Source organism: Callospermophilus lateralis, chromosome 5, assembly GCF_048772815.1.
Source record: "Callospermophilus lateralis isolate mCalLat2 chromosome 5, mCalLat2.hap1, whole genome shotgun sequence".
NCBI classification, from domain to species: Eukaryota; Metazoa; Chordata; class Mammalia; order Rodentia; family Sciuridae; genus Callospermophilus; species Callospermophilus lateralis.
Genome location: NC_135309.1, coordinates 61,356,717 through 61,428,805, shown reverse-complemented (window position 1 = coordinate 61,428,805; position 72,089 = coordinate 61,356,717). Strand labels below are relative to the sequence as shown.

General features: G+C 36.3%; 1 protein-coding gene across 1 annotated transcript; it reads right to left on the bottom strand.

Annotated features, from left to right (window-relative positions):
* Positions 1-45,752: 45,752 nt before the first annotated feature.
* Isoc1 (isochorismatase domain containing 1) lies at positions 45,753-68,279 on the bottom strand. The gene is made up of 5 exons (XM_076855916.2): positions 67,913-68,279; positions 57,954-58,073; positions 57,653-57,856; positions 55,722-55,838; positions 45,753-48,852 (listed from the first exon to the last, which is right to left on the bottom strand). The coding sequence occupies exons 1-5, from the start codon at positions 68,219-68,221 to the stop codon at positions 48,706-48,708; spliced, it is 897 nt and encodes a 298-aa protein (XP_076712031.1). The 5' UTR covers positions 68,222-68,279; the 3' UTR covers positions 45,753-48,705.
* Positions 68,280-72,089: the final 3,810 nt, after the last annotated feature.

The window sequence follows — 72,089 nt, the reverse complement described above, 5'->3', positions numbered from 1 at the left end:
AGGCACCTGATCCTCAGAAATCCATATGTCTGCAGAGGATAAACAAGCCAGGAATCAGAATTGTATGTTTTCCACAGCTCAGAGAAGTCAGATGGCTTCAAAGTAGCTTCAGCACCAATGATTAAAAACAAAATTGAATGAAACAAATGTTACATTCACCATAAAATTTTCATTAGTTTCTGAAATTAAATAGTGGAAATATTTGAGGGAAATACACACACACACACACACACACACACACACACACACACACGATAAGACATTAAACAATAAAACAGAGTAGCTAGAAACCTGACTTCTCCATAAATAAGCAGCTAGACACTCCAGGTCTTCATGATTATTTCTAAAGTTTCACCTCTATATTATAATGAGGCGGGACAGGAGTGAAGGTGGACAGACAGTCCCTGAAGTATAACAGGGCAGTTTTATGTAGCCAGATAGTTTTTTTGTAGTTTTATGTAACCCTTCAGAGTGATGGACAAAATGACATCACTGAGATCCTAGTCACAGGAACAGACCCAAGTTCATCATGCCTCTGCCATTTCACATGAGATGGATGTGAACCTGACTTGTGAACGCAAGTTAAAAATTTAAGCACTTTTCCCAAAATCATGAATTTTAATTATACTCATGATTAGTTCAAGAATTCTTTGGGAAAAAAAAAAAAGCAGTAATGAGCTCTTGGCCATCTGGCAAACGCATTCATTGGTTTGCCTACAAAGTACAGAAAGTTTGACCCATCTTATCCTCCACATCTTGTGTCCAGTTTAACAAGGAAATCCAGATGTACAAAATCAGTTCTTCAGAACTAGTTGTACAGGGCAAGAAACCAAAAATGAAAACCAGAATAGAAGTTGGTTTAATAGGAGAAGAAATGAGCTATGTTGTATTCTCCTTGCTCTACTTCCCTAGGTCAAAGATGGTGGCTAAAAGGGCCTTGAATTTAGTTCCTGTCCATTCTCCACATGGCTTTGGAACTCCTACAACTGAAATCAATAGCAGCATTCTTGAGATTTCCAGGGAAATTTGCACTTCTCTAGAGTCCTTCTGTCCACCTAAACTTAAAATCTTAAATGACTTCACATTATTCTAAAAACGTACATAAATTTTATTTTTAAACATGATTACTTAATTGAAGGTAGATTTAAAGCGTAGCTACAGCTTCACAATTATATTTCAATTACGTCAGCGCACGCCATAGCCTAAAATGAATTACTTAGGTATATAAGGGCATATATTCTCCCAAGAAGAGACTATGTTGACCCTTTTCATGCATGTCAGCCATCTAAGGTGGTTCCTCGGTTCTTAAGGGTAATGAAACAAAGGGGTGAATGAAAGCACTTCGTTTTAGAAATAATTTTTGAAGGAGATTGATTTTTTTATTTCTTTCCTTATTTTACCAATTTTTGGCCCCGTCTTTTCATTGATCAATAAAGAAGCTAAATGATTTTGGCAGATATAACTTATCAAGAAAACAAGTGATTTTACAAATCAGTTAAACAGAACCTTTTAGAGAGCAAGGGAGAGAGGCAAGGTGAGGAGGCAGTAGTGGTCATTAATCTGGAGAAATTATCAATAAGGTTCAACACATATGCTCTTATAAACCAAAGTGGAGACTGGGAAGATGTTTTTGTTGTGAATAACTGGTAAAAGCTTAAAAAAACAACAGCCTAAAAAAGAATCACAAAGACCTCTGCCCTCTTCCTTTTCTCTTTCCTCTCTACATTTTCTCTTTCTCTCTGCCTTCCTCCTCTCCTCTCTCTGCTCTCTGCCTTTCCTTTTCTTCTCCTTTAGGCAGCCCCCCAATAAAATCTCTTGGTTGGGAAAAAAGAATCACAAAGAAGAGATTTATCAGAATCAGTGTCAGAAATAATCTGATCTAATACTTGAGTTTGTAGACAGCCATCATAGACATTTCTGGACCTTGAAACATCAAACTGATAAGGGTAGAAAAGGAAATGCTCTAAGGGATAAAAGGACATAAAGAAACCTTCTATCCAGGTAAGGTTGAGTTAGGGTATACTGTAATTATTTAAAAGGAAAAAAACCCAAATCCTTAACCCATTATCAGTCAGAACCCAGGGTGGGAGCCTCATATCATGTTTCCTTGCATCTGGCCCAACAATGCAAGTGGTTACAAAAGCTAACAAAATGCTAATTATTGCATACTAAAACCAAAACAGAAAACATAATCCTATTGCTTTCAAATATGGTACATCGTTAATTTGAAGTCTATGTAACTATGCTAGATAAAACTAAAAAGGGCACAGATTAATTAAAAGGTGAGCAAAAGTGAAAGAAAGATTTTCTGCTATATAAAAACATTTAAAATTCCAGATTCTGTAAGGTATTGGGATATCTAATCACAAAGGTGATGTATGGAAGGTACAGGAACAAGAACTTCCACTTACAAAGACCCTGGTCTGTGTCTTGTGCAGTTCTTAAAAGGAGTAGCATTTAATAAGCAGTAATTGTTTGTAAGACTATTTGTTGTGTTAAATTAATGTGAAAAAGAGTCTAATGCAGAATTTTAAGTATTCTTATGCATGTTGATGTTCTCACAGGCTATTAAGGGAATGAGTGTATTTTGGCTCTTTAATTTTCTAAGATGAATACCAAGGACAATAACCAAGCCCTCCCACAATAATCCTTTGGTGTCTCTGCCAGAGACAGAACCCAGACCTAGATGGAAATGATTCATTTACTTAATCCAAATCTTGGAAACACATAAAGGAACATTTAAAGGTTGTACCTCTTCTTTAGTCAATTGTCCATAAAAGTTTAAAAGGTTACTAATAAAAAATTTTGAGATCTTTGTGATGCAAGTCATTTCTCCCTATGTATTCTTATATGTAAAAATACAGCAAGAAAAATTCTTCCTTTAGAGTTGCTTATGTCAACCAAATGGAGAAGAAACATGTCTCACCTACATGAGAAAACCCAGAGTATGGGAGTGCACATCCTGCTGTTCCACAGTTACTTAATTATGCAATTATTCATCAAGCCCTAATTTAGTCAACAGGATTATAAAAAAAGAGAGAGAGAGAGACCGCAATGAAATCAACACTGAGGATTAAGTTTCACTAGGGGCAGGATTTAGAAAGCTACTTTGTGGTTTTTCTTTCTTACTGGCCTGTAAGCACAACCTTCTGAATGTTGCCAGTGAGATTGATGAAGAATTTTCAAGATGTGTTGATGGAACATTGGAAGGCACTCGGTTTACCTCTGCCTGCTGGCATCTTTCTGTGTCTGGTTACAATTTTTATGACACAGAAGGTTATTTTAACATCAGAAGACCATTTTCAAAATGTTGTGGCAGTGAAAACGCATGAAGTTATTCTCAGATTACTCTATAAAGGAGACAATAGTAACAACCTTGATTGTGCCCTGAAGAAGGCAGAAATTTTAAGCAATTCCCCTTACTAATGCATCACATATACTCCAGAGACAAGTTTAAAACCTAAGAATCCAGTCCTGCAACTGCTACCAGTAGGAATTACATGCATGTAAGAACATTTTTTATGCATGGATATGACAGAAAAATTATAGAGGCATCAGGCAGACAAGCTAACTTGAAATTAGTAGTGGGAAGTTATGATTTAAAAGACAACTCCTGCTGGATACAATGGCATGTTTCTCTAATCCCAGTGACTCAGGAGGCCGATTCAGGAGGATTGCAAATCCAAAGTCAGCCTCAGCATGTTAGCAAGACCCTGTCTCAATAAATAAATAAATAAACAAAATAAAAAAGGACAGGGAATGCAGTTCAGTGATAGAATATCCCTAGGTTCAAGTACCAGTACCAAAATACATAGCAATTCTTTGTACTGGTTCAAAACTGTACACATATGCTTGCTCCTCCTCCCCATCCTGAAACAAGAAAGGAATGCAAATATGAATAAAACTAATAGTGAAGAGACCTATAGGCATCTGTGAGGAAATCAGAATTTAACAATCATCTGAAAGTACATAAGAGTTGGTTGACTTTGAGGAAAACAATGGAGGTAAGGGTCAAATTCTCTGATAGGACCTCAGAATGGCCTGAGGGCAGACAACACACATGCCTCACTCCTTGCTCCTGTCACCATCAAAAAACACACCAATACTCACTGGAGAAACTGTCAAGAGCCACTGAGAGAGAGCTAACGTACTTACATGGGTGTGGACATTCAAGAAATAGTTCTGGATTTTGCAAAAAACATCTTAAAAAAAAAAAAAAACGAAAAACACCTAATTTCAAGGCAGCTCTGTATCTCTGACCCAAAGCAAAACTTGTCAGTCAACAGGGCATATCCCGAAAATTCCCAAAGACTTTTCATTCAGGAGAGAGTCCTCCGAGGAAACCACCAGTACATACACTACACCAGAAATCTATACCAACTATGCATCATGATCCACCCGTCTGACATTCTGAAATACAAACAACTCCGATTACTAGCCAAGTGAAGACACCTAACACCATGAAAGAGTAAGATAAACACTTACAGCTCATCTGATAAATAATTCAAGAAGAAAAGGGGCTTTTAAAATTGCTAGTTAGCCTTCCAGCCAGAGCTTAGATTACCTCATATCCAAAAGCTGATACCTGTTCATCAGGCCTAGAATTCAGTCAAAATGAGAATAGTAATCAGTAGATACAAAAAAGCCCAACTTCAAATAAAGAATGCAATGATTCCAGCCAATAAATAGAATTATTATCAGAAGGATGATTAAATGTTGGGAGAGATTTCTTAGTTTTAAATTTTTTAAAAAGGAATATTAAAAAAAGAATATAATTTACCCGTCCCTCCCCCCCCAAAAAAAATCTAAATTAAATTGAAGGATCCTTATTTTTAAATAACTATAGAAGAAGAAAATTCATTTTTGACTTCTATGTTTAGAAAATAAGAAAATGGGATCATAGCACAGTTTAAAATTTCATAGTAGAGGATAACAAGGGTCACAATAATGATAATGCTTTTTAATAATCTTCTACATTTAGGATCTATAGATGAGGCATAGGATATAATGCCATGGCTGACAAAGTAAAAAGTTACCCATCTTTGGGGCTGAGGATGTGGCTCAAGCGGTAGCATGCTCACCTGGCATGCAAGGGGCGCTGGATTCTATCCTCAGCACCACATAAAAATAAGGTAAAGATGTTGTGTCCACTGAAAACTAAGGAATAAATATTTTTTTTAAAATTCTCTCTTTAAAAAAAAAGTTACCTATCTTTATGTTTATATTAATTAACACTTATATTTTTGTAATATCTTTAACTAAATTTCTATTTCTGCATAACAAATTAACTCAAAATGTTTTGGTTTCTCCAATCCACACTCAGGTCTTTGCAATTTGCATCTCACGGCATGGGGGCGGACTTGTGTTTCCAAGTTCACCAGAGAATGTCCTCCAGTCTTGGATAGTAGCACAGAGTCACAACAGTGATTACTCCATTATATTCTCATATCCAGCCCACACTGGAGAGGCAGTGATTTCATGTGGTATGTACACTAAAGGATGGGAACCTCATGGGACATCTTAGGTTTCTGCCTACCACATGATTTAAAAATGAATAATTGGGGTCCTGGCTCAGTGTCAAAGCACATGTTTAGTGTGCACAGGCCCTAGGTTCAATCCCAAGTTCCAGGAAATAAATTTTAAAAGAAATAGAAAAAAAGGAAGGAAGGAAGGAAGGAAGGAAGGAAGGAAGGAAGGAAGGAAGGAAGGAAAGAAGGAGGGAAAGAAACTGTGTGAATGTGGATAGACTTAGTAACTTGATTCTGAAGACCGGAGAATACAAAGGAGAAAAAAAATGTTATTTTATAATAGAGAAGCCTGGCAAACACTAGCTTAACCAAGTGCTGAAGGATTCCATCCCTAGGGATGTCAGCTGCCTATACTCTGATCCCTGATCGGATGTGAAATGAAGGATACTTCACATCTGTGGTATCCTTTCCCAAATCCCATGATCCCACTATAATTATGAGAAAAAAATTCACAGAACATTCTTCAAATACCTGGCCAGTACTGGAAGCCAACAAGTTCACTGAAAACAATGACATGCTGAGAAGCTGTCAGCAGAGGAGAACAAGGAAATATGATTAAAAGAATTGTAGTTTCCTGGATTGCAACCTGGAACAGAAAAGGGACAAAGAAGAAAAACCAGCAACATATTAGAGTCTGGAGTTAAGAGAAACGTACCAATGTTGATTTCTTATTTCTGACAAATGATTATATAAGACGTTAACAACAGAGAAAACTGCAATCTTTGCCGTGTTTCTATAATATAAAACTTTCAAATATAATTTTTTAAGAATTTGAAGTTACTTTTCTAAGAAGTTAAGGGCAAGGAGAGGTAGAGTCACTTGTATTTACATTAACATAGTAGAAAGGCAAGGGAGACTGCTGTTAGACTTGAAAGAATATTTTAAGTTACAGACATAACCAACACAAGATATAATTTAACAGTAATTTTGGGAGGAAGATGTAGAAAAATAGGCTACAGTGTAGGGTAAGTGGATCTACCATTATGTCACAAGCTGTTTAAAGCATGGATAGTAAATATTTAGAAAAATAAATCACGAGATGTAAAAACAAACAGTTCAAAGTGATTGGTTCTTCTTAGATACTACTTATGGGAATCTAAAGTGACATGATTGCTTTGGAAATCTATCTGGTAATCGTTACTAAAGCAATGCATACTTATGACCCATGGTTCAGCAATTCCACTCACATACTGAAAGAAGTGTGTGCCTCAATAGGTAAACTGTGGGTCCAACCTAGATACCCTTCAACAGATGAATGGATAAAGAAATTGTGGTATATATACACAATGGAAAATTACTCAGCATCAAAAGAGAATGAAATTATGGCATTTGCAGGCAAAGATGGAGTTGGAACACATTATGCTAAGCAAAGTAAGCCAATCCCAAAAAATAAAGGCCAAATATTCTCTCTGATAAGTGAATGCTGATCCATAATGGGGGCAAAGCATGGGGAAAATGGAGGAACTCTGATTGGGCAAAGGGGAGGGAGGATTGCAGGGGGGAATGGAGATAGAAAAGATAGTAGCTAGATAGTAGCTAGATGGACATCATTATCCCAGGTACGTGTACGACTACACATATGGTGCAACACTACATCATGTACAACCAGAGAAATGAAAAGTTGTGCTGCTATTGTGTGCAATGAATCAAAATGCATTCTGCTTTCATATGTACATAATTGTATATAATAAATAAATAAAGAAAAAAGTATGTGCCAAAGTCACAAACAAAAAAACAAAATTATTCAATGGCAACTCTATTCTTCACAGCCCAAAGTTGAAACCACTATACAAATGGCCATTTTAGTAGAATAGATTTTTCAAAAGTGTATCAAGCTGGAAAACAGGCTAAACTAATCTATAGTATTAGAAATCCAGACATCATTTACTACTGAGTGGATAGAACTGGGAAAGAATACAAGGGAGCTTCTGAGGAATTAGTGATATTCTACTATTGTTGTGTTGATCACCAAGTTTGGTCAATGTGTGACTTCATTGAGATGTTTACATGTGACCTATGTACCTTTCCAGACATGCTATAATAAAAGGGTTTTTAAAAATAAAGACAGGTATTTAGGCACAAGAATGCAATGTCTAGTAGGGGGCAGGCATGTTCTTGCTTGTTATTATAGACACATTATACTATTTTACTTTCAAAAAACTTCATTATTTATTTGAATTTTAAACTGACACCAGGAATTACCTGGTTTACTTTTGTATCTCCTGCATAAAATATGCCTACAGATAGTAGGCATTCAATAAATACACGTGCAATGAATGAGTGAATAAATAGAAACCTAAGCAACCAAAGAGTCTGCAAAGAAAGAACTGTAAGGACGTAAGAAGCTTTCAACAGTCAAAATCATACACATATATAAGTACCTCAGAACATAAAAACTCATTTAACTGAAAGACATGAAACAAAGAGCACTGAGATATAAAGTCAACAGAATAAGCACGTCTAACATACCTCAATTTAATGGATCAAACAGACTTAGACCTTATCATGGGATATTTTGGGTTTAAAAATTCTTACAATTTGTGTGTGAGCAAACATTGCACCGATGGAACAGAATAGAGATACCCAAAATAAACACAGCCATCTTCAGCTCCTCTCCAGGGATCATTAAAAGAAAAGAAATTCATTTTTGCCTACAGTGGTTTAAAAGTGGTTCTGCTCTTTTGGGTAACTGGGCCACAGAAACTTCATCTTGTAGTTTTGGAAGCCTATCCCACTTTATTTAAATATCTAGGAAAATAGCTGATGGACATTTCACAGACTATTTACCTAAAAACAACTGAGCCACACTTGCTGTTTCTAAAGCTGGCTTTTTAACTACCTAAACTGAAAGTTTCATCTTTATTTCCTTGGGTTCTATGAAAGCACATCTTGTTCTGAAAATGAGATCCCAGGGGCTTGTACATTTATGATCTTTGGCATAAACACAGCTTTGTCCATCCTGCTCAGACCCACGTGGTATTCTTCCAGGCATTTGTTCCGTCTCCTGATTACCTTATCAATGAGCACAGTTTATTCTAGTAACACAGAGCCCAGGAAGGAAGCCAAGGAAGGAGAACTGGTGCTGGTTTTGCACCTGTATGTAAAAGCCTAGACACAGCACCCGTCTCCCTAAGCCTTCATTTCCATCCCAATAAAATGAGAGTAACTGATGAATACCTTCTCTTTCTTAGTCTAAATGCCATGGCGTTTATATTCACCATGTAAAGCTCAACATAGTCTTGTTTGGTACATGTTCTGAGCATCAAAATATGATCATCTTAAGACCCCACTCTCATGGAACACAAATTCTTACATACTGTTATGAAAGAATTTGTTCTGCTTCACAGTAGCTAGGAGTCTTTATGCTTTGGAGAGGTATATAATTCTACATTTGTGTTATCCAACTACTTTTGTACCTTTATTCCCTCATAAGGACCTGGGTGTCACAGGACATGTTTTTGAGGGGAAGAAAAAAATATTCCTTGAAGGTAAGACCTAGCCTCACTTTAAAAACTGACCTGCTCTGAACACTTGGCCTATCAAATTTAGTTTATATTTTGAAAATATTTTCCTTTTTTTAATAAAATGTTCTAAAAAAAAAAAAAAAAATCATGTCAACTGTTCAGCTTTTTGTTCCAAGACATCAACTATGGCTTCATCACAAGCCTTAAAATGTCTGATTAAGGTCCCTTAATTTTAACTACTAGGAGTGTGTGTGTGTGTGTGTGTGTGTGTGTGTATAAATAGCTCTCCAAGTTTTAGAACCAGATGGAAGTCAATCTTATTTTCAGAAAATTAAAAGGAAAATCTAAATCTTTCCAAATATGGCAAGCTTGACTACAGTGCAAACTCTGGACTTAGAAGCACTGGTCACTCTACAAGAGGCCACATCATGAAGAGCCAAGGGAAAAGCACTTCTACAAAGTTTGTTCCTAAGTTAATCACCATTTCCTAAGTATTCACGTGTATTAAACAGGAATATTATCAAACTCCATCTACACAGAATTATTGAGGGAATAAAATGCGAGTTCAAGACAATTAGAATCATGTTTCACAGTATAAAAATGCCAGTGCTACAATGAAAACATACAAGAGCTGAGATGATTAGTGACATAGTTTGCTCCTAATTACTTATGGCAAATTATCTGACCTCTGTGGGCCTCAAAATCCTTGTTGTTAAAAAGGAGGCTGTGTAAGATAATATGCCATTTGTCTATCAACTAGGACATTTTATGATTGAATAGTTGTAAGCTGGCCAAATACATGATTTGATAAGTGTGACTGTGAGCAAAATGACAGTCCTGGGCTTAGACGACCTGCCAGGGGAAGAATGTAATCCAACGTACTTTTCACTTGGCCATCTTAGATAGCTTGTAGATATTAAATACTTGCTCAATAAATTAAGAAAGACCTACTAGGGATGGAATGCATGCAGGCAATATTGCCAGGTTTCTGTTCTCGTGACTAAAAGGCTCAGGGGTTACTCCACGTAAACAGGGCTAACCAGGCTGAACACAAATACCTTTTTCTTTGGGTTCACTGTGACGGCTCCTCTGACCTTAAGGGTCCGCAGGGGGAGAGAGAGAGAGAGCACACACGCGCTGGCCCTTTTTATTGAGAATCTATTCAAATGAAGCAAGGGTTCAGGTTTCAGGGGACTGAGTCTATCTTCATGATGTCCACTGTCAGCAGGTTGACTGACATCTGGGTAGGCCACACCCAAGGGCAAGTAAGAGAAGGGGACACACATAAGACACTTCCATGGAAGATTCTATCCTAAACAGGGCAAGGGATTATATTACAAAGGAACAAGTAAGCATAGCTCCACCCCTGGGGATATAGAAAGACAGTCACATGAACCCTAGAAGAGCGGGGTAGACTAGCAGCATGGGTGCCTGACGCCATATCGCCCAGCAAGGGAGTTAATTCAAGTCACGTGCTAGGTTGGTATCCCACATATTCCCCCTTTCCATTTAAAATATATTTTATTTATATATATATATATATATAAATAAAATCAAAAAAATGCAACTGGGAAATTTTATCTTTCAGTCATTTGACTCTTGGTCCAAGGTTATCATGATCTGCTATTGAAAGACAAAAGGAATTAGTAGAAAACATATCATTTAATAACACAATCAACTTGGAAGATCCAGGTTGTTATTATTACTCTGCCAAACACTCATCAGAAGAGTCTTAATCTTTTCCCAATTTTATTAGGATGCATTGCATTTGTCCATAGTAACAGACATTCTCATTGGCATGGCATTTAGGCCTCTCCATAAACCCCAGAGCAAAGGGCTCATTCACAATATTTATTACATTGTCTTTTAGAGAATTATTACTTAGTTCTCATCCTTCCATCAGCACTTATCTGACCATGAAGGATTTTGGAAGTAATTTAAGTCAAACACTAAGAAAATACATACATTGTAAGTTTTAAGATATAGCCACAAAGACTGCAATTAAATAAGCAAGGAATAATATTAAGTAGTCACTTCAGGGATTATGAGACCAGCAGCTTGCTTAGGTCTGCTTAATTGGCATACACCTGTTTGAAAGCCTAAATATTAACTTCAGCATATTATCTCTCTAAAATATTAGCTGGCAATAACTAATGATACAATAAGTTGTATTCTTACAGGCTACAGGATATTTATCATCCTTTCTCTTAATTCTCACATTTAAGGAGTCTATTAGGTCTGTCAGTAATAAAAATACTCTTGGAAAAATCTATTTTAATAATCTTTCCAACAATTGTCCATATAGGTAAATGTAGTCTTAGTCACTAAAGTGCAGCATAATTGACTGGCTTAGGTTTCTCATATGCTGTCTTGCATCAAGTCAACATCCAGTAGCTCAGTTTATTTTTGGAATGCACACAACTGTTATAGGGTTCAAGTGGGCCATGCCTGTCAATCATACATAAGCAAGACAACATCCATAAGCCAATCATCTTCTGCCTAATGTAACCACACTGTGAGGAAACTCTTAATATTGCTGTCATGGTGGAAAGCAATCTGGAAGGGTCTTTGTCCGTAAGGAAAGGGGCTTATTGAGTCAGGGATTTCATGCCCTGAAGCTCCTGACTCTCGGTTTCCTGGTCCAGTACTTGGGCAATGCCAACCATAAGTGCCTAGGATGTGGTTTCATTGCTACAGCAGAGCACCCCATCCTGCAGGTGCTCCTGTCAGGCCTGAAGGAATGTCAATTCTTCAAGCACTCCAAGTTGCTCGTAGCTGCTAGTTGCAACTGAAGGCTATTCCAACATTTCCTCCCCTTTTATTAAATTTGTTCCTAAAGGAGAATCAAGATGAGAGAAGAAAGGAAAAGGGAAAAGCATAGGAAAAAAAAACAGGAAAGAATCAAGAAAGAGAAAAGCATCCAGACATGGCCCATTCCTGTAGCTGCAGTTGTTTCCTGCTCTGGTGAGCAGGCAGTCACTGTTGATTAGGTCTCTGTCACTTGGGTTCCCATCTGAGCTGGGCGTGGGAGCAAAGCAGCCATGGGGTCAGGAGATCTCTCTCAGAAGGGGTGAAGAATTAGGCCTTTGCACAGGTGGGGGGGTGAGGTTCTGTGCCTCACCTCTGTTGGCCCCCAAGTTTTCTCCTGATGGCCCCTCTGCGACTGTGCCTGTCTTAGGTTGTCCCTCCCTTGAGGAGTCTTACCCTTCAACCAGCCATCCTCCGGGGCCAAATAGGGTGATGTGGAGTGTGCAAGGCATTGTCCCCGAGAGGGCTCTCTGTCTCCTTGATAGATAATGCCCCCGTGGCCTCCACACCAGCACTTACCTTAAGATGGGCAAACTCAGGTTTCTTCTCCATGGAGGGCCCAGCTCACAGCACTGGGCTGCTGAGGCTGTGTTCAGGAAGGAAGGAGAAAGGCCATAGACAGACAAACAGCAATATTGTGACAAAGCTGAGAGACACAGATAGATGAAGAGGAGAACAGTGCTAAGAGTTGATCCCTCACAGAGAACTGGCCCTTAGTTGGTGTTACTTACACCTAGTCTATAGCCGTATCCATATGCAGGAGAATCCATTATTTCAACACTGTCTTTTTCTCAAAAGATACTTCCAGACAGCCTGTTTACCATACAATCAATATATAGGCATAACTGACCATTACAATCAGGACAATTAATCTAGTTTCATGGGTGGACTTTCCAGTCCACACTGCAAGACACATTAAAGGTGGACCTGGAAAATACAAGTCTTTTTATAGTTTTTAATTACTTGACAAGCTCATGAAGCTGCAAGGCTATAAACTCTGTAGCTGGAAATTTACCTTCCTGTGCCAGGTTTCTCAGTCATTATTATGATAACTGGTTTAGACTCTCCTTTGATAGATGATTTAACTTACTGAATCATGTTCAGTAACATTAAGACTTTCGATATTACAATTTAAGAAAAAAAATTTAAAATATTTTGTAAAATCTAGTGTGCATCTCTGGGGTCCTGTATTCCCCCTTTTCTTTATTTAATAAAATTGAGTAAAGGCTTGGCATAAGTCATAGTATTGTTATTTTAAGTCATAGGTAATGCAAATATTTAAATGATGAGAATATATTTACCTATTATTGATTATTATACTTTCCCAATATAGACTAGTTGATCCATCCTAATAATTTAGTTAGAACTCTCAATCTTTGAGAAGTTCTCAAATGATCTTTATATTTTAGAATACTATTCTTTAAATAGGTATCTTTTAATTGTCTTTAAAAAATATGATTAAGGTAATTTCCCAGTTTAGGGAGCACTATATAAATCTTACTATATTTTTTATAGATAATAGGTCCAGCCAGAGAAATTATATAATATCAATGAATTTTTAAAGTTTGTAACTTTTATTGCTCAAAATTAACATAAGATTTTAATTCGTAGAACCTTAGTCCTAATAAAATGTTTTTCCAAATTTCATAATTATCTAACAAAATAGAAGAATCAACAATGTCGTAGAATCAATCAAATTTAGTCTTAAAGAACAATTGTCAAAGTTGGGATATAAGTTAGAAATTTAATATACTTAGTGTTTAATCAAGGATGTGAATTTATTTACCAAAATTAATCTTCGTCTTAAACAGCAAGAATCGTTAGGCAATAAAAGATCTTTAAGGAAATAAAGATAACATTTTAATAGTTTTTTAATCATGTCAAAATATGGATAAAAATCTTAGCTTACATCAGTATAGTCAAATTAGGAAAGTAGCCTGAAATATTCTTGAATTAATCATTTAAAATTTTTATAGTCAGTTCAGTACATATTAATCTCTTTTTTAATTGTTTTAATTTTCTTTATATCATCTGGTTTGATGATATAAAAATCTTTTTATTTAGGAAAATACTTTTATCATTAAAATCTAGAATATAAAGACCTTATTTTACCTAAAGATGATTTTTTTTTTTTTGATCTCCAATGTTTGCTTTCTCTCTGTTGAAGTATCTTTTCTTCCAGAATTTTTTTCTAGTTATACTTTGGAACAATTTTTGAAAACCTTAGAATCTATAAACAAATTATAGTACTTTGATAAGAAATATCAATGAAAGTATAGTTAAGATCCTCAGGTATTTATGCAGACAGAAATATTTTATAATTTTGTACAATAACTTGAGAATTAGAAACAATTTGAAGATCTCATTTTTTCTTGAAAGCAAATTGATAGTAAATACATTTATCTCAAATATCTGTGACTAAAAGGCAGAGTAACAGATAAATGTACATATAAAACATAAATTACAGGTTTTCTGTTGAAAAACAATTAGACAAATATATATTACTAAACAATTAGACATAACAACTATAGGTTATCTAAATATCTAGAAAAATATAAAGAATAAGGACATAACTTATAATTGTATTAACTTTATGTAACCATGTGGTTCTTAAAAATAATTGAAATGAATCCAAGTATTTTAATTAGGAGTGCACTCTTTTATGTGACATCACTCGATGCAACTGAAATAAGATCCTTGTGTATATATATTTATTTCTTATAATTATATAGTCAGGAATGAGAATAAGGATTTTTTGTTAATCACAGGAACATTTCTGGCATTTGTTCCTGTGGCAAGCAAAGGTATCCCCATTACCTCCAGAATTAAAAGTAAAATACAAAGAAGCACGTTTGATATCTCTCATCATAGAACATTATTTAGTAACATAACTATAGAGAAAAGTCAGGTTATTTAACTCAAAACTAACTTAAATTTAGGGATGCAATGTAGAAACCTGTGGAATTAAATTTTGCCTGAAAAAGATATCTTTTATTAGCATTTACAGGTGGGCATTTTTAAAAATACAGGCTCTGAGCAGCTCTGGTAGCAGTCTGAAACAGGAAGTACAGGTTAGCAGCTGGAAGGCAGGACCAGAAGTCCTGTTTGAGTGACTGTGAAAGAACCAATAGGAAGCCTGCAAAAATGCGGAAGGCAGGACCAGGAAGCCTGCTCCCCCCCCCAGACAGGCATCTTGTGGTTACCCTGGTGATGCAAACAACATGGAGTTGGCTGTCCATCCTCTGGGGCAAAAGTTTGCTTAGTTTTCCTAGCCTATTGCATTTTATTTGGTTTTGTTTGTATTTCCCCTCGCCTGGCCAACTTACAGCGTTAGCGGTTTGTTTTGTCTCTATGACCTGCGGTTGTGGCCTTTGTCCTCTTATACTCTGCATTTTTTTCTGTGGCACATAAGTATTCCAAAAAATTTTTAGAGGCAGATGCCAGGGTTACCATCAGATCTTAAGCTAGTCTGTGTTTGACATTCAGGTCAAGTCATTTAAGAGTTAAAAGCACTGCTGACCACAGGGGCTAGGACCCCATAGCGCAGTGAACAGCGGCTAAAGTCTTGTCCCCAGTGGCTGAGTTACAGCCATTCCGATTCATAGGACAATCATGTAGCAAAGAGGTCAGTACAAACTTTTTGAGTATTCACAAAAACAATAGAAAATTGAAATTTGTTTCTCTCCAAGTAAACATCACAACATTTTCTTTCTTTTTTTTTTTTTTTCCACTCTCCTAGCACAAACTTCTATAACATAAAGCTCAAAAAACTCTACAAAACAATTCAAATAAGCCCATAAAAACATTCTTTCCATGAAGAGGACTCAACTCAACAACACAGCCCATTAATCATCTTAATAACTCTTTATATTTAGAGTCTATAGAATTTCATCCCAATATTAAAAATTTTAATGTCACAGATTTTCCTTCTATCTAATTAACTTACTTTCTACAATTTTGCCAGTAACACTCTGCAATCCAAAGCATGCTTAACTTCTGGAGAGAAATTCAAACTCACTAAACTTTAATATTTAAATTGAAGTCCCTTTAGGAGCCAGCATTTGTCGCTTTTGTCCCAGCAGCTTAAAGACTTTTCTCCTCACGTTGGGCGCCAATTGACAGGTTTCTGTTCTCACATCTAAAAGGCTCAGGGGTCACTCCAGGTAAACTGGGCTAACTGGGCTGCACAAAGTAACCACGCAAGACACACAAATACCTTTTTCTTTGGGATCGCTGTGATGGCTCCTCTGACCTTAAGGGTTCGCAGGAAGAGAGAGTGAGAGCACTTGCTGACCCCTTTTAATGAGGAGGAGCTATTCAAATGAGGAGAAGCTATTCAAATGAGGAGAAGCTATTCAAATGAGGAGAAGCTATTCAAATGAGGAGAAGCTATTAAATGAGACAAGGGGTCAGGTTTCAGGGAGCTGAGACTATCTTCATGATGTCCACTGTCAGCAGGTTGACTGACACCTGGGTAGGCCACACTCAAGGGAACAGTAAGAGAAGGGGACACACACAAGGCACTTCCATGGAGATTCTATCCTAAACAGAGAAAAGGATTATGTGGGAAGCCATTCTCGCATGTGATTTGAGTTACCTCCCTGGCTGGGTGAGAGGCACTTAGACAACTGTGTCAGAGCCTTCCCCACCCTGTCCTAGGTGCAAGGGCTTGTCTCTGTGGAGGTGTGCCTGGCCACTGACCCAAAGACCAATCACTGACCCTGACCTTAGAATGCTGCCTCCCCTCGACCTTCATTGGATGGGATTTTCTTTTGAATTTTTTGTTCCCCAATAAATGCTCACTCCCTGGCGTGTTCTCTCTCTCTCTCTCTCTCTCTCTCTCTCTCTCTCTCTCTCTCCTCTTGTGTTAACCTCGCCACCACATTAGGTGGCTGGAGGCGGGAGCTAGGAGAAGTCATCTCCAGAGCTGGGCATTAAAGGTAACGAGAATATGTCTCTTTAATTTTAAAACTCACTAGTTAATTTCTATGCTTCGGACCTCTTTTATGAAGCTCGAGTGCTAGTCACATGGCAGAGGGTTGTATTACAAAGGAACAGGTGAGCATAGCTCCACCCATGGGGATGTAGGAAGACATGCATGCCCAGACACAAAGACAGTCACTTGAACCCTAGAAAGGTGGGGCAGTCTAACAGCATGGGTGCCTGGTGACACATCGCCCAGCAGGGGAGTTAATTCAAGTCACATGCTAGGTTGGTCTCCCACACAATATGTTCAACTCTGAATTAAAAACAATTACTTTTAAATTTACTAAAGGTGATTTACCTATTCCATTGCTCACTTGTCAATAAAAACTTCCAAAATAGAAATGCAAAATCAGCTTAGGTCTTTTAAAAGAAAATCAAAGTCCAGTGGTATCTGATGTTTACAAACCAAGTCTCTGGTGTTTAACTAATACCGCTGCTTCCTTATTTTTGTGTCCCAGCATATTTCTCAACATGGTAACTATCTCTACTATCCTATGTCTCCATGAGACAATACAAAGAACACCATTCTTTCACAATTTAAATAGTCCATACAAGAGTGTTTAAAAATAATCTGCAAGTTTCATAGCTTACAAGAAATATGGGGAAAATATATATATATATATATATATATATATATATATATATATATATATATACACACACACACACACACACACACACATCTAGCCATATAAACAAGTAATGTTTAATGTGTTTTTTAAGAAACTAAATGGAAAATAAAAATAATGTATGCGTCAAACACATTTTAGTGTTTATGATTATGATGGATTTCTATTACTTTCAAATTATAAAAATATTAAGGAATATAAAAATTTAGTGTTGGTTTCATAAGGAAAAGAACAGGATTAAGAGCTTAATTTCAGAAGAAATCTCTTAGCCCCGTGTGAATGTTTTGTAAAATCCCCTCTGACTATAGCAAAACTATAATATGGAAACCACTCAGAAAAAAAGTTAATCTATTTAACTACAAATAGAAGTAGCTTTAAGTTTAAATATTTAAAAATATTTAAACTTAATTTTAATAGCTGTGTTAGTAGCTTTAAGTTTTAAAGGAAGCAGAGGCAAAGGTAAAAAAAAAAAATTTCATCATTTGATAGGTTAGGTCATGAACACTCCTAAACTATCACCATTCAAGTTGAATTAAAATCTACCTTAAACTTGTATCTCAGGATCCACAGAAATTTGCAATTATATTCTCAGTTCCTAAACTGAGAACTTCTAAATTTTCATGTTTTTAATGGTGAATGCAAGGAAATTTTGTTTTACTAATTGAAAAGCTCCAAAATTATCTTTTGCAGTGAAGATTTCAGAAAATAAGGCATCAAACTGGAACAAAGAAAACCACTAAACATGATTTAGTCATTTTCAATCCATTTAAATCTGACTCAGCTAAGGAGAGCCAGTAGGTTTCTAAAGCTTTGCAAATGGAACTGGAAGAAATACTCCAAATATAATTGTATAGAGAATTTAGAAACCCAATAAAGAAATGTGATATGTATCAAAAGCTAAAGCTAAAGGAAAATGTTTCCTTGGAGATTAATTGGAAGATAATTTTATTTCTCAAATCTTCCTAGGATATAGGCTGTAGAACCCAGAGATGCTTACTCTCAGTGTTTCCTAAAATGTTGCTACTACTATCAGAATCATTTGGAACAACTTGATAAAAATAGAGACTTGTCAGGCACCATACGTATAATCCCTGCTACTCAGGTGGCTGAGCCAGGAGGATCACAAGTTTGAGATCAGCCAAAGCAAATTAGTGAGATCTTGTCTCAAAATGAAATTTTAAAAAGACCATGGAAATGTAGCTCTGTAGCAGGAGACTGATATTACTAGTTTTTGACAAAGGCTTGAAAACCTGTGTTCCAAAATTCATTCTTACACAAATAAGAGATTAACAGGTACCAGTTGGATTTAATAGGTAAGTATACAACAACATAGTGCCTATCCCTGAGTAATGTAATTTCTTCCTTCCTACATTTAGACATAGTATATGCTAAAAATAATAGAACTCTTGGGCATAGAGGGGATTCTCCTGGAGGCAGCTAGTCTAAGTCTTGGGAGTACTGAACTATGTGCTATGCCCTGTGCGGCCAAGAGTAGATGAACTGTAGAGGCAAGAAGGCCAAGAGGAGGCCTATTATGGTTTAGAAACGAGATGTTCCCCAAAAGCTCATGTGTGGAAAAAAACCCAAGAATTTTTAGAGGTATACTGACTAGATTATGAGAGGTATAACCCAATAGTGGATTAATCCACTGATATGGATTAAATTGTCAGTAATCATAGGCAGGTAGAGGATGCTTAGAGGAAGTAGGTCACTGGGGGTGGGGCGCTTTGGGGTTTATATTTTGTCCCTGATGAGTGAAGCTCTCTTTCTGCTTCCTGGTTGCTATGTTCTGGGCAACATTCCCAGAATCACACTCTCCACCATGACGATCTGCTCTATCTTAGGCCCAAAGTTAATGGAGTTGGCACAATCTCTTCAGTGATTATTATATCAGAAAACTTCCCAAACATGAAGAATGAATTGGAAAAATCAAATACAAGAGGCCCATAGGACACCACATGTACACCAAGGCACATTGTAATGAAAATTACTAGCATACAGAATAAAGATAGAATTTTAATGGCTGCAAGAGAGAAGAATCAGATTACATATAGGGGGAGACCAATTTGGATCTCAGCAGATTTTCAACCCAGACCCACAAGGCCAGGAGATCCCGGGAACAACATATACCAAGCTCTGAAAACAAAAAAAAAAAAAAAAAAAAATGAATGACAACCAAGAATGTTATGTCTAACAAAATTAAGCTTCAGATTTGATGACAAAATAAAAACCTTCTATGATCAACCAAAGTTAATTTACAGCAAGGAAGTCTGCACTACAGAACATTCTTGGCAAAATATTCCATGAGGAGAAAATGAAAAACAATAAAAACCTGCAAAGGGAAGAACTACATTAAAGGAAAAGCCAATCAAAGAGAAAAACCAGGTCAAGATAAAAACCAAAAAATAAACCAAAATGACCAGGAATACAAAACATATTTCAATAATAACCCTGAATATGAATGGCCTAAACTTAATTAAAAGACAGACTGGCAGATTGGATTTTTAAAAAGACCTAACAATATGCTGCCTTCAGGAAACTCATCTCACAGGAAAAGACATCAACTGACAGGGGTGAAAAGATGGTGGGGAAAAGTACCACTCCCATGGACCATGTAAACAAGCAGGGGTTTCCATCCTCATAAAGTGGGCTTCAAACCAAAGTCAGTGAAAAGGGATTTAGAAGGACATTTCATACTACTCAAGGGAATCATACATTGACATGGTGTAACAATTGGAAATATTTACGCCCAACAATATGGCATTCACGTATACCAAACAAGCCCTTCTCAACTTCAAGAATCAAACAGACCACAGCACAACAATACTGGATGACTTTAACACACCTCTCTCACCACTGGATAGATTTTCCAAAAACTAAATGATGAAACTTTTTTTTATAGAACTCAATAAAATAATCGATAATTTAGACTTAACAGACAGATAGAATATTACATCCATTGACAAGCAAATACACTTTTTTCTCAGCAGTGCATGGATCCTTCTCCAAAATAGACCATGTGTGATGCCACAAAGCAACTCTTAGCAGTACAAAAGAAACAGAGACACTACTCTGCATTCTATCTGACCCTAACAGAATGAAATTATATATCAATGAAAAATAAAAAATAAAATCTACTCCAACACCTGGAAACTAAATAACACTACTGAATGACACACGGATAACAGAAGACATCAGGGAGGAGATAAAAAAAGTTCTTATAGGTAAATGAGAATTCTGATACAACATATCAAAATTTCTGGGATACTATCAAGGCAGTGAGAAGAGGAAAGTTCATTGCATGGAGTTCATTTCTTAAAATAAGAAAAAGTCATCAAATAAATGACTTAACATTACATCTCAAAGCCCTAGAGAAAGAAGAAAAAACCAACACTGGAAGTAGAAGACTGGAAATAATTAAAATCAGGGCTGAAATCAATGAAACTGAAACAAAAGAAACAATTAAAAAGTTGACAAAACAAAAAGCTGGTTTTTTGAAAAAAAAAATGAAATTGACAGACCCTTACCTGCCCTAATGAAAATGAGAGAGAAAACAAAAATTGCTAAAATTCATGAGAAAAAGGGAAATATCACGACAGACACTATTGAGATACAGAAGACAATTAGAAACTATTTTGAATACTTATACTCCAGTAAAATAGAAAAGCCTCAAAGACACCATTTCTACAGGCATAGGATCTACTCCAACTGAACCAGGAGGACATACACCATTTAAATAGATCACTTTCAAGTAAGGAAGTAGAAGACGCCATCAAATGCCTACTACCAAGAAAAGCCCTGGACCAGATGGATTCTCAACCGAGTTCTACAAGACCTGCTAAGAAGAATTAATACCAATACTCCTCAAATTATTCCATGAAATAGAAAAGGAGGGAACCCTTCCAAACTCATTCTATGAGGCTATCATCCTGATACCAAAACCAGACAGACACATCAAGGAAGGAAAATTTCAGACCAATATCCCCGATGAACATAGATGCAAAAATTCTCAATAAAATTCTGACAAATCACATATAACAACATTAAAAACAACAGTACACCATGACTTGATTCCAGGGATGCAAGTTTGGTTCAACATATGGAGATCAATAAACACAATTCATCACATCAATAGACTCAAAGATAATAATCATATGATTATATCAATTGATGCAGAGAAAGCATTTGACCAAATATAGCACCCTTTCATGTTCCAAACACTAGAAAAACTATGGATAGAAGGAACATACCTCAACATTGTAAAAGCTTTCTATGCTAAAACCAAGCCAACATCATTCCAAATGGAGAAAAATTGGAAGCATTCCCACTAAAAACTGGAACAAGACAGGGATGCACTCTTTCACCACTTCTATTCAACATACTTCTTGAAACTCTAGCCAGAGCAATTTGACAGTTAAAAGAAATTAAAGGAATACAAATAGGAAAAGAAGAACTCAAAGAATCATTATTTGCTCACAACATGATTCTATACTTAGAGGATCCAAAATACTCCACCAGAAAACTTCTAGAATAAATGAATTCAGCAATGTTGCAAAATATAAAATCAATACCCATAAATCTAATGCATGTTTATATATTAGTTATGAATTCTCTAAAAGAGATATTATGAAAATTACCCCATTCGAAAAAAATAAAAAACTTTGGAATTAATTTAACAAAAGAGGTGAAAAAGCTCTTCAATGAAAACTACAGAACACTAAAGGAAGAAATTGAAGAAGACCTTAGAAGATGGAAAGATCTCCCAGGCTCGGATAGGTAGAATATTGTCAAAATGGCCATACTACCCAAAGCACTATACAGATTCAATGCAATACCAATTAAAATTCCAATGTCATACCTTATAGAGATAGAAAATGCAATCATGAAATTCATTTTGAAAAATAAGAGACTGAGAATATCTAAAGCAATCCTTAGCAAGAAGAGTAAAGTAGGATGCATCACAATACCAGACCTTAAACTATACTACAAAGCTATGGTTACAAAAACAGCATGGCATCAAATAGACATGTAGATCAATGGTACAGAATAGAAGACACAGAGACAAACCCACATATATACATTATCTTATACTAGACAAAGGCATCAAAAGCACACATTGAAGAAAAGATAGCCTCTTCAACAAATGGTGCTGGGAAAACTGGAAATCCATATGCAGCAAAATGAAAATAAAGCCCTATCTCTCAACTTGCAGAAAAATCAATTCAAAGTGGATCAAGGACAGGAGTTAGACCAGAGACCCTATGTCTAATAGAAGAAAAAGTAGGCCCAAATCTTCATCATGTTGGATTAGGCCCCAACTTCCTTTACAAGACTCCTAAAGCACAAGGAATAAAAATCAAGACTCAATAAATGTTATGGATTAAAACTAAAAAGCATCTTCTCAGCAAAAGAAATAATAAATGAGGTGAACAAAGAGCCTACAATTTGAGAACAAATTCTTGCCACACTCATGATAGATAGAGCACTAATCTCTAGGGTATATATAAAGAACTAAAAAATCTTACCAAAAAAAAAAAAAAAACAACCCAATCAATAAATGGGCAAAAGAATTGAACAGACACTTCTCAGAATAAGATATAGAATCAATCAACAAATAATGTTCAACATCTCTAGTAATTACAGAAATGCAAATCAAAACTACTATAAGATTTCATCTCACTCCAGTCAGATTGGCAGCTATCAAAATACAAACAATAAATGTTGGCGAGAATGTAGGGAAAAAGACACACAATTTGCTGGTGGCACTGCAAATTGATGCAGCCATACTGTAGAGCAGTATGGAGATTCCTTAGAAAACTTGAAATGGAACCACCCTTTGACTCAGGTATCCCACTCCTTGGTCTATATACAAAGGACTTAAAAAAAAAAAAAATCAACATACTATAGTAATGCAGCCATATTAATGTTCATAGTAGCACAATTCACAATAGCTAAACTGTGGAAATGGCCTAGATGTCCTTCAACAGATGAATGAATAAAGAAATTGTTGTATATATACATGATGGAATATTACTCAGCAATAAAAGAATAAAATTATGGCATTTGCAGATAAATGGATGAAGTTAGACTTAAAGAATATCATGCTAAGTGAAGGAAGCCAATCCCAAAAAAACCAAAGGCCAAATGTTTTTTCTCATAAGTGGATGCTAATCCATAATGGAGGTGTGTGGGGGAAACATGGAAGAAGTGGAGGAGCTTTGGATAGGGCAAAGGAGGTGGAGGGGAAGGGAGGGGACATAGGGGTAGGAAAGATGGTGGAATGAGATGGACATATTACCCTAGGTGAAGACACGAATTATATGACTCTACTTTGCGTACAACCAGAGAAGTCAAAAATTGTGCTCCATTTGTGTACAATGGACCGAAAAACATTCTGCTGTCATGTATAACTGATTAGAATAAATAAATTATTTTTAAAAAAGAGTTGACTAAAATAAGATCCTAAGAAATCAAAGGGTGAGATGTCTGTTCATGCCGTCTTTGTGCAGACATGAAAAGAAAACCCCAATTGTCCTCCCCCCACCCACAAGAAGTTCTGAGAATTGGGAGACTATATCTGTGAGAGATAAGTATCAATTTACTAAAATAGCAAAGGCTATAAAGTACACATCAATCAAGAAATGAAGATAGAATAGCTGAGGGAGGCAAAGAAAAAAAAAAGACCCTAATGACGCTCACAGCCCTACAAAACTACCATCAGATTTCTTTCTGTTCTGCTCAGAATTCCACCCCAAGATCAAATCCAGAAACTGATATCTCCAATAGAAACATGGAAAAAATGCTGGGTGAGATGTGGAATCAAAATCTATAAGAGAGATAAAGGAAGTCATTACATAATAATGAAGGGATCAATTCAGCAAGAAAATATAACAATTCTAAATAAATGAGCCCAATGCTAGAGTACCCAAATATATAAAGCAAATATTAATCCAAGAGGAGAAAGACACCAACAAAGCAATACTTGGCAATTTCACCCCACCATTCAGAGAGTCAACAAACATTAGTTACTCTATACTATATACACTAAGTGGACAAAACACATTCACAACATTTCATTCAAAAAAAGAATATATATTCCTCTCATTACCACTCAGAGCATTCTGCATTCTGCATTCTGACCATGTGTTAGACCCCAAAATAAAATTTTAAAGAATTGAAATATCATTTATCTCAGATCACAAAGGAATGAAATTAGAAATCAACAAAGAAAACCACACAAATACATGGAAATTGAACAGCATGCACCTAAATTACTAAATGATCACTGAAATCATTAAAATGGAATTCAAAAAAATTCTTGAAAACAAATGAAAATGAAAATATAAAAACTTCTGGAATACAATAAAAGCATACTAAAAGGGATGTTTATGACAATAAATGTCAACATCAAAAGAAGCAGAAAGATTACAAAGAAATAACCCAACAACATACCTTAAGGATCTAGAATAAGCATTATCCAAACCTCAATAATAAAGAGCAGAACACAAATTCTCTCTCTCTCTCTCTCTCACACACACACACACACACACATCCACACACCAAAAAAAAAAAAAAAAAAAAAAAAAAAATCAATAAAATGAGAAGTCAGTTATTTGAAAAGATAAACAAAATGGACCAAACTGTGACTATAGACTAAGAAAAATGAGAAACACAAAACTACAATGAGCCAGTCATGGTGGTGCAGGCCTGTAATACCAGAGACTTCAGAGGCTAAGGCAAGAGGATTGAAAGTTCAAGGCCAGTGTCAGCAACTTAGTGAGGTCCTATCCCCCAAAACTAATTGTTGGGTATGTAGCTCAGTGGCTAACCAGTCCTAGATTCAATCCCCTGAAAAAAAAAATAAAATAAAAAAACCAAACACAACCCTAGAAGTGAAAGAAAACATTACAACTAATACCATACCATAAAAACACAGAAATACAGAGGATCATAAGAAGTTACTATGAATAATTACATGCTAACAAAAATTCTGGAAGAAAAGGTCATACAAACTATCAAGAAGGAATCAAGAAGAAATAGAAAATCTACACAGTCTAATAATGAGTAATGAGATTGATGGGAGGTTATTGTTTCAAAGAAAATACCAAGACTTGATAACTTCACTACTGAATCTGACTAAGCATGTAAGAACCAATACTAATATTCTCAAACTATTACAAAAAAAATTAAAAGGAGGAAACTGCCAAATTCATTCTGTGAAGGTAGCATTACTCAGATACCAAAGACACAGCAACAACAAAAACAAAAACTACAGACCAATATTCCTGATGAACACAAGATATTAAAATTGTCCAAAAAAAAAAAAAAAAAAAAACTAGCAAACTAAATCCAGTAGCATATCAAAAATATTTTACACCATGATTAAGATGAATTTATACCATGTTGCAAGAATGCATGTAAATCAACAATGTATTTTATCTACAAAGAACAAAAACCCATATGATCATCTCAATACATGCAGAAAAAACATTTAATAAGATTCAAATTTGAGTCATGATAAAAACACTCAACAAGTTAGGTACAGAAGAACATAACACAATAAGGGCTATGTGACATATCCACAGCCAATGTCACACTGAGTGGGAAAAGGCTGAAAACAATAAGAATGTATAATCCCCATTTTGGAAAACACCGATTTTTAAAATTTTTAATTTTTTTTTATCTTTCAACATTTTTTATTGGTGCAATACAGTTTTACATAATGATTTGATTTCTTGTTACAGATATGCACATGCACACAATACAATTTGGCCAATCTCTCTCCCCAGAACCTTCCCCCTTCCTCTCTACCTGGCACCCCAGGTCCCTTTTCTCTACTGACCTCCCTTTGATTTTCAGGAGATCCCTTTCCTCTGCACTTTTCCTTTCATTTTTCCTCTCTAGCTTCCACATATGACCCTTGAACTTCTAAGTTGGCTTATTTCACTTAACATAATAGTCTCAAGTTCCATCTATTTTGCTGCAAATGCCACGATTTCATTTTTTTCTTTATGATTAAGTGAAACTCCATTGTGTGTGTGTGAGTGTGTGTGTGTGTGAGAGAGTGTGTGAGTGAGAGAGTGAGAGAGAGAGAGAGAGAGAGAGAGAGAGAGAGAGAGAGAGAGAGAGAGTTATCACATATTCTTTATGCATTCATCCATTGATGGATACCTAGGCTGGTTCCATAGTTGGGCTGTCATGAATTGTGCTGTTATAAACATCGGTATGCATTTATCACTATGGTATGATGACTAATTCTTCAGGATAAATACCAAAAAGTGGTAAGCTGAATCATATGGTGGTTGCCTGTCTACTGTTTTGAAGAACATCCATACTGATTTCCATAGAGGTTGTACTAATTTATAATCCAAAAGTTTAAAAGTGTTTCCTTTTCTTCACATCCTCTGTAGCATGCACACAATATAATTTGTATTCTTGACTATCATTCTGACTGGTGTGAGGTCAAATCTCAGTGTAGTTTTGATTTGCAATTCCCTAATTGCTAATGATATTGAACATTGTTTTCATATATTTGTTGGCCATTTGTATTTCTTCTTTTCAGAAGTGTCTGTTTAATTCATTTGCCCATTTATTAATTGGGCTATTTGAATAGGAGAAAATCTACTAGTTACTCTTCTGATAGAGGACTAGCACCTAGAATATATAAAATTCAAAAAACTTAAAATCAATATATCCAATTTTAAATACTATATTATTCAACGTAGTATTGTTAATCAGCCAGAAAAAGTGGTCAAGATAAAAGACACACACACACACACACACACACACACACACACACATCCAAGGAGGAAAACCAAATTATTCCTTTATGCAGAGGCTACAATAAAATATATATAGAAAAAAACTAAATGCTGTACAAGGAAAATAAATTGTTATAACTAATATACAATTTCAGTAATGTTGTAGAGTACAAAAGTAAGCATAAAAATTAGCAATTTATACAATAATAAAAATGCTGAAAAAAGAAATCACATTCATAAGAGCTAAAAAAAACCCTAATATACTTAAGAATACATTTAACTAAGGAGGTATAAGAGCTCTATGATAAAAATTATAAAACATTGGCTAATGCGAAGACAGTCTATGTTTATATATTGGAAAATTTCTTATTGTTAAAATATCATCAATACCCAAAATGATGTATACATTCAATGCAATTCCCATCAAAATACCAATGACATTTACAGAAATAGAAAAAATAACAATCCTAAAATTCATGTGGAAGTACAAAAGACATTGAATATCCAATGACATTCTGAGCAAGAAGAATAAAGCTGGATGCATCACAGTAAAGTGCATTACTGACTAAAAACTATAGTAGCCCAAATAGTGTAGTATTGGCATAAAAAAAAAAAACAACACTTAGACAAGTGGGATTAATTAATTCAAGAAATTAACAGCAAATTCTTTTTAAACAAACTTGCCAAGAATATACATTAAAGAACCACCTCTTCAACAAATGGTGCTGGGAAAACATATGTGAGACTAGAATCTTCTCACGATGTATAAAAAAAAAAAAAAAAAATCAACTCATGTTGATATAATTGAGTTGATTTTTATAAATATCTAAATGTTAAGAATTGAAACTATAGAACAATTAGAAGAAAACATAAGAAAAACACTAAGACATTTAGAGGCCAAAGTTTTTTTGGAAAAGCTTCCCAAAGTGTTAGCAATAAAAATAAAGATAAACAAATGGCTCTATAGTGTAATATAAAATGAATTGCATTCTGCCATCGTGTATAACAAATTAGAATTTAATTTAAAAGATAGACAAATGGGATTGTATCAAATCAAGAAGATTTTGCACAGCCAAGAAAGCAATCAACAGAATGAAGCGCCAATATTCAGAAATGAGAGAAAATATTTGCAAACTAACATCCAACAAGGGATTAATATACTGAATATAGTAAAGAACTCCAACAAGTCAGCAACAAAAAACAAATGTAAAAATGGGTAAATGATTTGAACAGATTTTTTTCAAAAGGAGACACACGAATGGACAAGGAGTATTAAAAGATGTTCAATGTCACTAGCTGTCAGGGAGATGGAAATCAACCTGGTTAAAATGGCTATTATTTTTAAAAATGATACTGAGTATATAGAGAAAAGGGGACTTTCATGCACTGTTGAAGGGAATATAAATTAGTATATCTATTATATAGAACAGTATGGAGGGCTCTTAACTACCATATGATCCAGCAATTCTACTACTGGAGATGTATCCAAAGGAAAGAAAGAGGTAACTGTGCTCCCAAATTTGCTGCAGCACTCTTCACTAGAGCCAACATATGGGATTAACCTAAATGTTCATCAAAGGATGAATACAGAAAATATTCTATATACACACACAATGGAATATTTATTCAGCAATCAAAGAATAAATAAATGCTGACATAGATGACAGGATGACAATTAAGTTAAATAAGCTAGGGACAGAAAGACAAAAGAATGTTCCTGCTCATGTGGAAGTTAAACAAGTTGATATCACTAGAAGCAGGGAGTAGAACAGTGGTTCCCAGAAGCAGAGAAGAGGAGGTAGAAGAGGGATAGAGAGACATTAGGTAACAAGTGACAAAAATATGATTATATAGGAGGAATTAGTCCTGGGGTTCTATAGCACAGCACAGAAACTACATATACAACAGCTTATATTATAAACTAACTAGAAAATAAGGGTATGAAGGTTCTCAACACATAGAAATTATAATGGTTGAAGAGAGGAAAATACTAATTACCCTGATTTGATCATTATACACTATATACATTATTATATTATGCCCCATAAATATGTATAAATATTATGTGTCAACTATAATTTAGAAAAGTAAAAATGTCAGGTATAACTGAGGGAAATTATTATTTTCCAGGGTATTAGTGATGAGGAAAATATTTCTAGAACTCTTCTAGAAATATTCTTATTGTCAAAATATTTCATTGTCAAAAGAAATTTGATAAAAGTATGCTTTATCAAAAACCTAATATTAGTTGAACAAGATAATATTGGTAAACAGAAAAATATAGAGTCTTATGTTTGTATCTGGTAGGCCTTTGCAGTCTAATTCAATATTTATTTAAAAACCTTTGAGGATCACAGCAGAAAATGGTTTGTTTAGCCAACATATTTCAGTCTGATCTAATAGATATTTTGACAAAACAAATAACTATCCTTCTATAATTAAATAACCTGAATTTCTAACAGTGTAAGAAAATACATCACTGCAGAGATTTGTAAAATATTTAAAAGCTCATGGGTTAAGATGAAAGGCTTTAAATATCAGTTAATCAAAAGCTCTATACATCAAGAATTGTTGCTGTAGGCATTGTTACAGCCCCTGCACCTTGACTAGCTCCTGGTACATAGCTTGACCATTCAGTACATACTTGTATAATGTAACTGAAAAGTGATAATATATTTTTAGAAACTTCCTTTCAACCATTTACATTAACCCATGTGTTTCCCTCACAAACAGCAAACACCAATTTATATAAATACTTAGATATTTCCAGCCTTAAACCAGATTGTTATACTATAATTTAAACAACTCTCAATGGTCTTTAATTTCCAACTGACTTACAGAAAGCTTATACCAACTGACATATCAATATTGTTTAGGTTATTTGCTTTTGCAAGTACTGTGAAGAGTGGTAGTTTCCCATTTTTATTTGCTTTTATGATGGTTAATGTAACTGGACATTTTTTGATGCTATTGTCTTTTGTATTTTTTGTTAAACGCCAGGTGATTTCCTATTTCTCTTATTTCTAATACAAAAAAAAGCTGGCATTTAAAAAATTGGTAATATTTTATGTAAAAATATATTTTTAATTTAAATATTGCAGAATTGTCCCCAGTTGATCTTTGCTTTTAGTATTATGGGGTTTTTGTTCATTTTAAGATTTTACATAATTTATGTCTGCATTTCTTAGTATTTTGAGGGGGAATATGTTCTACTGAGATATGCACCTCTGATTTTTAGCTTATCTATACATTGCATTTAGGAGATCATTACTTTACATAAGAGCCTGGGTGAACATGTATGAATTCTGAGATTATATGATCATCTGTCTTTATTGCATTAAATTATAAATTGATTAAACTGCAATAGCATCAAACTTATGAGAAATTTACTAACAATTAAATATAATAACTGATTTACTGTTCATACATTTGATAAAATAAATGCAAGAAATAAGCATGAAGATCTTGAATAATTTTTTTTTTTTACAATGTGTCCTTTTAATGTCTAATATTTTATTATCATTTTCCCCTCCTGAAGATTGGATAAGCTTTAAAAAATGATCATTTTCTAGTCTTAGTGGCCACCTTTCAAATGTGCCGTGTTGACCTATATTCTCAGTCTCCCACTCTGTCCTTCTCCCAATTGTGAATGAACTTTAAGTCTAAGCCTATTCTACACTGTCAACTAACTTCTGAGTGTGGTCCCTTGAGAGAGTACAAACACAACAGTTAAAGGCTATCGATAAAAGCTTGGATGTTCCTGAACTTACCAGCTCACTCCTGTCCGTCCTCATTGTAGAACTGACAATAAAATCAGCCATCATGAGAGTGCAACTGAATTCATTTATTATTTATTTTTAAGGGACAAGAAAAATTGGCTTTTTAAAATGACCTAGAAACCAGAACCAATTTAGGATAGTGAAGAGGGAACAATATCTTCAATAAATGGTGTTAGAAAAACCTGGACATTCATAGGCCAAAGAATGATATGAAGAGCCCATTTTGCACTATGTACAAAAAAAAAAAAATCAACTTTAAGTAAAATATTTAAAGACCTGCAACTTTAAAACATGAAGAAAACATATGGTAAAAGCTCCATGACATTTGGTCTGAATATTTTCAACATGACCACCGCCCACTCCCCCCGCCAAAGTACAGGGAACATAAGCAAAAGTGGAAAAATGAGATCACAAACTAAAAAGCTTCTAAAATGGGACAGAAAAATAACCAGCTGAGTAAAGAGACAATCTACAGGATGGGTGAAGATACTTGCTGATTTATACATCTGATAAAATCCAATGTATGTAAGTCCACAGGGAACTTAAGCAACTCAATAGCACAAAAGAAAACAACTCCATTAAAGAATGGGCAAAAGACCAAAACAGACACTTTTGAAAAGAGGACATACAAATGGCCAAGAGGTATATATATAAAAAAAACTCAACATCACTAATCATAATGGAAATGCAAATTTTAAGTCACGATGAGATATTTTCTCCCACTTGAAATGGCTGTTATCAAAAAGATGAGTTGGTGAACATGAGGGAAAAAGGGAACACTTACTATTATGTAATTAACGCAATCATTAAAGAAAACAGTATGGATGTTCCTCAAAAAATTAAAAACAGAACCACCATCTAATCCAGCAATCCCATTACTAGTTATACATTCAAAGGAAAGGTGATTATCTGCCAAACAGACATCTGCACTCCTGTGTTTATTGCAGCACTACATACAAGAGTCAATATATGCAGTCAACAAGTATTCATCAAATGGAGAATGAAGAAAGATGTGGCACAACACACAATGGAACACTCATTCAGTCTCAAAATACAAAGGAAACTTGTCTTTGAGATGACACGGATAAACCTGGAGGACAATTATGCTAAATAAACTGAGCACAGAGAGACAAACACTGCATGTTCTCACTTACATGTGAAAGCCAAAAAATCATTTATAATAGCAAAGAGTATAATGCTGCTTACCCTGGGATGAGAAGGCTGGGGAGCTGGGGTATTGGGTAGATGTTAGTCAAGGGATACAAAATTCCAGGTGTACAGTAGGAATAAATTCAGGAGATGATCCATTGAGCAACATGTTGACTACGGTTTATGTTATATATTTGAAATTTGCTAAAAGTACATTCTAAGCATTCTCACACACCAAAAAAGATATATGGGGTAACATGAATTAGCTTGAACTAACCATTCTGCAATGCTAACATAATGAACATGTTTTACAGCATAAAAATATCATTTTTGTCAATTCATTAAACTAAGAATATTTAGTTTTTATATTTAAATACATGAAAAATAACTTGTAAGAAATGAAATTTATAGAGTTCTTGCAGAATATCATTCCTAAGTTATATATAATGAGGATTTATCTTTGTTGTTAATAATCTAAGATAGAACTACCTCAGAATTTAGAAAAAAAAAAATATATATATATATATTTTCCCAGTCTTATTTGATTAAATTTGTTTCCTAGAATTCTATATACCAATGCAGTCTTCAATTTCATCTAAAAAATCATAACAGTTCAGGATACCTGAAGCTAAAAATTTAGTTTCATTTCATTTATGTTGCTTGTGTGAGAAATTGAGTGTTTATTATACATGGCATTATTGATTATTTTTTAGGAATTGCTATAGATTTTACTTTGGGATTTGTGGATGTATTAGAATTTCATGGAGACTAGATAGCACCATAAGATGGATCCATTCCTATTTATTACTTTGTAACCTCAGAACTCATCTGACAAGATGAACACATGAAAAGATGATGTTGAGATAATGAATATGCAGAAAGAAACATGACTGGAGACAGACATACCCAAGGAGGAAAAAACTAGCCCCAATTTTAGACAGATTTCTGATACTTTGGAATAAAGGAAGAGAACAATCAACTTAGTGTGCAACACTGAAACCAACAGGTATGCTTAGCAAAACCCTTGGCAGAGGAATGAATTATACTGCAGTTTCTCATGTACTTATGGGTCCCTCTCCCCTACCCCGTACATTCCTTATTGAGACTTCACTGTATTCAAGTACAGAATAGATGCTGGATATAAATGTTCATTAAATTTATACATTCATAAATAACACAAATAGTCCAAAATCTCAGGTCTTTATATCAAATAGCACATGTTTCATGTTAGTCAAAAAAGGAGGCATGTCAATTCCAAAGTAGTTGATTTTCTGACAACAAATTCACATTTTTATGATAAGTAATGAGTCCTTAATTTTTCATGTTGGTTCAGCTTTTTTTTAATGTTCTCACATAAACTTTAAAAAAATTTAAATTGTAGATGGACATAATACATTTATTTATTTATTTGTTTATTTGTTTATTTTTATTTGGTACTGACGATTGAACCCAGTGCCTCACACGTGCCAGGTAAGTGCTCTCCAACTAAGCCACAACCCCAGCCCCATGGTTTAGCTTTTCTATATTTGAGTTGAGAGTCCTACAGCTCCATCACCTCAAAACTTTAGGGAATTTTAAAAATCTTTGATGGAGCCGGTTCACAAGATACTGAAGCCAACTGAACAGGTCATTGTCTGAGAAGGTTAAGTTTACATCTCAGCATCTTATCTGCAAAGAAAATTGGCTTAGATAACTTTGAAGGTTACATTTTGCTGGATAATATCTTTAGATTTCTAATTAAGCATTCACAATCTTTCAGTATATATCACTATCTAAGGATTATTACAAAAATATATACACCTTTCTACAAGCAATAAAAGAACAGATCTGGCGGGGGGGAGGAAATTCATTAAGAATTATTAAAACAGATTCCCAAACTGTTTCCTGTTACAGGAACAGGAGAGCCTGTCTTTCATTTTTTTTTTCCCAGACGATTTTTAGGATATCATTTTTATAAAATGCAAGCTGAGATACTACCAGAATATAAGCTCCACAAGGGCATGTATTTTACTTTTCTGCAAATGAAGGTTTATGTTGAAGATAATAACAATATATAAAAGTAATATCAAATTATTACAGTGTACTCCATAAATATTTGCAATTACAATGAACAAAAAGAAGTTACAGCGTTTTCTAAATTTTAAAAAAAACAATGCTGAGCTGCTGGGGAATGATACAGTATTGTTTTATTCCTATAGTATGCCCAAAGGGGGCACCAAAGAGCTTTTAACACGGTGTTCTGTGTATAGGCTGTGTGTTAGAAGTGTGCTCTTCCCTGTGCATGGTTTCAAGCCTGTAATCCCAGCTACTTGGGAGTATGAGGCAGGAGGATAGCAAATTTAAGGCCAGCCTGAGCAATTTAGTGAGACCTTGACTAAAAGTAAATTTTAAAAAGGGCTGAGGTGGTAGACTTCTTACCTAGCATGCATGAGGCCCTGGGTTTAATCCCCAGTGCTACAAACAGAAGGGAAAACAAAGTAAAAACAGGTGGGGGTACACTCATACTGAAATATGGATCTTTCTGCAAAACCAGACATTGGAGCATATTGGCTCATCTGGACTAGCTTTATCTATTTATCCCAAAGTGCCCTAGAGATAGCTTTTCTTTTTTACTTCTTCCATGACAAAAAGATTTGAAACCATAGTAGAACTTGACATAGATAAATGAGCCTGTTAACTATCAGCAATAGGTGTGATTTGTTGGCCACTCTGACAAAAGAACCTTAGTCTGAATCTTAAGGGCATCCGACTTCAGGCTCATCCACAAATATTAGCTTTCCAGCATGTTTCTCAAAGCCAAATAAACCGAAGTGCTTAGTTGTCTGGGAAATAAAAGAAAAAAAACAACAAAAGCTTAATTTTCACAATAATTAGGATACGTCTAGTCTTTGATTGTAAGCCATGCCATCTTCAGAGGAAAGTTAGTATTCTCATTTATATGATTAAAAGATGTGCTCCATTTAAAACAAAAGCAAAACAAAAACAAAACTGCCTATTTGGCTGAAAGTTGAAGGGGAGCCAAGGGTTTTGACACACACCATTTGAAATGAAAGTCTATTCTGTCAGGAAAAGATCTGCCCTCTCAGATGAATCTTTTAAGTGTTAAAAACTGACACTGTGCTAATTGCTTCATAAACATTACATGAATTATTCTCACAAAGAGCAACACAAGAAGTGTTATCTCCTTTTCCACAGATGAACAGACTGAAGATTACAGAACCAATTTATACCATTTTATAATTGCAGTCTCTAAATTTCTCCAGGTAAGACATCTGATTGAGCCATTGCTAAAGTATATTTTGGGTCCATGTTTGGGCCAGTGATTTGGAGTGGCTGATTGGAGCAATGGTGCTGCCCTTCACCTCATCAGAATTGTCTGCTGATCTCTGAACATATGGTAAGTGTGTATGTTTCTGGCATCCTTAGTTTATGGAAAAGTCCCCAGATGATTTTGTAATGTAGACATCACGAAAACCATAGTAAAGGACTTCCTGTTTCACAGGTATACTAACTCTTAAGTACATCTTTAAGAATGGTAGCTGAAGAGTTAATTAGAATCAACAGAAAACATCTATGGCCAGATTTAAGATCTAACATTGTTTTAACAATCAGCAAAATTCTCCCAGGGACATTTTCCAATATGAAGTAGTGATCAGATAACTCCATAGTGGAAAGACTGGAGGGGTGATGAAAAGTTCTTCAAGAACTAGAGTGCAGAAAAACTAAGGCAATTGTTGTTTTCCATCTTCAGAGCATCTTAGACTCCCTTTGGGACAGTTTTTTAAACATTAATGTCCAGAACACAGCACAGAGCAATTAAATCAGAATCTCCTGGGGTAGGCCTGGGCATGGTTACATATGTTAAGCTCACTGGTGGTTTGAACACATAGCAAGATTAAGAATCATTGTCCTAAGGCTTAAAAGTGAGGTTTCAATTGTCACTTTTTAATTATAATGCAAAGCTCCTCAAACTAACCTGCATAGAAATCACCTAGAGATTTTGTTAAACTGTCAGTTCTGTCTCAGTAATACTAAGGTGAGGCTTAGGATTTACCTGGGGGAGGAGGGGCAGGGAGTAAGGATAGACAAATTATATATAGATCCCACCCATGGAAATACTGATTTTATTCATATGGGGCCTGATCTGGATTTTGAAGCACTAAAGTTCTTCAGGTGATTCAATGGCAGAAAAACTTGAGGTCACTGCCTCAGGGGCTTATATAGACCAAAATAGCAAAGACCATCAGGTAAACTCTAAATGAGAATTAGAAGAGTACCACAGTTCGACACCTCAGGATTTTCATTTCCTCAAGAAGATTTGAAAGCTCTGACACTACAGGTTCTGCATTTCCCTTGTGGAGCTGAGTAGGGCCCGCCTCTTTAGAAGGTACATGAACTTTCCCCCATGCTAGATACCATCTGTTCCACTTCATTTATTTATATTACCTATTTTACCCTGTGGGCAGTTGGATTTGAAAGCTGTGGGCTATGCAATGCCTACTGCACATTGACTCCAGGTCACCTGGGCGTGACTAGCAACTCCCCATCATAGTTGTCTTTAATTAAAAACGACTATACATGAAGTGAGTCATTTGCCTTCTCAATAGAATTTTTATACATTGCCATGGTTATGTGCAGTAACAAACTGTCTTTCATGACTGATAGTCAGAAATATTCAAGGCCACACAACTAGTAGTGAGGCCCACAAATCAGTTTCCATATTTACCACTCGTCAGCCAGCACTCTAGGTGCTTGGCTTGTGTTTGAGGACAATACAAGCAACTACCTAACAGGTTATGAGAATAAGATACTATATAGAAAGCACTTGTTCAAGTGCCTGGCTTACAGTAAAATGTTCAAGCAACGTCGACCTGCTATTACTGCTCATCTGGCACCTCTACCTTTTGCCTGCATGTAGAAGCTGGGCCTGCCTCACATAGGTGGAACAGCTGTCCAAATGAAGTGAAACTCCTTCAAGACACTATATGCAGAGTAATATTTCCTATTCTGTTAAAAAAAAAAAGACAAAAAATATTTTAAATAGAAAATAATAAAACAAATAACAAATTGCTGGGCTTCAAAAGCTAGTTTGGATCTGAAATGTTCCCTCAAAGGCCCACATGTTGAAGCCTTGTTCATCAGCATGGGAGGTGGTAGAAACTTGAAGAGGTGGGGCCTAGTGGAAATCTTACTTCAGTCACAGGGGATATATCCTCAAAAAAAAGGATTTTGGGACTTCTGTCTCTTTCACTTTCTTTTCCTTTTTCATCCTGGCCATGAAGCGAGCACTTTATTCCACCATGATACATAATATTTTACCACAGACTCAACAGTAATGGGTTTAAATGGCCATGAACTAAAACCTCCAAACCTATGAGTCAAAAATAGACTTTTCTTCTTTGTAAGTTACCTCAGGCATTTTGTCAAAGTAATGGAAAAGCTTACTAACACAAAGCCCTAATTCATTGAGAAAATTTGTCATCTGGCATTCCCTTGTTGCATCTCATATGCCATCTTTGCACTGACCACCCCATGTGGCCTTGGCTTCATCTGTCTCACGAGACTGAATTCCATCAGAAGCAGTAGCTCTGGCTTCCTTAGACTGTCCCCAGCAGAGAAGTTTTCACTATATAAGTAATCAATAAAGCAGTACTGAGAAAATTAACAAGTGATACCATATATATTCAATCCAAAGAACCCTTGGTAGCTAAGGTTTGCTTGCATTATATTTCTTACGTGCTAAAATCCTTCAAAACTTATGCCACCATAGTTTTATCAGTGACAGAAAATCTTGTATTTTTGGATGCTTTTAAAATAAATAAATCCCTGTACATATGAAATATATTTTTCTACATCCTAACTAGCCAAAATAGTTTGTGTAGAACCAAAATTTTTCAATCCACACTAATCCACCATTTAGTGTGGATTGAAATAATTTCACACATTTCCTACCCCACCATCTTTGATTTGTATCTATTAGGTGTTTCAACACAGTAAATATTCTCAAGGGTGAACAGAAATTGCTAAATATATTTTTTAAAGTATCAACCAACCGGGGCACATAGTGCAAGCCTGAAATCCCAGCAGGTCCAGAGGCTGAGGCAGGAAGATCACAAGTTCAAAGCCAGCCTCAGCCAAAGTGAGGTGCTCAGCAACTTAATGAGATCCTGTCTCTAAATAAAATACAAAATAGGGCTGAGGATGTGGCTCAGTGGTCGAGTGCCCCTGAGTTCAATCCCCAGGACCACCCCCATCTGCCCAAAAAAGGATCAACCAACCTAGCTGACCTAAATAAAGTATTTAGAAAACATATTTTAACAGAAATAATTACACTATCAAAATGAAAGTCTATAAAATATGCTAAAAAAACAAGCAATGAACTTTCATTTATTGGATCATGAAAAAGAAATATTAAAATACTTGAGCTGGAGCTGGGGTTGAGGCTCAGCAATAGAGCACTCGCCAAGTGTGTGCAGAGCCCTGGGTTCGATCTTCAGGACCACATAAAAAAATAAATAAAACAAAGGTATTGTGTTGTACTACAACTAAAAAATAAGCATTTAAAAAAATTCTTGATCTGAAATATCTGAATAGTTCAAACTTTCCAAAAAGATCAAAAAGATACTTTTAAAAATGTAAACATCTTCATGCCTCATCTAAATCAGTGGAATTTTTATGGTTATCAAAATTAAATAAGGTAACATTCTTCATGAATGAGTTTAGAATTGTATTTGCATACCCTAAAATATTTGTTACATTTATAAAGGGTATCCTTGATTGAAATAATAATTGAATCAATTACAATGGTTCATTTTCTAAGAATCCATTTAATTCAATCAGCCATATTATTTGTGCTGTTTATGTGAAAAAGCCTTAGGCAAGCTTTAAGTCTTTTTTTTTTTTTTAATGAAGGCTTTTAAGAGTTAACTTCAATAGTTAACTTTCAGAAGATAGATATTTCTCGTGAAGTCATTCATTTTCTCACAGAAAGCCTAAGTATTACTAGAGAGACAACTAGAACAGTAACCAAAATCCTGCCACTCCAGTACTCGGACTTTTGGACAAAGATCAGGCTTGTTTCCTGCTCTCTACAAGAGCTCAGAGTGAGTTCACTGCATGCGTGGCATCCACCTGGCAAGCAATGCCATCACCCCATGGGATTAGGGGGCAGGAGGAATCTTGCCAGAATGCTGAGGCTCATGCTGTTTGCAGTGCCATGGGTAACAGTCCTTTGTTTTTGATCTGGAAACTTCATGCCTACTGCAAGCATCCACAGTTAACAGGCTTTTTTATTAGCTCATAAGAAGGTTTAAAAAAAAAAAAAAATCACATTCTAGGCCTGACATGCTCTCCTTTTAGCTTGAAAATGAGAAAATGTTTGTAGTTTATCATTACAGAAGCTGACTTGTTTACAGTTACTCAAAATGTATCAAGATTGTTCAGCATGAGAAGAAAACCAGAGCTTTAGTATATGTTCCCATTTCTTTGGATTCTAATAAACTCTTATGAAATATTTTGACCAAAATTAGCATGTCATTGAAGTATTTATATTTCACTGACCTTAAAGCTAATATATTCAGATACTCAGAATAAGTTTTAGATAAGTATAGAGCTATTTTATAAGATAAAATATGCAGAAAGCAATTTGTCAAAGTCAATAAGTATTCATAGATAAGCTTCCACTTATCACTGGAAGATTTGAATACAAAGGTTGAGTGAGTTGAAAAAAATAAGATAAGAAAATTACATATTTGAATGCAAATCTAAAGCAATTCAATGAATATTTAAAGAAACATTTTTAAAAAGCAAAAATCTTGGCATTTGGTGGAACTTGTATAATTCTCATTAAGTTTTCTAAAGAAATTAGTTAATGCAAAAATCTAAGTCTTGGGGTGGGGAGGAATATCAAACTATTTATAGCATATCTGATATTATAGAAAGGTCTGTCTAAATATAGCAAGAAAACACCTGGGATTAAAGAGCTCTAGGTTAAGTGCTTCCTGCATCTTGACTTGTTCACCAAGGTTGGCCTAGAGTCTGACAGGGTGTCTACCTCACTGGAGGGCAGGAGGGAACAAGGTACTGTGTTAATGTTTACAGGCACAGTTTTGAAATTCCAGCTTAAAATCTGCAGTTAAAAATCTTAGCTTCTCTCCTTTCAACCAACTGAATGACCTTGGACAAGTTACTTATTCACGCTGTTCTTGAGTTTCATCATAGGGTTATGAGTGTGATAAAGTTAAGATAGAAAGCATTTAGGTACCTGGCACCCAGTAAATATACCTCATGAATATTTCCTAATACAATGGACACTCAATAAACAAATTTCATCCAGTTAATAAATTTTGATGCAAAGAAATTAGAAGTACACTGGATCTTAGACATGATGCAATTTAATTTCTTCATCTTGTAGAAATTTCCCCAAGTATCAAAACTACTAAGAATGAAACCAGGTCTGCTACTTCAGTGCTTCCAAATTATAAAGCACATCACATAACTAAGTACCGGTCCCTTCTACAGCATAAAAGAGGGGAAAAAATATTTTTCTTGTCTTCCCTGCCGACTCCTTTCAATAATCCCAACCATTTTTATTTGAAGGTAAAGTTTGGTATATACATATTTATATGTGTACATATCAACATATACACACACATGCTATACCATGTTTTATTTAAACCATGTTGTCTACCTACGGAAATGAAATGCTGAACCAAAACTGATATCATAGTATACAAGGTTTTTAACTTTAGCCAAATTCTCTAAAAGTATAAAGCATTTGTTGTCATATAAAAAATGCAAAGAGATGCTAAAAATTTGACTAGTGACTAAAAATTTATACTTTCATTCTTCAAATACCTCATGTTATTTTTTAAAGGTCTGCATTTTTTGTAAAGGTATTCATATTTCCAACTTTTCAATTTATAAAGCCTACCATATTTTTCATTGGGGCTGCCAAACAGGCTATTTTAAAGTGCAATGTGCATTTTCCAAAAGCCCAATTTGAAGCAGCATGTATTCAATATACATTAATAATGAGCACTTGTGTATTAACTATGGGTTCTGAGACACATCACCTCTCATTTCTTGCATTTACTGTCTAAAATGGGAGGAACAATATAACAAGGAAGCAGCTGTGAGAACAATGAACACATCTGAAGCCAAGTGACTTTTAGTGGTGAGCAGTAAAATATACTGTGCAACTAACAATTATATCAAGAAATGAAGCTTCAGATATGACAGGTGTGCTCCAAGTTGACTATTTTCTGCAATAAAAAATACAAAAAGCCAACCATACAGTGAACAATACTATATTATTAACACAATAGACTACAGGACATACATTTTCCCACTCTCTGGACTTCTAGAAGCACATCAGTAGCTAATTGAGATGTAAGAGACCGATTTTATTCTCCTGGTAGCATTCTGCTTCTTGATTCCTCCCTATTTTTCTTCATTGTTACAGAATGATCATAAGAAAAGCATCAAAATAACAATGTCAGTGTACTCATGAGCCAGTCAGCTTGGCTTTACTTCTTAATGTCTATGATTCCATGAATAACCTGATAGATATAGTCTTAAGATAATTGTAAATGTCTGCTCATCAGGGAATGAAATAAGAATGCATGAGTATAAATTTAATAAATCAGATGGGGAGAGGAATAAAGCCCCCACTAGACACTGAAATCTGCTAGCATCTTGATCTGGAATTTCTCAGCCTCCAGACCTTTGAGAAACAAACTTCTTTCTGTTGTTCTGTTGATTACAAGCCATCAAGCTCATGGTATTTTGTTATAACATTCCACATAGTCTAAAACAATCTCTCAGGAAGAAATTGCTATTGAGTAATTCCTTTGACAGTCAACTTTATCTATCAGTTCAGCTAGGCTCTAAATCTCCAGCCCTTCAAACACTAATCTATTATTACAAAGATATCTTGTGTATCTTGTCAATGTGACTAAAGTTCATAACCAGTGGATTTAAGTAACAGCAATTATCTTTGTTAATCTGGGTGTGTCTTATTTCACAAGTTGTAAAGTCTTAAAAGCAGGCCTAAGGTTGCATAGAAGAATCTTCTACTATGGAAGTCTCAACTCTTATCAGAGTTCTAGTCTGCCCTTCCTGATGACCTGTCCAACAAATTCAGGCTTGTCTATCCAGGCCCCAAAACTTGCATTTAGATAAACCAATTTCTTAGAATGAATCTCGTGTGATGTATGTAGGTGTATGTATGTATATACATTATACACTATATACATATATACACATACATAAGCCATATATATGGGGGCACTACTGGTTTTGTTTCTCTTATTGAGCTTGATAAGTTTTTGTTTTGTTTTTGAGTACTGGGGATTGAACTCAGGGGCACTTGACCACTGATCCACATCCCCAACCCTATTTTGTATTTTATTTAAAGACAGGATCTTACTGAGTTGCTTAGTGCCTTGCTTTTGCTGAGGCTGGCTTTGAACTTGAGATCCTCCTGCCTCCCTCTCGGGAGTCACTGGGATTAAAGGCGTGCATCACCAAGCCCAGCCTTGATAGTTTTTAAGGAACACTTGGGGACTGAGCAAGAGGAGATACCCAAAAACACAGGGGAGACTCAGAGAAGATTCAGTGTCTCAATTCTCATTAGGGTCCCTGGGAAAGATCACCTGGCAGAGAGAGCCCTCAGAGACCCCTTTGCTGCACACTATACCTTCTCCATGCCCATTCCTGCCTCCTAGAGCTTCTGGTTGGTTTGAGACAATTCCAAGTCTTCCAAGTTCTTAAGTTTGAACATGGCCAAGAAAAGGCTAGTTCTTGAAAGGTTTTGTTGTTAAGTAAAAAAAAAAAAAAAGGGGGCGGGGGGAGACAGCTCTGTGGGTATGAAACTGGAAGCCCCAGAGGGCACAGCAGTTAAGCACTGACAAGGTCTGTAACCAGAAACCCATGGAGGCTGCAGTCTGGAAAAAGCCAGACAGCTCAGTCAGCAAATAAGTCTCCAATTAATGAGCACTTCCACCAAAAGCTGAAAAAATTCTGAAATGATGTTGAGCTGTGTTTTCCACATAAGTAAAACTGCAAGGTTAGAGAGGGAAGCACAATTATACACATCTGAGATGCCAATTACTCCTCTTTAAGGGAGGAGGCGTTGCCGGCTCTTTCTTGTCCTGGAGCCATGTGTCACCTGTTGACATTTCTCTCACCCTCTGAACCCAGGGCTTCAAGAGTAAAGGAGAATGGGGCCCAAGCCGGATGACAGCAACGAGGCGTACAGTTTGGGACTCGAAGCTTTAGGCAGACCTCAGTGAGCATCTGTAAGGCAAAGGAATGATCCTTGACAAAGATATACAGAACAAGGACACATTCTGCCAGGAAACAAAAATAAACAGAGTGGGAAATATGACTGACTGTGGTAGAGGACCAGGCAATATAGAAATAGGATGTAACGCCACGAAGCTAAAATCATCTTCCACAGAGAATAGTCATAATTAAAACTTTAAATGAAGCCTTACATATGCTTATTATTCACAGTTGTGGAAGCAACAGTACAAAAATACTGTTGGGTTTCTTTTAAGAAGGACGTGTAAGAGCAGAGAGTGGAAGGAGTAGAAAATGAGTTCTTTGAATACAGTTTCATCCTGCTTGGTTGGTAGTTTAGACAACATGTTCCTATTATGCTATTAAAATTTAAAAACATAAATGGATATGTCCAGCTCTCCAGCAAGGACTATCTGACTTCCAAAACAATGCTTTTATTTTATTGGAGGGAAAATAAAAAAGTTCATTTTATTATAAACATTGAAGCCTAATAGACACCCAAAATTACTTGTTTAATAAAACGCTCTAAGCAGACATGATTGCTAAGTTAACAACCACCAAAGAAAGCCAACAGAGAATCCAGAGTATTAGTTTTCTGTTATTGTTTAGCAAGTTACCGTAGACTTTTCAGCTTAAAATATAAAACTTATAAACTCACAGTTCTGTAGGTGAGACTGCATGCCTGGATTCTTTGCTCCGGTCTTACAAGGTGGGAATCAAGGTATCCTTTCTGGAGGCTGACAAGAATCTGACTCCAAGCTCCTTCAGGCTGATTGCTAAATAATGTTCTTGTGACTGCAGGAGGGCATGAAGCCTTATTTCATTGCGGTTGTGAGCAGGGGGGGCAGCTTTCAGCTCAGAGGCAGGCACCCACTTCTTTTGCTATGTGGCCTCCCTCCATCTTCAAAGTCAGCAACAAAGGATTTCCCACATTGGCTGTCTCATATCAGGAAGGGCCAGTCCCTTTTAAGAGCTCACTTGATTAAATGAGAACCACCAGGGTAGTCTCCCTACCTGAAACTGCTTTGAAATGCTACTTACCTCAGCAGTAACACTCCACAGCTGTACCCAGGATTGTATATCTGAAAGAAGGCACGTGTACACCAGCCAAGTGAGAATCTCAGGGGGCCATTTCAGAATTGCTTCATACAGTAAGAAATTCAGGATTATAATTTCTTCAATGGGAATTAGTAGGTTGTTTATATACAGCAAGTTGAAAAAATTTAAAGCCTATAAATGCAATATTGATTTTTCCAGCTTTATTAGGATATAATTAACAAAAACTGAATATATTCAGTGCTCTCTTGATATGTATATGCAGTACAAAATGATTGTAGCCAGAAACTAATTAATATTCCCATTATCTCAGTTACCTTTGGTGGGGGTGGGATGGGAGGCATTGAAGATATATTCTCAGCAAATTTCAAGTATCTTGTCATGTAAAAATAAAAGTTTCTGATAGGAGTGTCTGCTATTCAGCCTCAACAAGTAAAAAATTAAAAAGCAGCTTAAAAAAATAAAGAAAAGCAACAGACATAAGAATTCTAAGAGTCAATTTCAAGTGTTTTAAAATTTTATTTCAATCATATCTAAGTAATTACTATATCTTATTATAAATACCTCTCGTGATTTTTTTCAAATCAAGGATTAGTGACAGTAATGCTCCATGGAGAATTAAAGAATACTAATCAAGTTAATGAAGAGGGAAAATTGATTTGCAGTTATTTAACAATAAAAATGATGACTCTTTTTAATTCTGTCAGCCATTCCCCCAAATTAGTTAGGAAACTGCTTTAGAGAAAACCATCCAGGAAGAAAGACTAGATTGAAGATCATACCAGTATAGTCTCATAGTACACTGCAGTGACTTTGTTAATCAAACAGTATACTGTTAAACTGTAAAATTTATCTTCTTCTGTATTGCTCTTTCCACTTCTGATAATTTCTAATATTATTATGTGAAATTCCAGGATAAGGAGATAAGTAAACTCAGTTCTCTGTGCATCTTTGGGCAAGTCATTTATCATTGGGTCCCATTAGCTGCATATATAAAATTAAGCCATTCTAGACCTTCCAAGTTGAAATGGGCCTTTGAAACCATGTTCTTTACAAATTCTACACAGCTTGAAAGTCATATTTACCAAATAACAAGTTTTTTAAAAGGGAAAATATTCTAAATAGAGAAATTGAATAATTTAATAGCTATAACAGGGTGTTTGGTCCTGGTTGGAATAAGTTATTTTTAATTTTAGATTAAATTTATAAAGATGTTTGAGCATTTCAATAAGTAAAGCCTCTTGATCCTGCCCCAGCCTCCTAGCAATTCAACACACAGGACTACTGATTTACTTATGTTCTCCAGTTCTTTATTTGTCAATTAAAAGAATTTCATTATCCTACAAAGTTACATAGATGCTTCCAATTTCAAGGCTAATATATTAAAATCAATTCAGTTTTCCTTTAAAATAAAGCTTTGTCACCTTCTTGGCATTATCTACAAAAAAAGATGAGAGAAGGCAGAATTCACAATTAAATTATTCTGAACTTTACTGTATTAACATTCCTGGACTTTTGACATAATTCAATTCACATTTACTGAAAGGTTATGATATGTCTGATTTTGTGTCACAGGATAAGTATTTAGGGGCATCTTTTTATGCCCAGCACATAGTACATCTTTAAAACTCAGGAGGTACAAAGTGTTTCTAGATAAATATAGATAATGCAAGGGTCTTGCTTCAAATGGAAATGATGGAAACAAGACAAATGATAAAACGAAATAAAATACTAAATCACTCCGCGGCAAATGTGTCTTACAAAACGGCCTCCAAAGATGTCCACATCCCAATCCCTGGAGCCTATGTGTCACAGGACAAAACTGAATTGAGGGTACAGATGGAATAAGGCTGCTGATCAGTGGACCTTAAATCACATGAGCTCTTAAGCTAGGAAGGGAGAGGGGGAGAAGAGCGTGACAGATGGGACTAAGAAGGACCAGATCCTCCTTTGTTGTCTTAGAAGATGGAGGAACAGGGCTGCAAAAACCAAAATATGTGAGCAGATTCCAGAAGCAGAGAATAGCAGGAAACAGATCCTCCCCATAGGCTCCAGAAAATAATACAGCCTTGCAACACCATGCTTGATTTCTGTCCAAAGAGACCCACTTTAAACTTCTAACCTACAGACTATAAGATAACAGTCTATTGTTTTAAGACAAAAATTTTGTGGCAATTTGTTACAACAGCCATAAGAAACTAGTTATGCCAGGTTACAGAATTGGTTTCAGCTGTGAGAAGGCTTTACCACCAAAGCATTATCAGTGAGATGTGATAGGCCTGGGAGCAATGGGGGAAACAGTTGTTTGAGTTAAATCCTTCTACTCCAAGTGTGGTCCCTTCTAATTAACCCTGGTGGGAGATTGCTGGACATGTTTTTTGTTTGCTTGCTTTTGGGCTGGTTTTTCTGTTTGTTTGTTTGTTTGTTTGTTTGTGTGTTTTGAGGGGGATGCAAAAATTGCCAGAGCCAGCCTTTTAACAAGACCCCCAGATAATCTGCATTGAAATTAAAGTTTGAGAAGCACTAAATTTATTAAAAACCTAACTTTCCTATGTGCATAAATGAATACTCCACAGTGAATCTCACCATTGTGTATGTCTACAGGACACTAATTTAAAAAGAAAAGAAAACAACTAAGTAAATAGCAGAAAGATCAGGAGAAGTACAGGGAAGGAAACAGTGAGAAAGGAGGGAGAGGAAAGAGAAAGTACTGGGAACAGAATGAGAGCAAATTATAGTCCATGTTGTTATAATTATGTCAGGATGAATCCTAATGTTATGTATAACTAAAAAGAACCAATAAAATTTTTTTAAAAAGGAAAAAAGTATTAAAAGCTATTTTAAAACATGTAGAAATCTTTAATTCTTCTTTTCTGACTCACAAATATCTGGAAGACATACTTAAACATACTGACAAAAAGAATGCTCAGCTGCTGTTTGTTACCATGAACAAAAGGGAAAAAATTTTTTTCTACTGCTCTTAATGAAAAGGTCCTTCAGTAAAATCCATCTGCTCTCACCTGCAAAGAATTTTCCTTTAAAAGGCCCATGAGCTGAAAGATTATAAATGTCAAAGTTTTATTACCTTTGAATAAATATTAGAATCCACGGACTAGTACTCACAGAGCCATCTTATGGGGGACAAAATAATTTCATTCACATAATACATTTTCTTTAATTAATATAAAAGCACTGTTCCACATTTCACACAGTGTTAAAAAAAACAATTTTAAAACACTAAAATAAGTATTTGATAAAAATAAATTTATTGAAGGGTAACAATGACTGCAAAATTAGTACTTCCCAATCACTACTGATGCCTTTGCATTAACCACATTTGGAGGGTAGGCAGAGAAAATATGAAATGGAAAATGTATATTTTAAAGCTACATTTTTACCCACCCTTTAACTTTCTGCTAAATCTTGTTTGTCCCTATTAAAAGGTATACTCAAGATAATTGAAAAGACAATTCAGATAAAGTCCTACTAAAGAGATGTTAAAAACATACTTCATTAATGATATGGCATTGCAAACCATTCCATCTGTTTACAAAATTGAAATAAAATAAGCAATGACACAATGAATCTTTCTTGGTAAAAGATTTCATCAAAAAAAAAGAATAGAGAATTAGCGGCGGGGACCAGAATGAGAAAATCACTACAATTAATAAAGACAAATAATTATTCAACATAATTTGGTCTGGTTAGATCAGTGCAACTCACTCAATAGGTAATTCAATAACATTATGAGAAGTGGACAATGGGAACAGAGTCCTCTTTTAAAATTCATGTATAATAATCCTATTTCAATTGACCTGTAATGTGAAAGCCCTGAATCCACCTTAACATTATAACATACATCTTACAATAATATAAAAGTCAAATCATCATCAATACATATTTTTTTTTCTAAAGTGCACAATTTAAGAAAACTTCACCAGAGTGTGCACTTTTGAAAGGTATAATAGTGTATACAATATAGACAAAACAGGCACCTCCATTGTATTTTTTTTTTAATAAATAAAAGCACATTAAGGAAAAAGAAGGTGAGCAGCACCTGAAGCCTTTGACATTGGTAACTAAATGCCAGTACCAAGTAGTCTAGCCGCTTACGTGTTACTAAGAGCCGCAAAGAAGTAGCCATTTTTGACTTAACATTTTAATTTTAGTAGAAACAAGAGCTTATCTGGGCTTATAATCCTTCACCTGGTGGTGAGGAGGGTACCAGTCCTTCAAGTGTCCTATACTTTAGACAGCAGACCGGACTCCGGAGCACTCGCCTTAATGAGATTCTGGATTTCCTTGAATTTTGGATGGTCTTTATCTGCGACCAGCTGTAGCAGAACAGCCTCACTGGTGGTCACTATGATCCCAGTTCGAGCAAGGCGCTTTAAGAGAAAAGACAGACCAATAAGCACAGTGTGACGATGAACGCTATTTGAAAACAGCAAAAGTGTGCCAGGACACAATAGCTAGTGTCCTCTATTACAACCATGGTCCTTGACCAAACCAGCAAATTCAGTGACGGGCAAAATTTTCAAAACCAGCCATACCACAAACTCATTGTTATTCTTCTCAATATTAGTAACATGGACTAAAACTAAGTAAAAGAAAACAGGTAGACATTGTTATAACCTCTTGGTGTTGAGGCTAATGCTATAAAATATAAAAGGTTAATGCAAGAGGAACTTCAGCATTGATTATCTGAACACCTTTCATTGCTGCTATTTCCTAAGTACTACTTGCAGATTTTTGCTTCATCTCTCATTCATTTGTTCACTCTATCAAATGAGAACTATTTTTGTTTTACTCCTATATTCATTAAACTCTTCAATTTTTATTTCTAGCATTGATATAAAAAGAGGTGCCTCTGTCCACATTCCCACTGAGCAAATAATATGAGATTACAAAACAGATTATGATGTGTATTAGTACTTATGTCTGGCATCCCTGGCATGTGGTAGCAATTTATTTAAAAAGAAATGGCAGAGAGGATGGGTAATACTTGAAAGCTCCACTGGTTGTGCTTCAGATATTACTGTTGCTGTCTAAAATATTTCATTACCAACTAACTATCCCATTTCATATAACTAAAGTCTGTAATTGCAAACTACTATTAAGACTTAAAATGAGGGTTCATAATTTTTCAGCCCCCAAACATCTGACAGTTTTTCTCATAAGTCAGAGCTGCCCTGTCTTGAGGTAACTGGCAGAAGAAGAAAAGAGCCCCGTGAGAGGTTTAAGAATGTATCCCCTGGGGTGATAAAAGAGCCATCACCTCTGCTGCCATCATAAACATTTCAGAATCACTAAACAAGAGTATAAAATTTAAGGTTGTGTAAAGTTTCCCTGACAGGTCAAAGAATGCCCTTGACAAACTGTTCCCTTGCAATCATAATAACTAGGAAAGAAATCTTGAGGAGGGGAAGAGGGAGAGGGAGCAGAGAAGAGAGGGGAGCAAAGGGAGAGAGGGCAAAAGAACAGAAAATAAGGAGAGAAGAAGGTAGAAAGAGGAACAGAGGGAGGATTCCATAGCCGAGATTCATTCTCTGCATGGATTTATCATCAAAAACCCTGGAAAAAAAGCAGGCAAACTGCCTTCCCAGGAAGCATCCACTTTAAGAACCACAGAAGAGGAAGTCATTAGGCAAATCAGAGGAAAGACCAAACTGGGGCTCTCTCTGTAAAGGAGGAAGCACTGGCAGAGCCAGGACATCCCTGTGGAGTATGCAAATCTTCCTTCAGACAATTGTGCAACCACAGACCCAACATTTCCACTGAGAGACTCCTTTTTTTATCCCCAAGGACACAGAAAGGACTATAAACCATAACCTACTTAGAAAGCAAGCTCTGCTCTCAACAGCCAGTATAGAACAGGGTGCAGAGTGCTGCCCAGACTAAAAAAAAAAAAAAAAAAATACAGCAGCAAGTTATGCAGACAGTGGGGAAGAAGCAGGCCCATGGGTGCCCTTCTTGAGGTCAGACAAATCCAGGTGTAAGTTTTTTTTAAAGATCTGGAAACTCTAATTTCCTACTTCTTGATGTTTAATCAACTGATTATCATTATCAAAACTCAATGTCAAAACATCTTCTGCTTCCTTCAGACAGAAAGGCAGAGAATATAAGACAAGTCTGATGTTGAGAAACACCACTAAATGTCCGCTCTTCTAGCCCAGCTCTCACCCAGCCAGTGTCTACCCTGCCTTGCCTATCGATCACTGCCAAACCAAAGGACTTCCAATGACTCAGACTGCCTGAATCACACATTCAATGTCTGAGAAAGCGTTTTACACAGAGCCACACTGTCAACAAAGGTCAGCTCCCACTCATGATTCTAGTTCCTTAATGAGGCAGGAAGGGAAGGAAACAGTTTCTAGGACCAAGGAAGATAGCTGTGTACCAGGAAAGAGCCTATAGACTATGTGCAGCTCTTTCTAGTGCTCCACTGGCCAGAGCCCACTCCATTCTGCCAGGATGATTCTCAGAGATGCTCAGAGTCAGGGTATATAGGGGCAGGAGCAGGCTGGAGCAGGCTGGGATGCTCATCACAGAAATATGTTTGGGTAAACTGACACCTGCACAAGACTAGCTGGCATGGAGATGTAGCCAGTATTGATCCGGTTTTTAATCTAGCCAAGAACCTGTGTTAAAAGAAGCTGTGGCAGAGCAAAGAGCATAGCTTTTAGCTCCAGCAGGTAGACCTGAGCACAATGCCTGCCTTGAGGAGCCTGAGGGCAACTGAGCAGAGAAAGGCAGTGGCAGTTCTGGATGTACCTGGTGGCAGATTCCTGGGCACCACCTGAAAACAGAGTTCCAGCCCTACTCTCCCCTCGGCACATGTGCATTGGGTTTCCCCTTACACTTGTAAAACAGTCCAGCTAGGCCAAAGAAAAAGAAAGGTTTTTGACACCCCAAAATGAAAGTACACAAAGTCATGAAAGAAGGTGCAGAGGAAGGATAAGCCCACCAAATTCCTCAACATTACTAAAAACTACCCAGAAGTATAAGCACATCCACGTTCAAGTGAGGATTTAATCCTATTTTATTTTAGATTTATTGTATAATTAATTATTAGTTGAAAGAAACAATGCCTGACAGATGGCAGGTACTCAGGAGGCATTTGATTGGTGGATGGATGGATGGATTGTTTATAGTGCTGGGAACTGAACCCAGGGCCTCATGTATGCTAGGCAAGAGGTCCACTATGGGAGGCCACCATGCCTAGGAGCCAAGCACCCACTCTTAGCCTTGAGTAAAGGGGCTATTGGACTGGCACCACACGTCCTGAGCTGTGCAAAGCAAGTGGCCTTCACCTTTGCTTGGCAAAGAAGTGTGTCAGCTCTGGATAGGGCAAACCTCCCCCCCCCCTTTGAAACATTATCTCCTGCCTTATTTGGGTAGAGTATTCTATTGAATGTCTTTTCCCTAATAAATAGGGGGGTTCTGGGTACACTCTCTCTCTCTCTTGCCTCCCAGCGTGAAAGAGGATCCTTGAGGTCATAGAGCCGTCCACAATCCCCACCCACTTTGTGAAAGAATTCCTTTCATGTCCTTGTGCTCTTTTCACCACCAGCCCAAACCACACAGAGTGATCTGATTCCAACGCCCCAGACCTGAAAACATGGATTATTGAATAAAGAACTCTGAGACTTGCTAACTATGAATCTTATTAGTATAATAATCTTAATAAGCAATATGGATAATGTCAGGAATTATCGTAAGTAGTTATATTCTAAAGGAATAGAGAAAAAGAGGAGATAGCCACATTGCTATTTTAACTTTCTGAGTGAGTTAAAGAAAAAAAAAAAATGGGGAAGTGGAATGGTGGGAGGCAAGGACAACATTTCTCAAAAAAAAAAAAAAAAAAAATTAGGGATGAACTGAATCATATCCACACCAAAATAAGAACAGAGGAAAATTCTGCAATTGGGTAAGTATCCCCAGACCAAGAGGAAAATTCTGCAATTGGGTAAGTGTCCCCATCACCAGTGACCTGCTCTATGATTTTTCTCCCTTTAACAATCTTAACACTTGAACCCCAGGAAGGTTCTTAAAATCTACCACAGACAACAAGTATTTTCCTTCCCTTCTAGAATTTCTCAGAATGAGTCCCTCTGGGGTCTTGGGTTTCATATGCTTAGATATTTCTGGTAAAACTAACCTCATGAAGCCAGCAACAAATAACAACAATAGATTTAAAAAAAAAAAAAAACCAGGACACACGATCTCATTCAATTTTCACATTATTGCTACCAATTAGTTGCTATTATTACTTCCTCCCCATCAATGAGAAATTTAAAGCACAGAGTTCACAAAACTTGTTCAAGGACACAAATTTATGAAACGCCATCCTTGCACTCAAACCTACATTACTGCCCCACTGTTTATACTCCTAATCACTGAGAAGACAGGCAGCCTGTCAAAGATTGAGGTCTGGATGGTAATTAACTGACAATGTTTTTAATCTAACTCTTTATCTAACCATGATAAAGACATGGCTAAGAAACATATATGAATGGATATGTAATTTCAGACATGAAAGTCCTCGAAATTTCTTTACAGATAAGGAAAGTTTCATTTTATTTGTGTCTTCTGGTTTTGTTATTGTTGAGTCCTTTTAAATACTTCCAGCATGAAAATAAAGTTCATGTACACATGAAAAGAGCTACTTGATGAGGTGGTCAGGACCCGACAGACCAAGTGTATAAACCCAGGTCTTTATGGAAACTTCAGTGGAAGCTGATTGACTCAAGACTAAGATGGCTTACAGGTATTTGCTGAGATTGGAAGACACAACACTTAATAACTACCAGCAAATCCACAATATCAGTGGACTTGAAAACAGTTTTAAAAATAAATTAAACTATTTATACCTGTAATCCTAATACAGGACTCGCCGCATTAGGAATAAGAGAGGAATAAGAGGGAAGGGATGGACAACCAGGGCCTTAAGTCAACTGCAGCCGCCAGCCAGGGTCTGTTTCCACATTAGCCCTCCCTACTCCCTTTAATCTTCTCTTTCCTGCCATCTGCCTAGCCCTTCCCTTTTCATGTATTCCAGTTTACCACCGTGAAGAACACATTAGACTACAGAGATGATTCAGCAATCCTATAGGGGAAGTTGTTCATGGGACATGCACCAAACACTGGAAGACCTCAAAAAACCCAAAACAACAAAAAACAAAAAACCTCCCATATTTCCTAGTCAGAACTTAAATCTACCTGTATATTTCTCTAAAATCACTAGAGAATCAGAATTAAATATAAAAGAGACACCATACACATACAAACTATGAAATGAAAGTTTCCCATTGTGGTATTTTCAACCATCTTCAAGTAGAAAATTCTAGGTAAAGACCAATACTAGGAATGTTGAGAATCACTGATCCCTTGACTCAATGGGACATCATAATGCTCTCATGCTAGAAAGCCATAAAACTCTGTATGTGAGTGGTGTTCAGTCAGTGAAACACCTCTTAGCCCCAGAAATTTAAGTCTGAGGAAATCTAATATAAGGCTAAATTGACTTGGGCCTGTTCTGCCCTAGTATTCAGTTAGATCTTGGCTGAGTTAAACCCAAGTGAGCCGTTTCTAAATCTCTAGACAGTTCAGGTTATGCTTCTTGAAAATCTCTTAGCCCATGTATAACACTAGAGCAAAGTTAACAATCAAACGGGGAAAAGAACTTTTTGCAACACTACAGATCTAACTCCAAGGAGGAAACAAAATATAAAATAGGATATGTGGTAAGACTTTAAACACCTGTCAGTGCATAGAAGTCTCTAGAAATTAACGAGTCTGAAAACTCCACATATCTACAGTCATCTGATCTTTGACAAAGGCGCCAAAATCATGCAGTGGAGAAAGGCCTCTTTAACAAATAGTGCCAGGAAAATTGATATTCTTATGTAGAAGAATGAGACTACACTCTTATCTCCCAACCTGCACAAGAATAACTCACATGGACCAAAGACCTAGGAATTTGACCAGAAACTATGCAACTCCTAGAAGAAAATATACAGTCAACATTCCAGCAGAAAGGCACAGGCAATGACTTTCTCAATAGGACCTCTAAAGCTCAGGAAAAAACATGCCAAGAGTTAATAAATGAGATGGAATCAAATTAAAAAGCTCTGCCCAGCAAAGGAAACAATCAAGAAAGTAAAGAGAGAACTTACAGAATGGGAGAAAAACTTTGCTAGCTGCTCTCCTGACAGAGATTAGCATCTAGGATATATGAAGAACCCCCAAAAATTAACACCAAAAAAACAAATAACCCAATTAACAAATGCCAAATGAATTTCTCAAAGAAAGAAATACAAATTGGCCAATAAATATATGAAAGTGTTCAACATCATTAGCAATTAGGGAAATGCAAATCAAAACTATACAGAGATTTCATCTCACAACAGTTAGAATGGCAGTCATCAAGAATACAAATAATAATAATAAATGCTAGAGAAGATGTGGAAAAAAGGGAACACTTTTGCACTGTTAGTGGGACTGTAAATTAATAAAGCCACTATGGAAATCACTATAGAGGTTCCTAAAAAGATTAGGCATATAAACACCATATGACCCAGCTATTGCACTCCTTAGTATTTATTCCCAAAGAATTAAAGTCATCATACTACAGTGACTCATGCATACACATGTTTACAGCAGCACAATTGGCAACAGCCAAACTATGGAACCAGCATTGATGTCTCCATAAGACGAATAGATTTTTTTAAAAAAGTGGTGTATATATACATAATGGAGTTTCATCCAGTCATTAAAAAATGAATTATATCATTTGCAGGAAAATGAATGAAACTTGAGAACATTATGTTAATAAGCCAAACTCAGAAGGTCAAGGGTCATATGTTTTCTCTCATATGTGGAAACCAGAGAGGAAAAAGGAAAGGTGAGGGTGAGGGCAGGGACCTCATGAAAGTCAAAGAGAGATCAGAAGAGGAAAGGGACCTGGAATGGCAGATGGAGTGGGAGGGGGAAAGTTCTGGGGATGGATATTGGCCAAATTATACTGTTATATAGTGTGTACATACTAATATGTCACCAAAAAACCCACCCTTATGCACAACTATAATGCACCAATAAAAAATGTGGAAAGAGAAAAAAGGGAAATGAATGAGTCTGATATTCTCAGACTAAGCTTAAATTTAAAAGGTAAATTTTTCATTAATCCCTAATGTTTAATACTCCTACTTTATGTGGAAAACTTGATAAGTGCCTTATTTTTAAGCAGGACAATTACCTCAAGAGCAAACATCCTGTCCATCATGCTTCTTGATGAAGTGGCATCAGCAACAATATGAACCTCAATTCCTCGGCCAATGAGCTCCAGAGCAGTTTGCTGGATACATACATGAGTCTTGCAGGAAAGCAAAAAAAATCCTATGTAATAACATGGTCAGCCAGAAACTATTTTACACATGTATGATACCATGATAAAATAGAGACCACATACAATGGCCTTATTCTATATTTAGTTTTGCATCTAATTATCTAGGTAAGCTTGAGCATAAATCAGCATCTCTGCCTTTGGTTTATTCATCTGCAAAAGTCAAGAACTAGATTTTATCTGTTTCTCATATTAGGAACTCTGACATATTCTTAAAGAGTTTTGTATAAAATTTTTGAAGATTTTCATCTGCATCCTTTGAGTGACCTTCAGATAGCTGACTAGCACTCAATTTTGGTGCCAATAGCATATGGATTTATTTCTGCATGTATACCAAGTACCCAACAACAACAAAAAAAAAATAAGTCTGATCTATTACAAAGTCAAAAAGTAGTGGGAAAACTGAATTATTACAAGATACCTCATCACAGAGGTAGTTCAAGTCAAAACAAATTATGATAAAAAAAATTTTAAAACATGGTAAACAAAAAGTATTTGGTAAACATACAACAATATGATAAAGCAGAAAGAGCACTGAATGTAATGACCTGTTCCACATCTAGTTTTACTTTTAATTAGCTAGATGATCTTGAGTATACCTCAGCATCTCTGGCTTGGGTTTAATCATTTGTAAAATCAGGAATTGATGGATACTCAGTGTATAGCACCAGCAATCGTATTATGTAGACAATCCTATTATATAGATACTATCTTTGTAAATAGTAACTTGTAACAATTCATTATCAGAGAATATAGAGTAAAAACATACTCCAACAATAACCAAATTATAAAACAAATGAAAGCAGATTTCGGTAATACCACATGTCAATTTCATCTTCATATGACAAGACAGCTTTGGAGAATTATCAACTGACGCCTCATTAAAATTAGCAACAGAGGACTACTCAAAGTCAGTTTTGATTAAGTATGTCTAATTGTGATGAAGAAAAAATAAATGTGCAAAATCAAGCAACAACATTTGGTATGACAAATGGGCTTCTCCTATACTGTCATTATTGAACCAGAAACATCAGAAATGCTAAATGAACATCTAATGTTAATAATAACATCTAATGCTAAATGAACTTCTAATAATAATAGAAGTATTATTTTAATAATAATACTTCTATTATTAAAACCCATAAAACTTACTAGCATAAAACTTACTATCAAAATATCATAACCATATTCAATTGTTATTTTGATTTCATTGTTTTAATAGTTTTCTTTATAATTTTTAAAATTTTAGTATATAAAAAGGAATAAATCAACTGAAATCAGCATTAGAAACCTATGAGTACTTTTTTCATCTAAAAGAGTATGTACATGATTCAAATTTAAAAAACAAATTACAGAACCTTTAAGATTTTGCTAGCATAAAAAATATGACCAAAGTGAAATCTTATAACACATAAATAAAAATAATCCTTTGGTAAGAAAGTAGTAGTTAAAAAGTAGGGGTTAAAAGCATGGTCTACGAATCAGTCAGGTGAGATTCAAATCCAGCCCCATCCCTTACTACCTGTCTGACCTTAGGCAAGTTATACTGAGTCTCTGTAATTTTGTTTCCTTAGTCATAATCCTGGAACACTAAGAATACTTATCTCATGAGTTTGCTGCTATGAAGTATTCAGATCAGTACCATGCAAACAGTGAAATGTTTAATAAGTGGTGGTTACTCTGTATCACTGTTACTACCTACAAGGTATCCTATAATAAACCTGCATTCTGATAATACCGAGTTTTCCATAATGATATTGTGCCCAAATATAATAGGTACTCACTTCTACTCCAAATAGTACAACACTTCTAACTCCAGGAATCTCTGCTAATGCCGCTTCAACTTCTGGTAATACCATTGAAAACTTTGTCTTTGGAAGTACCAGTTTTACACCTGTTAAATCAATTTCTTGAACAGTGCTTCCAAGGCCTTTAGGGTACTGTTCTGTTACAATAACTGGAATTCCTAAAATCCGTGCACCTTGCAACTGAAAAAATAACCAAGCACAAAAAGAATTAGCAATATACACATGAGCATATGTATGAATGCATATCACATTTCGGCAAATGAATAAATAAGTGTACCAGTCTTTGTCCCACGCTAATAATATCTCCAAAATACTTGATGGCTGGTCTAAATCTTTCCTGCATATCACAGCAGAAAAACACAGTGCTTGAAGGTGTAAGATTTCCCAGAGTAGTGAGCTGAGGAAAAAAGAAAAAACAATGATTTAGGACTTGTTAAACCATGACATTTATTTTCAATGGACATAAAGAAAGGAAGAAAAGTGCTTCTATTGTTTGACCTAGTAAGTCAATTTCTACAAGTATTATCTAATATCTAAAAGAAATTATCTGAATTATGGAGGAAAAAAACAATATTTCCACATAGATAATTCTCTGAATTCCATTAATAGTGAAAACTAGAAATAAATCCAGAATCAATAATACAGAAATAGGTTAACAAACTTCGGCACATTCACATAACAAAACATTTTCAGCCAATTAAAACACATATTTGAGTGTGTACACACACACACACACACACACACACACACTTTCAAAGAACTGGTTCCATCACTGTATAATGTTAATTTTAAAAAGAGCATAGTTTAATAGTCTTCCAATAATGAGAAAATGTGAAATATATAAAAACATCAACAATGGTTACATAACTAAATTATTGTTAATTTTTTTCGTATACTTTATTTTTTATTTTTCAAATCTCATTTAAACACATTTGTTGAGTATTATTTAAAAGCATTTTACTTTTACAACCAGAAAAATTCACAATATAAAAAGCTTAAATTTGATGGTGTTGCTTGTAAGTACAAAAAGTAAAAAATTTAATCTGTGTAAAAGTAAATAAGAGGATAAAAGAGCAAAATAATCTGTTGCAGAGACTATGAAACATTAAAAACTAAAGATACACAAACACATGCACTCCATAAACAAATTCAGAGCAAATACAAAATTACTGCTGTCAAGATAGATATGCTCAGATGAAATTATTATTTTTGTGTGGGGGATGGGGAGTACCAGGGTTTGAACTCAAGGGCATTCAACTACTGAGCCACATTCCCAGTCCTATTTTGTATTTTATTTAGAGACAGGGTCTCACTTAGTACAAGTGAGGCTTAACTCCTCACTTCTGCTGAGGCTAGCTTTGAACTCATGATCCTCCTGCCTCAGCCTCCTAAACTGCTGGGATTATAGGCATGCACCATGGTGCCTGGCTCAAATACAATTTTTTTTTTTAAGTTGTAGATGGACACAATACCTTTATTTTGTTTATTTATTTTAATGTGGTGATGAGGACCAAACCCAGTACCTCCCACATTGTAGGCAAGCGCTCTACCACTGGGCTACAATGCCAGACCTCAGATGCAATTCTTAAGAGTAATTTTTAACTTAAGAATAAAGCAATGAAATGATGCCAAGCACATATAACACCCCTTAAAAAAAAAGCAATGAAATGATGCCAAGCACATACAGCATCCCTTAAAATTCCACTGTCACCATTGTTAAATGAACTGCACAGAACCAAGAGAGGGACAGACTCTCAAGTTTGACATCTGCATTCTTCAAAGTATTTATCACAATCAAAAAACTCAAAGAATTAAGAGCAACACTGGATATTAGATTTCCAAGGTTTTCAATGATCTCCTCTAACAATTTGAGCACAATAAGCATCTACTGAAAAAGCAGAATTCACTGCAGAATACAAGACTTTAATCTCACTGGTCCTGAATGAACCACCATTCTTACAAGGCACCCCTTAAATTCCTCTCTTATCTCATTTTGCACCCCCCCAAAACACCCACAGATAACAGTTATTAATAATTTCCTAGAGAAGTTTGTGTGCCATTTACACATTGGTGGCTTTACCACCAGTGCTGCCTGATTCTGCTTTAGTGTCTCTGCATGCAGCTGACTCTCAGGAAACAATTCCTTTATGAATTAAATGAATCATTAAAATAAATCTTTTATCCTTAATGCTATGGCTGTTTTAATCGGTTTGCATTCGATTTTCTCTAATCCCTTGTCCGTGGGACTCTAGCACTTTAATCTCCCACTGGTGCTTAGTCTATATAGCATGTGTACTGATTTGACCACATATAATCTGCCAAATTCATGTTAGAATGAGAGCCATCTGTCATTCTAACACTATGTGTAGGATTTTTCCACCTTGCCAATAAAGTATTACTAAATTAAATATTCAAGCATCTTCAGTTACATATGCCAGCTTTGGCTATTTCCTTCCTTCATTCTTAATGGAAGAATTATGCCTCCACTTTGGTCATTTTCAAAAGCAATGAATATGATGTGCACACATAAGCACTGCCAAGAGGCCAATCTGTGTATTTAGTGTACTATTTTAAAAGGCAATCAGTACTTATGACTATGCACTTTAAATTTCCAGTAAACATTAAATCTCAACTGAAAAATCTACATATTTTCTTTTTATAAACTTGCGCTGCGGGTTCCTAGTCATCCCCAATGTGATTAGAGAACACTATATAATGTAGTATGCCTGCAAATGGCCTTGTTGAAATTATACTAACACAACTCAGTCAATCTTATCATTCTTCTTGCCAGCAAGTATGCAAAATAAAGCTCCCAGGCACTAACGTAAGTGCTTGGTGGCCATTCACTAACATGCTTACAGCTTACACTTGCTTGGAATACCAGCTCTCACATTCTATCTCGGCCTATCCAGACTAAGTCTGTGTATATCCCTAGCAAGTTTAGTGGTCTGGATTCTAAATTCACAGAAGGTTATAAATAGCAAATTAGAAAGCAAACTGCTAGAGGCAGACAAACTAAGAGCAGCAAAAAAAAATGATAGTTGACAGAGAAAAGATTCAAAATGCAAGAAAAGCAGTTCAAACTCAATTGTAGTCTAGGCCTTAGGTGAAGGAAAACAACACTGTTACAACATAAAAAGTAAGAAAACATCCTTCTAGCACACTCATTATATGTTAAATTATATAAAATTTCAGAAGGACTACAATAGGAAAAGACTAAAATATTTTTAAGTTAAAAAATTTAAATCCTTTTTTTTAGCCAGAAATCCTAACTATTCAGACAGCTGTGGTCTCTGAGGGTTCTTGTTTCTTGGTGCTTCCCTGTACCTCATTTTAGCTATGAGTTACATGGGGACCACATCAGGTATATGTCATATTAGATCCAGATTGAGGATGTCAGAAAATGCAGCCCTAAAATCCCCAGCACCCTATAAAACCTTTTAGAATAGGAACTCTCAGTAAACAAAGAAAGCACAGAAAATACAGCAACAAAGCAGACTTGCATGCAGACATGACCAGTTAAGATTCTGTGCATCAAAAACGCCCATCTTGCCTAGTTCCTCTCCACTTTCCCTTGAACAAGGGTTGCATCTGGTAATTTGCTTCTTTAAGAGCAGAGCATACAGGGGGAAGAGTAACTTTACCTGACAAACAGGAGAAACCTGACAGCATACTTTGGCTAGATGATCATGACTAACCTAATTCATGATGTCATGTTAATAAAGTGTACATGCAATGAGACCGGCTTTCCCAATCTTCACTCAACATCCCACAGTCCCAGTCAAAATCACAAGAAAAACTTCAGATGGTCCCAAACTGAGGGACATTCTACCAAAATATCTGACCAGAACTCCACAAAACTCCCAAGGTCATTAAAAAGCAATGAAAGTCAATGAGAATGTCAAATCCCAGAGGAGCCATAGAAATTTAACTGGTATACTGTACTGGATCCTGGAACAAAAAAAAAAAAAAAAAAAAAATACATTAGGGAAAACCTAGTAAAATCCAAATAAAATGTGAAATTTAGTTAACAGTAGCATACCAATGTTGGTTCCTTGGTTGTGACAAATGTACCATAGTAAAGTAAGATGTTAATAAAGGAATTTGCAGACTGGCACACAGGAACTCTCTATATTACCTCTTTAATTTTAATACAAATCTATAGCTAAATATATAAATTAAATATATCATATATAAAATTAAAATTTATTAAAATAAAAAATAATGGCCTCCCTATGCTATGGTAGTTGGAGGAAAAATGCTACTTTTTGAATAACTTCCATACCTGATAGGCCAGAAAGGAGGTCCTGAGACAACCAAAAAAAAAAAAAAATCTAACCAAGCCTTTCTACTCCCCACACAAATTCCAACATGCTGTTGTTACAATAATAACACTCTATATAATGTAGGGATTTCTTACTTTAACTTATGAATTTTCAGATAATCGAAACTATTACAAATAGTCAAACATTGACATGTTGCAACTGCAAGATTGCCACTCCTGCTACAGCAAATTGAAAGTGGACTTGAACCTGTAGTCACCAGTTAAGTGTTGCAATTATAGATATGTGTATATTCAATAAGCATGAAGAATCACATATAAATACATATATGAATGCATACTCCATACATCTATATGTATATTCCTGAACATAAACAAATAAAATATAAATATATAAAATATAAAAAGATATATATTTTAAATATACAAAGTTGATCATAGTCAATGGCCTCATCAAGCAAGAGTTTAAAAGATCAAATTCAAGTATAAACTTCTGTTCAACATGTTAAGAGTTTTCAGAGCTGGGATCTGACCTTTGGTTTTATATTCAACAGACTTTTCAACCCCAAGACTCATGTTCCTGCTATGACACTATTTACCCCTTTTCATGACTTCATGTACACAGACCATTTTCCAACAAGGGCTACTACATTTGCAAGGAATCTGCACTAGCCCTTGCCCTTGCCCGGATCCCACACAGAATAGCTAGCCTACTTAGTGATGCCAGTTCTCATTCCCTCCATAAAAGTAATATGTGGTAAGTGTCATATGTTGACTTGTGTCCCCCAAAATTCACATGTTGAAGTCTTAATCCCTAGTACTTCAGCAAATGACCTTATTTGGAAACATGATCACTGAAGATATCATTAGCTAAGATAAAGTCATACTGAAGTAGGATAGGCACCTAATCCAATATGACTGGTGTCCTTATCAAAAGGGAAACTGGCAGGCAGAGACACTCATGCACACAGTGAGAATGTTTCATGCTTATGAAACAGAGACTGGAGTGATATGTCAAGGAGCAATGGAGATCTCCAGTGAGTTACCAGAGCTGAGAGAGAAGCATGAAAGAGTCTTCCTCACAGAAGAACTAACCCTGCTGCACTTGATCTCAGATTCTATATTCCAAAACTGTAAAAAATCTTCGGCTGTTTAAACCTCTCAATTTGGAGTACTTTGTTTTAGCAGCTCCCTAGCAAACTACTACACTGAGTAGTCTGTATACATTTAGGATTAAAGTTTTTTAAAAATGTGATGTTTTAAAACAAAAATATGGTAGTCTACTACAGTCAGAAAATAGGAATGATTTTCTTGAATGAGTGTAGGAAGGGGATCCAGGGTATCAGCATCGCACTCCCAAGTGTTTCCCATGGACTGCCACAACTACAGGAAGGCCCTTCTCCAGTATGACTCACTTACAACAGAGGGCTGTGAGGTGTCTTCCCCAACCTACAAGCATTCTCTACAAAGCACAGGTCAGGTCATTAGAATCTGAGTCCAAATTTCAATTTCACCAACTTCAATAGAATTTAGGTAAATCATTAACATCTCCAGAGGCTGTTTCCCTCCTTAGCAGCATCACAAGAAAAACAGTATCTAACTTTTAAGGCTATTTCAAGGATTAAACAAGCTTCATGTAATCAATCATAAACATATGACTAAAACACTATGAAACACTACAATCTTCAGCTAAATCAATGTTTAAAAAAACATACTTTCTAATGAGGTCAAATATCATTTATTAATAATATCCCTTTAGAAACCTATAGAGAAATACTAATACCACATAATTTATGTTAACTTAGTCTGCAGAATTAGAAAAGTGATTTATTTATAAAGTGGATGTCCAGATGTCACCAAGTAGACTTACTATTATAAAATTTGTTTCTGACAAAACAGATTTGGGGCCCTTTCATGTAGGCAGGAAGAGAATTTTATTTCCTTCTTATTTTCTCAACATGTGTGCCTACCATGAGCATTGATGTCACTGGCATAACATTATATCTCCAGCTTATCAAAGTCGAAGTTTTCTAAAGCCCCAGGAAAGGCCAGCTATCTCCTCCCACTTCAGAGCTGAGTACTGAGGTATTTCTTAAGACAATGCCTCAGACTGGGGTGAAGGTGAAGCTGGTCAGAGCCCAGGATCACAGTGACATTTAAATCTACATTAGGTTTCCCCTTGGCTAAAAAAAAAAAAAAAAAAAAAAAAAACTTTCAAATGCAGGTCATAGTTCCCATTTTCAAATACAATTTATTTATAGGTAACCTCTAATGTATTTACAAAGAGAAAAAAGAACACAATGTTTTGGGTATTATACTGGAATGTTAATTTTTCTGACGTATACACACACTCATCAAACCAATGGACTGGAGACAATACCACAACCTGAGGATCCAGCTGTCTCCTTTCAGTGCCCCTGGCAGCACAATGACCCCCAGATTTCTGAGCAACAGCTCATCTCCCATCATGCTTTTATAGCTTCAGTCCCATAATTTAAAATTTCCATCTTCAAACTAGCAAGCAAAGGCTGACCAGATTCCTTCCCCTCTTCTTTCCAAACCCTGTCTTTCTTCTCACTATAAACTCTATCTAGTCTCTTCTGGCTATAAAATGGATGTGCTCCCATGTAGCATAATATTAATAAAAAAAATTTCTAAGTACATGAAAGCTGGATCCACATCCCTCCCCAATTAACCATTTTGCAAAAAGGTCAAAGTAACCTTGTCAGGGAAGTCCTTTTCTCCTGCCAAAATCTTCCCTTCCATGTACAGAAGCAAAATCTCCTTACTGACATCTTGCTCACAATGCCCATTTCCTCCTGTCTTTTGCTTAACCTCTGCCTTCCCTAGTCAAAGGTTAAAAATGGACTGGTAATGAAATGACCACCGATTTATAGGAAATTCCAGGGTTAAATGTTTCCATTAGTTTAAACTTGGAAAATGCCTTTAAAATTAAAACTTGTAAGTCATAAAAATGACCTAAATTCCTACTATACAATCCTCTCATTTACATTCTGTCCTCTGCATCTCTAAATTCATCAGACATGAAGCATCTGACAAAGCTGCAGACACATAAACCATGCATGAAACACCCCATCTTCAGCTACCTGAACTGTCAGCAGATGCTCAGTAACTTTGACAGAATATTGAGGCGTAGGAGACACTAAAATTACATAGCCTAATACTAGCAATGGAGGCCTTAAGGATCAATTCCCAGAGAACCACTATCAAACACAGGTGCAATGTGGCACAAGCAACCACTGTGTTTCACAAGGTCACGAGCTACAGCATTCACAGCAAGCATAAGATGGTCTTAGATCCTACAAATTCCAGAATATGAGCTAGGGCCACAAAGGGTCCAGGAACTAGGTTGGAGAAATAATAAATCCTATTATTTAAACCAGGGGCTACACATGGCAGAACTTGTGCTCTTTATCTCTGCATCCCAGGTAACATGGCCACCCTGATGGGCCACCTTGAGTCTTTCTAAGTGACAGGCATTTATTCCAAAGAACAATGAGCAGCATCAAGACATCTGAACAAACAAAAGCAAACAAGTTGGAGGCTTATTATCCAGACTGCTCAATATTCTCATTTAAGCATGAAAACAGAATGCTATGGCAGATATCAACTCAGGACCTAGCTATATGTGGTTTAGAAATGCTACAATATGTGATGATCTTGAGCAATTTCCTAAATTCCTTACCTTTATATGTTCTGCTCTTCTGTGAAAGGAAAAATTTAGATTGAATCTAAACCTTGAATCCAGGTTTTCATTCTCTTGGCAATGATCACTTACTTAAAGTTGGACCCTAAAATGTTTGTGGAATGAACTCTAGGGTCTCCTCTAGCCATAAGATGTCCATGTCACTATGATGATACAGATGGGTTCCACAAAATATAGTATAGAAATCTTAAGAGTATATTCATACACACTACGTTTGTGTGGATAAAGATCACCTCATATAAATACAAAAAGTATCAAAAGGTATATATGGTATATGGTGCCTGTATCTATGCATAATATCCCTTGCTATTATCTACTTGTATGCTGGGAGAGGAACCTGGCTAAAAAAATCAAGGTATTATGACTACTAAAATGAGACAACATAAGAGAAAGATATTTTTAAATACAATAAAAGTATAAACATATATGACTGATGTTTAAGAATTTTGAACTGTTTAGTGAGAAAAAATAGCCTTTTTAACAGATAGAACAGAGTAATGCTATTTTGTTTGAATTATTGTTGTTTCAAAGATCACTACAAAAAATTAATTAAAAATTACATAAAACATTTTTGAACAGCCCTCAAGTGACATGAATTTTATATTGTCTTTTGATTGTGTACAGGATATTTCCCGTACATACACTGACGTTATAATTTCCAAAACATTAATTAAAAAGAGTTTCAGATCAAGGACTTAAATTTTTCAAAATATAAAAATCATACCTTGTGGAGGGAAATAAAGCTTACAGACTTCAGAGGCTTGCTCAGGACAGCATTATCTTAGCTAAGAACCTACCACCTGCCTTCCCAAGGAAAACAGGAAATGCTTCACAAAGAAGTCTTCATCCTCAGTGTACCACCAGACCTCCTCAATTTTTGGAGTCTTGCCTGTAAGTGGATTTGTCAAAGGTGCATCCAACATCTGAGGTATTCTGGCAGCAATAATCTAAATAAACTGACAAGGAGGGCTGCAGGGAGCTATCGGGCACAAAAACTGTCAAAAACATAAGAATGAGGAATCTTAAGCAATTCTCCATCTAGGCAGCAGGGCAAATCCACAGGAATCAGGTTACCCCTAGTAGGCTCTCCAGGGGTGCACAGTAAAATCCTATAGACTACTGAATATTAGAACTTCACACAGGTTAAAGTGTGTAATTTGGACTCTCCTGGAATGAGTGTTGGGGTGATGGGAAACATCACCAATTCATCCTCCAACTACAGCTGGAAAAAAAAAAAAAATAGGGAATGATCCTCAGAAAACGCCACTTGAATATCAAAATTCTTTCTACTCTCGTAGCCCACTTTCACGTGTGGTCTTCCAAAGAAATGACTTATCAGTTTTTCAGCTAAAGAAAAAATATGGATGGTGTAGTACCTAAATTATAAATTATATTCTTTCCTTCCAAAAATATAAATTCTCCAGTGTATCCTTTGATATAAAAGGGGAGGGGGGACAGGAGATGGGCCTGTGTGGTATGAGAGCACGGTTTTTAAAAACATAAAAATAATAAATTCTGAAATAATCCTCAGGTATAACTTTTCTCAGTCTGCAGGACCAGGAATTCATGATCTTGCCTAAATTGAGTACTAAAGAGGGTATTACAGTTCTGGATCAAAGGGCTTTTCCAATGTAGGTAACTCAGATGTATTCGACAGAATCAGTTGGCAGTTATTAGGAGGCTAAGCAAATGGTTGTTTCACTTTAGAGGAGATGCTTAAGCCCAAAGACGCGAAAGCTGGGGAAGAGCAAGAAGAAACGGCTTGACTACTAAAGTTTGTGTTTCCGCAACTGGTTAACACAACTCCGGGAACAAAGCCTAATGCCAATACCCCAGACAATCTCTTCTCTGTTGTTCTGCATCACCCATCAAAATAAACACACTGCTACTACTGCACAGCTCTTTGGTTACGCAGGAGGCTGGCACACAAAAGCGTATGCGGGCGGCAGAGGTCCACACACGTGGGGGCGTTTGCGGGCGTCGAGACCAGCTGGGAGGCCCACGCCCCCGCTGGTGACTGTCACCTTCGGACAGGCGCTTTCTCTGAGCTGGCCCCCGGGCTTGCGATAACCGCACGGCCCTTCCAACTCGACCAAGTGCGCAGGGCCCGGAGCCCTGGCAGCTCCGGGCACCTGAGGAGCGCGGCAGGGGCGGGGACGAGGACTGCACCGGGACTGCCAGCGACCAGGAGGGGCAGCGAGGCGCGCGGCCCTCCCGCGGGACTCACCTGGATCTGCAGCGGTACGAGGCGCACCTTGCAGCGCTCGCTCACTGTGAAGCCCTTGGGCAGGTCCACGTATTGGCCCCACTCCTCCGCGAAGAGCTGCACCACGAATTTGCGGTGCATGTCGATCTGGTCGCCGTACAAGCTGAGGAACTTCTGGATGAGCAGCTCATAGCCCGCACCGTGCGGCACCGACGAGGGCCGCGCGAAGACGGAGAAGCAGAAGAGCACCGGGACCGTGCCCGACGGCGCCCCCGTGCCCAAGCCGCCGCTGCCAGGGAGCGCCGGGACAGCGGGCTCCGCCGCCGCCATGTTCCCCGAGCGTCTGCGAGCGCCGAGGCCGCCGAGGCGCAGACACAGACCGCCGCCGCGCCCCGCCTCCCGGCGCAGCCCGCCAGCCCGCTCTCCCGCTCGCTGGCTCGGCCAGGCGGAGGGGCGGGCCCTGGCGGCCCCGCCTCGCGCGCTCTGCCCGCCCCGGTAGAGGGCGGACCGCTGCGGACGGGTGGGTGGCGGGACCCGGGTGTGCGCGCCTGCGCCCGCCGCCCTCAGCCGCCCCTCTTTTCTTCCACCGAGCGGCGCTACTGCAGCCCCGGGTGCGCGGCCAGCCCGCCTCTTCGGACCGTCAACAGAGAGCCCAGTAACTTAGCAGATCGGTGACCTGCCTCTCTTGCCCTAATTGTTCTTGCTCGGTTGTTCCAGTTAGCACAGGGGTTTGTGCTCCTCCTTGCTCCCCCAGCTCCTCCAGGCTTCCGACGGCGGTGTCCTCCAAGAGTTTAGAATTGTGCTTGAGGACTTTGATCTGTCAGGAAGCATCTGCTGGGACGAGTTACCTGTTGGTCTGTGCAGAGTCCTGCAGTCCTTCTGGAGGATGGTCGTGGTGTCTGAAAGCCAATAGCACAGATTAGTAGGTACACCAAGAAGACTAGTACAATTTGATGATGATTTGCAGGATTAGGATCAGCTCAAAAAAAAAAAAAAAAAAAATCAGTCCCATGTAATACAAAATCTCCAATAATGGATTTGAGATCTTAGTCGCTTTATCTCCACCTAATTTCTGGGAGGACTTGGACAGGGAACTCCAAAATGTTTAAAAGGCTTAACAGTAAAACTTGATAATTCTTGAAAAATTCAAACCGGATTTCTGCTTTTAAGGAGGTAAAATTGATCACCTTCAAATAAAACAATGCTAGGTACACTGCCACCATAATTAACTGCAATTAGAAAAGCATACACTTGGAACAACGTGATCTTAACTTCAGATCGTGGGGTGATAGGCTCAGAATGTAAACAAAACATTAGATTTGAGGTATTGGAGATGTTCTCTTATAAAGTAACTTAAAGCAATGTTTCTCAACTGGCATAGTTGACATTTGGAATTGGAACATTCCCCACCCCCCGGGGGGAATATCAGGTACATTTTTAAGATATCTAGCATCATCCTTGGCTTCTACCTTCATGTGGCCCTACTCCTTCATAGTCCTATCAATAAAACATGTTTTCAGACATGGCCAGACAGCCTCCAGAGGGAGGTTTGCACCCAGTTGAGAATCACCCTGCTTCATAATAATGCAAAGACTGTCTTGCTCACTTGTACCCAAACTGTTGGAAATTTCTGGATCCTCATTAAATTTGGAAATATTTCATTTATAACTTGTTGAAACCAAAAAAAAAAAACTCCAAAAGATTTTTGTTTGTTTGTTTGTTTTTTTGCATATATCAACCCATTACAAGGACCTCTGTATGCAGATGTGCTAATTTGTACTTATAAAATGAAGGTACATGCTCTAGGCTGACTGATTTCATAAAGGAAGCTACTCTGCATAAACTCATTAATAAAGTGTTCCTTCCATCCCACTGAGGTCTTCTAAAATAGAGCAAATTGGGATTATAGATTGGCCTGGGCCTTAGAACCTCTTTTCATTTGTGCAACTTTCTGAGGTGACTCAGAGTCAACAAACTTCATTCCCCTCAGAATTTTTGAATAGGTTTCTGACTTACGGTAAGGAAAACAATTTTCATATCCACTGTGCTACTTGAGACTGGCTGTTGTCAGCCTAATTTATGGTGAAGTCTCTCTGGTAATGGCACATCAAATAGCATTCATAAAGTAGCTATTTGATGGGCCCATTCATATCTATTGAAGACCAGCTGTGTGTCACTATGCTAGGAAAGGGACTTGAGTGCTCATTTCACTGACAAATTACTCTTCTCAAGAATCTAATTATTAGAGTAATAATTAGAATAACTTTTATAAATGTTATTGGAAGGAGTCAGTGAATAAGAACCTATAAATGGATATTCCAATGACAAGTAGGATATAACTATCCTAAATGACAAAATCACTATTATGGGTAAAATATACAAAATGATCTCATATAGGACTCTGAAGAGCTTTGGCAATAAAAAGTTAAGCACTTACTTTCCCATTTTAAATTGCAAGCAATTCAAGATGTAAATTTTACAGTATTGATGATTGCGTTACTATATTACAGAAACAAACCCCAAATTTCTCAGTGGATTATCTAAACAAAGTCTTGATTCTCACTTTTCTTAGTGAATAACAATATTTGACAAGCTGATCACTCCTATTTTGAGCCATATTCCTCACTTTCACTCTTAGGTTCACTATCTCAAATTGATTTTTCTTTATTTTCATGCTGTTTTCCTATTTTCTCCTCATTTCTCAAACCTCTAAACATTTTAGTACTCCAACACTCAGTTCTCACATCTGTTTTCTTAAGATTCATGGCTTTAAATACCAGCCATATACCTTTGACTTCCAAATTGATATCATCCAGAATCTGACCCCTAATTCCAGGCTAACATACAAGTGCCTATTCAAGATCTCTGCTTTAATATCTTAGATATGTCACATTCATCATGATCAAACAGTACTTTTGGTTTTGCCCCCTTGCCAAATATCTCCCTTCCCCTGTCAACACCTAAGCAGATGACAACTCCATTTTAGTTAATGGGTTCAATAACCATGGGTTTACATTTTTTCTCCCCTTTTTCCTCTTTCACCTCTAATCTGTTAACAAGACCTGATGATCAGAATTCATTTCCTTTCGTCTGCACCAGTTCTACCACCCAAGACCAACAAGTCACCATCATCCATCTGACTATAATTAATCATAAATGATGCCAATGACTTGGGCACCTCCATTTACTTTTTTTACACCACTTACATTGGCTCTTATACCCCATTTACCACATGGAAATCAGAGTGGTACTTTAAAAACATAAGTTTTTGACAAGTCACAACTTTGATAACAATCCTCTAGTATTCAGAAACAGGCCCCAAGAAATACAGATTTTGGAATAAAGAGAACAGAAATTGATGAAGTTATTATGAGTATATTCAAGAACTTAAAAGAAAGAATGACCCTAAGATTCAATAGGAAATATCAACAAAGAAATGGAAATGACAAAATAGCCAAAGGTAATTTTTAAAAACTAGAAGGTACAATGTCCAAAATAAAAAACTTCCTGCATGATCTAAACATCAGATTATAGGTATCAGAAAATTATTATTGAAATTGTTAAATAGATGAACAGAAATTATCCAAGGTGAAGAACAGAAAGATATTGAAAAAAGTAGAAAGACAGTTTTAGTAACTTTTAGGATAATACCAAATAATCTTATATATGAATAATTGGAATTTAAGAGGGAAAAGCAAGTCAGAATGAGGTAAAACGAGTATTTGAAGAAATAGTGACCCAAAATAGCACCTCCTATTAAGTCTTCAGCATGCTGATTTTTAACTCACCTGTCACATTTGGTGCCAGGAAAGAGCCAAAACAGCCAGTGTGGATAGGATTTTGGAATCGGATTACCTACTGTCAGGGTAATAATGACTACCTTACCACCAATATTTGTGGAATACAGATTGTTTCTGGCAATGGTTAAAACTTTCACCAGTGGTGAATCAGGATCATATACTAATGGAATGGAATATCTTAGCTTTATCAAGCATTTAAAAAATATGTGCAAATGCTAATTATAAGAAGACAGGAGCTGGGTGAGAATTGAAAAGCTTGACTGGTGCTTTAGAAAAAAGATGATGAAAAGAAAATTGACAACTGAAAGCCAAGTATGAAAGCCAGAGGCCTTTTTGGAAGCACCACAAGATTGTCTCAATTCTTTCAGTGAGAGGACAGAGAAAATGGAAATCAAGAT

Bases quoted from the DNA above. Each gene is read 5' to 3' on its own strand.
- Isoc1 (XM_076855916.2), bottom strand. From the start codon at position 68,221: ATGGCGGCGGCGGAGCCCGCTGTCCCGGCGCTCCCTGGCAGCGGCGGC. The intron at 58,074-67,912 runs GTGAGTCCCGCG...TTTTTTCCTCAG, and splicing joins TCGTACCGCTGCAGATCCAG to CTCACTACTCTGGGAAATCT. The intron at 55,839-57,652 runs GTGAGTACCTAT...CTTTCCTGCAAG, and splicing joins TTGTACTATTTGGAGTAGAA to ACTCATGTATGTATCCAGCA.